Below are 70,878 nucleotides of genomic sequence, written 5' to 3'. Positions count from 1 at the left end.
GTTAAGACCATGAGCTGCAGGTACCAGGCTGCATCCTCATGACCTGAACAAGCAGCCTGCCCTGGCAGAGGTCACTGGAGCTGTGGAGGGAGGTTGGATAGCTGGCTGTTCCCCTGGGGCAGTTCCAGATGCCAGGCTGAGACCCTGGAGGCTGAAGTGTCTACTACTAAACCCTGCTGGTTGTTACCAGACAGTGACTCACGGACTGAAGGAGAGCAGCAGTCTGGCTTTGTGCTTTGGGATTGCACTCCCTGGCCAAGTGGTTTCCTTAACTGCTCCTGCATGGGCTTGACACTCAGCAGACACATGTTATTGTAGCATAAAAGCTCTTGAGTTACATCCAGCTCATTTTCTGAGAATGCACTCAGACACATCTCAACATCTATGTGTTTAACCACTGGCACTACTTTGGTGCACAAACATGAGTTCTCATTAGCAGGGAAGCCGCCCATGCAGAATTTATGAACAGAAAAGTGCTGTGCAGACTATGGTGGGTAAGAGCACATTTACACCAAAAGCATCACAGAACTGGTGAGAAAGTGACAAAAAGGCCACGAACACTTCTCCAAACTGGTTGCTGTCACATGCTCTGTATTTATAGCAGGTTATTTTGGTGACACAGGCTTTCATTTTGCATGATGCATAGGGCTTGTAGGGTTGGACTGTGCACGAATACATATCCACATACAGAGATGCAATGAATACACAAAGCAAGGTATCTTTGTTCTGAGACTATTTGCAAAATTGTGCTTCATTTCACTACACTTTTACAGTATAACAAATGAGAGCTGACAGCAGTTCTCAGCAGCCCACCTTCCAACCATAAATGAGGCAAAATGTATTTCAGGTGCTTTTAAAGGAAAACATTGTCTCTTATTAGTGACTGTGCTCAAAGATGACTGCCACTTTGAGTCACCAGAAAAAAGGAATTATGAGACATTTGCAGGTGGAGGATTTTTTCCTGAAATGAGACTTGTCAAGGTATTAAGCCATACACCTGGTAGCAGCTGATTGCTGGATTAGGTCCTAAAAAAGATGCTAATTTTAGAGTGTCTTTGTCTTGGTTTGAACTAAGAATTGCTGTGAAACCAGGTGTCCAGAAATACCAGCTGGGAGACAAGAAGGAGGAATAAATTGTGTATCAGGTCCAGTTAAAGCCAATAGTGTCAGGCTTTAAAACAAGGATGTAAGTTAGAGGGAAGGCAGATACAACCTTGTAAAATACCAGAACTGGTGCTGCATTTATCTAAATGGAATTCATAGCAGGTTCAGAGAAATTTAGAAAGTTCAACTTTGTAAATATGCCACTGGACTGAGACTTGGGCTAAGACAGTTCTTGGCCTGTAGACTTTCTTTTGTGTACCTGGACAAGCCAGATGTGAGCTCTCTCTCTCTCTCTCTCTCTCTCTCTCTCTCTCTCTCAAAACCACAGCTGTACAACAAGGATGGCACTTCCCTGTTTCACTTTTTAGGGAAGGGGATGGGGATTTTTGCACACATTGGAACTAAAGTTCCAGGGAGAAGGAGCCAGGAGGCAACAACTGGCAGGTCTGAGCTTACATGACTGGGGTTGGTGAAAAGGAACTTGACACTACACTGCATATAAGTGACATGGCTTCCAGGAAAAGGGAGAGGCTTGCCAGAGCTGTATTTAAACAGGTGGTTTAAAAACACCATCTGTGATTTCAACTGCCAGTGCTGAATCAGAGTGAACTGCTTTTGGGGAGGAGTAGATGTAGATGAAAAGCCATTTATGAGTCTCTGGGACTATGATAGCAAAGATGGGCCAAGGTGCTTTTAGACTCTGTTCTCCACATCAGTTGTGTTTTGATGCTGTGTCCCTAAGCTGTGGCACAGGGGAAGGCAGCAATAGTAACACATTGTCATAGCAGCCATCATGGCAAAACTGATGGTCCAAAGTTATAAAAAAGGTGGGGTTTGAAGGAGGCAGTCACACAGTTATTAGTCCAAGTGGCACAGCTGTGGGAGGAGCAAAAACGGGACAAACTTCTGAACCAAAGTCCAGGGCATATGCCATGCCATCCAAGTCCTCAGTGCTGTTAATACTATACAGATTTATGGCAACACACAGACTGCAGCTTCATGGCCACAACAGCAAAATCTAGGACAGCTGGTTTGCATGACCATGGATCTGGTCATTTCTTTAACAGGACATGACCCAAATTGGTGAGAATTGTTTGCTTTGGAAACAAAGGCATTGGCTTCTGTTACAGGGAATGTTGCACTGGGGCATGAGGTTGGGGAAGGAGAGGCTTCATTGAAGCAAATAATGACTTTGCAATGAGTTTAGTAGCTGTGCATGAAACTGATCTAGTAAAATGCATAATCTTTAATTAGATTGTTAGACTCTCATGTGTGTATTCAATGAAAGCCTCCATCATTGTGATTACTAAGGGTGGAATGGATGATCCTGGTGACAGGAGCACTTCAGGCAGGAGAAAGAAGAATTCAGCTGGGCCTAGGAAGAGGGTTTAAACACAACTGTGTTTTGAAAAAAAATTCTAATAGATTGAAAGGTATGATGTGCCAATTGCCTGCTCCTTTTGCAAGGCTTCTTGTAAAATGAAGGGAGGGGAAAACGAAATCACAAAAGACACTACACACCATTAAGGACTGTGCTGCAAACATTGGAAGTGTTATTAACCTGCTAACCAAATGTGTTGGTTTTCATACAAGTGGCTGAGTAAAAGGTACAAAGTAATTTATCTAATTAAAACCTGAAACGGCACTTTTTATTTTCTTGAAAGTCATGAGCACTCACAGCACCTCAGTCTCAGTTTAACTAGCTAAATTGCCTCAGGAAATAAAAAGCTTTTAAAAAGTCTCAGACAGGATAGCTTTGAAATTTCAAGCTGCCTCTATAAAATAAGAACAAAGTGGACATAAAGCATCACAGTTTTTCAGCTTTTAATTTATTTTTTCTGTTCATCTGGCATAATGTTCATCTCTCCTGCTCTGTACAATCCCTTAAAATCTTGAACTGTATGGCATGGAAATTTGTTTCTTCAAGCCTGTTCCTCTATAGAAAGCTTCTAGCATTGCCCAGTAAGGTTGACTGACACTTTACATTACAGGACACTGTTACTTCTGGCTTAGCCAAATGTTATTCATTGGACTAAAACTGCCTCTGCTGAATGTTTGCCTCAGGCTGATTATCTTTAATTAAAGAAGGAAAAATCAGTGAATATGGTTCAACTGTTTCAAAATAAAATATTAGAAAAAATACTGGCTTGGATACTAGAGGAATCTTTATCTTTTTATTTGAAATGCCAAGGTGACTTACTGTTTTGAAAGAGAAAATTGAAGTTTGGCAAAGAAGAGAACCTGGCCAGGTTTCAGGCAAAGAGAAAGTGACATTTCAGAAATTCGAATTGCTAAAAATTTCACCCCTGACTAAGCATGCAATGCCCCAGCACACAGCCAAGCTGCCTGAGTATCATCCTAGAGTGTTTACCAGGGCAAGACTGGTGTTTTTCAAAATGCCAGGTCAGTGAGGTGGCCAGTGGAGGAGCAGAGCCTGGGCAGGCTGCCTCCCTGGGAGCTGAGAGGGGAGCCATCTGCTCCAAATGCAGGTGACAAACCAAGGTGGGAAGCGAGGAGTGCACTAAAATAAGGAGTTAGGTGAAGGCTAGGAAAGCACCAGGGGAAACTGGGCTGTGCAGGGCTACACAGGCTCAGTTCAGAAACACAGCAGAGCTGTGTGGCTGCGGTGCTTTGATGGAGGGAGGAGAAGGAGGTTGGACCAGAAAATGCACTGAAACCTGGGGAAATGGAAATGGGAATGAGAAGTTAGGACTCAAAAAGTCATTGGGTTTCCACTGCTCATAATTTAACTGAATTTGGGTGGATTTTCAGGGACAGTGAAGGATGTGCCACCTCCTGGCAAATCTCACTTCCCTGCTCCAGTAGTAAGGATTGCTGCAGCTGGCTGAAATGCCTGCAGCACCCTCACAGAGTATAGTTTGGGTCTGGTTTTGCTACAGCATCAGCAGTTTATTGCTTTGATAGCACATTAACACTGTGGCTATGCTCCTCCATTTTTAAGGTCTACTATGTTCATATGGTAAATTATTAGAGAAGAGCTATCTTACATTAAATGTTGAGAGCTAAGAATGAAAAGCTTTCAAAGCCATTTTTCTTGCCATACTGCTAATTTTATGGTAAAGAAGTGGCAACAGAGCCACAATTCCAGCCCCTGCTGAACACTGATCACCATAAAGATTTATTGTATCTGGAGTTGTAGCTCAATTTTTCCTTCTTTCAGCACCACTTTCAGAAATTATATGCCCAGTATGTCAGCTTAGATATTCCATATGCCACTTGTATTTCAGTTTGCTGTGCCTTTTAAAGAAGTTTCTTCCCCCTATTCTTTCCCCTATAGCACAATGAACCACAAACCTTGCATTGGAGGAGTCAATGGACTTCTCCAATGAGAACCACTTTCCCCACCCCATATCAACTGTTCTTTAACTACACTTCTCATTCCACAAAACCTTTTACATGTTACTTCTTAAACAGACAAGTGATTCATTCATATTTGATGGCATGTCTACTGAATGCTCTTGATCTGATGGTGGAGAAATATGATTGTCGTTGAAACTATTCCTCTATTTCAGCCACAGCACAAGGTTTTGCTGAAGTCTGATGTAATTATTCATTGCAATGGCAAGTCCAGCCCATTAAAACTATTGTCCCTTCATCTGGGAGAATTAGGAGCCTGTCATATTACATTTATATATAAGTTTAACTCCAGTTAATCCACCTACACAGCAAGCCCATCACTTTTTCCAGTGCAAAAGAATCCACCTTCAAGTTACCATGTTTCCTGAAAAAAAAGGGCCAGACCACTCATGTTTAAAAACCAGAATGTGTGGTCATGCACACAATCTGCACTCATATGGCTGACATATGATGACTTCTGCCACTAGTGCAGAAAAATGTGTTTGGTTTCTTTGTTACTAAAAACTCTGGTACTTTCATTGGAAAAAAAGACAAAAATGTTGTGCCATCTTTGGGCCCCACATCATCACTCTAGAAATTCTGAGATCACCTAACTTGTAGGCTATTTTGTCCCAAGCCCATTCATGTTATGAAATTTTACCCTATTTTGTACTCACTTTGAGGAACTTTACATAATATGACCTTGCTGTCACTGTTTGTTCCCTTCAGAGCATTTGAGGTTTTAATAAAGGCATACTCCAACAAAATGCATCAGATAGAAGCTTGAGGGTACAAATGCTTTAAGGACAGACCAGATTTAAACAAAATCCTCACATTCCATGACTAGCATAGAAGAAAAATGAATGATATTTCACATTTTCAGATAACAGAACTTGGTAGCACAATTCCCAGATATCTTTGGGCAATTTTTCAACTTGGAGAAGATGTAGCTCCCCAGCCAAACATTTCCAGGAAGCTTAAATAAAAGATGCCTCTGATTTATTTTTCTACAAGGGCTCATGTAGAATAAATCTTATTATGCTCTAATCTGCACAAAGAAGCAGGTGGGCTGAGAGTTTCATCCCTGTAGTTCTCGGCACCATGTGTTGCAGTGTTCTGCCAGATTTAACACCTTCCACATCCCTGTCAGACAAAGATTATCTTCTAGGTGACAGTCAACAGCCAGCAGGCATTCAGGTTGTGCTGACAGTATCCATTCCTCATTATCAGCCTCTGAACTGTTGGCCCAGAGGAACATGTATTTTCAAGGCAATTAAATCTTAAAAAAAAAAAAGAAAAAGCATATGAAGAAGTATCAGCATCAGGTTAAAGCTGAAAAAACAAAATTAGCGACATGCTAGGGAGAAAGTGCAAAGTGTGTCTGTCCTTCCCTCCCAGGGAAGTGAGTGCAGGACACAGGAGGGGCAACACAGAGGCTGCAGGTGTCCCATGGCTCCTGATGGGACACAGGGAATAAGATGGCATAATGGGAGGAGAGGAAAGAGAGCTTGAAGGCAGTGAACTCCATGGCTAAGAGAAAATGCTTATTTTTTCAATACAAGCCAATGAAATTTATCTCCTTGTCTTCCCAAGCAAGTGTGAAGTCTACCTGGCCTTCAATGAGGTATTCTTGGAAGGATGCACACCATACATGGATGTGTGGCTCACAGAGGCACAGTGTGTTAGAAATCTCCCTGAGGATCAAAAAATGCTTGCTCTTGTTTTGGTGCTTGCCTCTCATTAGTAACATTGTGCTAAAAGAGCCAGTAGTTTGCCTAAATCCGTCATAAATATCTCAAACTAATCTGAAGTAAGAAAATTCAATCCTTTCAAATCCTCTCGATGCCATTCATAATCAAGAATCAAGTCCTGAGGAGAAATGCTATACAAAATTACCAAAGTCATTTAATCAGATTATCCTGATGCCTCCTTTGTGAACACTTGTCTTTCAATAGCTTTGTTAATTTTATCCTGACTTGTCTCCCTTGTAGATAAAATATTTTTCAGTAATAAAAGCAGAGGATTAGTTATTGACTGGTATCCAAATTTATTTTTGCCTTTCACTTATTTTTGAAAACAGTGCTTCAGCATGCTAATGCAAATTACAAAAGAGTAACTCCCTCCCCTATTAAAGATGACCACAACTTTGAATCTTCTTGGGTAATTTCTGAAGTGAGATAATGATGAGCTCCAGTCAGCAGCATGGAGAGATGACACAGGCTCCCCAGACAGGGCACAAGGCTTTGCTTCAATTGGGTTTACTCTCTAAGAAAAGGTCTTCTGGATGGTCACTCTCAAGCCCATGAAAAATTCTTAACTGCTCTTTACTTCTGCCTGGCAATTCATGCCACCACAATGTGTATAGTCTCTGGTGAAGTATACGCTTCTCATTACAAATATTTTGTTTGAGTTTTCTTAAAACGTTTAAAGGTTTTGGTTACAAATTTGTAGAAGCAGGTCAAAATGACAGTTTTCCAGACCCTTGAGTGAGAGGTCTTTTATTCCTGTGTTACAGTCATCTGCTATAAGGTTTTCAAGGGGCATATTATTAACAACTGCTACACAAAACACAAATTTTGTGGTACTGCACTGTTATACAATAGCACATTAAAGCTGGTGGTACATGCTGTATTTTCATTACACATAGCTAATTGAGCTATTTGGAATCACCTTCTGCCTGACAAAGTTCCTTGTTGCAGGATAATGTGTTAGCAAGGGTAAAAATACAGGAGACATTTGCTTTTGCCTCTCTTACACTCAATGCTCTCTACCTTTCATTACAGTAAAAAGATCCCCATTTTTTTATCTATAAGGGATTAACCAGAGCATAATTTGTTCCTGCAAAAGTATGGGCGTTTAATCTCACTGATCACCTTCCTCCTTGGTGCACATTGTTCCATTCCATCCATGAGGAAAAAACTTAGGACTCCCAAAACAAATGCACACATTTTACACAATTGTGCAGTTTGCCCAAAATAAAGATAAAAATATCCAGTTATACTTATTGCACCCTCCTTATGCTTTGCTAAACAGGGGACCAAAGGCAGAAGATAATCATTAGGGGGAAAGTTTTCTCTGCTTTAGAACAAAATCAAAGAATGCTACTTCCTTTTTATGATTTTTAGATGCTTCCTCGAAATCTCCATGACTCTGCATTGGCATGAGCCCAGTAAGGACATCTACCAACTATCTTAAATCACCAGTGATTTTAAAAATGTGTATTTTTTTTGTCTGACCTTGATTTTTGTGAAGTCTTTCTAAAATATGTATGCTACTATACAGTGATTTAGGAAAAGAAGCACCTCATCTGCAAAGACCATCCAGTTCCTGAAATATTTCACATAAAACTTAGTTCACCTTGCATTGTAATTAGTCCATGAGTTGTGGCACAGCACTGAAGGGAGTAAATGCCTGTAGTTCTTCTTTAGAAGAATTTATAAAGTAAGACTTTTTAGAAGGTCTTACCCAGGTACAATTTTCTACTACAAGTGTCTGACCCACCCTCTGTCTACTTGCAGTGCAGACCTACAATTTTAGTAACTCTGGGACCCATCAGTCTAAAACAGTGCCCAGGTTTTTTACCATCATACAAGTTATTAAGGACGTTGGAAAGCCTCTTGAATTTTTTCCAGTGAGATGCATGACTCTCTGCAGTGAACTTCAACAACCTGAGACAATAGACTTAAAAATAAGGGAACTACCTTCAGCCAAATCTTTTAAGAGTATTCCATGGGGCACAGATTCATCGATATTGATTTATACAACTCCAGCCATGATCAGGTAACATGATAATAGAGAGTATTAATGACAGTGATGCTTCAGCTGCAGAGGAAAATTTATAGAGATGAGCAGTGCAAACAAATGTTGGGAATTACACTTTTGGATTAGAATAGGATTTTGAAATTTTCATTTGATTATTTGTGGAGATAACTTTCAAATTTGACTATTTATGGAGATTCTATGTTTAAATGGGAGAATATTTAAATATTGTATTTAAATTGGAAATGTGTAAGTCACATTGTATTGTGATGGAGTTAGGTGCAGGAGATGATTTAAAAGGAAGCAGAAGTGCTGGAAATACAAGTCTAAATCACTTTGCTTAAAAAATCAGTGGGACCAATGTTTCCTCCTGCTGGGAGCAGAAGTCCTTCTCACAGCTGGTAAGCTTCAGGCACACTTTCTGTGAGCAAACCATGAATCCTATGGTGAAGACAGATGTACCCAAGTAGTGGGCTCGGTAAACACTGCCATCTTTCCTGGCTTTAATGTCTGTAAATAACAGGAATGTTGCCAGGAGTATCGGCAGCCCTGCAGCCACACCTCACCCAACAGAAGCAAAATGTCCCTCCTGGGAGTCACATGTGTGCAAATTTTATGCTGGCTTGTCTAGATGGCCCACTTCTGGTGTCTGAGGAAATGTCCAAATCCAATCTCCATCCCAAAGGGGTTTGTGGGGAAAACATTACTTCTGTGTCAGAAAGGGAGCGGCAGAAAGGAGAGGAACTGCTTCAGCTGTGCTGGGCACAGGCCAGGACCATGGAACTTGGCTGGGGTTAGTGTCATCCTGAAAGTGAACAGAACATCAGGGCTTCTTTTGGCTCCTGCTGTTCAGGACATACAACCAAGGAGAGCTGAGTTCTGGCAGAGGAAGGTGTGGGTAGGGAACAGGGAAGCAGGGGACCTCCTCCCCACCTGTGCCGGCTGCACATGGAAAGGGGGAGCGGGGGAGCTGCCTGAGGGGGAGCAACACAAGGCCGGGGAACAGGAGGGCTGTCCCGCCTCTGGGGGCTTCCCCTGTGAGCCGCAGGGAGCAATCAGAGAGCTGATTTAGTAGTGGACAGCTCGGGAAACCAATTAAAAAGTTATTTCGCTTTCACAAATCACATTGGATTAAGTTAACTAACCCTCTTTTGGCTTCTGGACTGTGGAGGTGCAGTGGTCTGTGGCCGGGGCCCCAGCCCGGCTCCGGGCTCGGCCTGGGGCCCGTCCGCATGGTCCCGGCTCTGCTGGGATTCCCTGGCCCGGCCCTGGCTTGGCTCGGCTGCAGGGCCCCCGGCTGCATGGCTTTGGCATGGCCCCAGCCCCTGCCCTGGCCCTGGTGGCCCCCGGCTCTTTGCTTGGCTCGGCTCAGCTCCCCTCTCCACATGGCGTGGCCGAGCGGGGGGATGAGGGAACCACCAAAGGCTCTCCCTTCATCCCTCCCCACACAGTTCTGAGAGAAGAGGCCTCCAGCTGCCCACGTGGCTTCTTCACGATCTGGATACAATTTTAACTCTTTTTAATGCCTGGATAAGATTCTCAATCTCCTGAGCTCCCCTGAATGAGAAGAAATAAAGCATGGAGTCACAGAAGTCAGCGGAATAAAGGTAAAGTTCCTGATGGGAAGACATGGAAAAGATGCAACTGATAAGCAGCTGAAAAAACCTTTTTTTGTGGGTTAAGGGGACGGTGACTACACTAAAATTCCTTTAAACTGTGAAATACACTTGGGGAGGTTTGGGTGCTTGAGAAGAAGACTTTTTCCCTTGGGGGAATGGAGCTCTCTGTTTTGGGACTGGAATATGAACAGAGACATTTGATAGAGAAGGAGATGAAGAGAATTTTGTTTTTCAGCAGCCTGCCTTTAAAAGTGGTACCCCAAGTGTGTAACATAACCCATAGCACAGCTCTGGAAGGACTGTGAAAATGAGAGGAGAGTCATAGTTTTGTAGGTCCAGGTAGATGCAGACTGTGAAGGTGAAGATACCCCCTAAGCCTAAACCAAACAGGGAACTTTTCTCTCTAGAGTGAACTGAAATTATTATTTAAGTAGATAACTGACTGAAGTGTTCTCTGTATGTTGTTAAGGAATGTGGAATGAAGGGAGGAGGGAATAATCTAGGAATCTTATTCTGAATTCTTCTTGTGTTATTAATAAATTTCTTCTTATACCCTTTTAAGTTTTAAGCCTGCCTTGTCTATACTCCTAAATCCTATCTCTAAAAGAAATATATTAAAATTGACAAAACTCAAGTCACACCATGACACCACCCCATGCTAACACACCTCCCTCCTCCAAAGTGAGCAGAAATCTACAGGGCCACAAGTGCTTGTGGCATAACTTTAGATAAATCATCTAATTCTTCTTCCTTTCCTTCCTCTCCCCTTTTTTCCCCAAATGCTCTAACATCTGTAATTAGAGCAGTTCCAGTGGGAAGTGGAAGGCTCGAATACTATTACTTTGATGCTACAAATCCATAAAAGAATAGCAGCCCTGGGTTATAAAAGAGTGACAAGATTAAGTAAACTCTTAAAACACTGTTTAAAAGCAATCTAGAATAGCCTGATACTCGGGCAGTTTACACTTCTCTGGCATAGCCCTACATTATAAGCAAACTACATCCCAGTTTCATATTAGAGTATGGAGATGCTAAGTTAAATACATTTTTTCAGAAGCACTGATTTACTAGAGTCTACACTCTTCCAGTGCTCTTGTCTCATGCAGCAAGATTTGTGTTACATTTTCTTTAATTATCACTTTGATAATAGGGTTACTGAATGAAAAGTGAAGACAGAAATTCACAAACAGAAGATTCACATTAATATAGTTTATAGAAAAAAAATTAAAATTCTTTATTGACAATATTTTCTCCTGCAGCTTCTAAGAAGTGTAACTATTCAAAGTATGGAATAATGTATATAATATAAAATATAAACAAAGAATACGAAGTATGTAATAAACTGTAAAGAATATAAGGCATATAATAAACTATAAGCCTGAAATATTTTAATCTTCTTTCCCTCATCTCACACAAAAAAGGCCACAACAAGGCAATATAACCTAGCTGGTTTTGTTTTCCAGTCTGTACCCGTCAGAGTTGGGAAAGCAAAGCCTGTTCTCTACTGTCCTGTCAGAACTTGGCCACTGAGCAGATAGAAACATCTGCTGTTGTGAGGCTCTTCAAAAGCACAGAGTTCATGTGCATCTCCCATGATGCAGATGGATGGGTTGGTTCTTCTGTTCATACTTCACATATAAATTTGCCATGACCACACCACATCAAAGACAGCAAAAGAGATGATCAGAGAGCCTCTGGTTTAAGCCAGGCTGGTTTGCTTGAGGCCAGGAGCACAGCTGTGATACACCTAGACACCCTGAGCACTACAGGATGCTCAGTACAGACTATCTTCACAATTTGTCCGAGGAACTCTGTCAATTACAGCTGAAAAATCCCATCTCTACTGTTTGCTGTGCCTAGCACATGATGCACTGTGTGCAATTCATTAACAGCATTTCATTAACACATCCAAAAATGCAGTTTGGATTACAGCTTGTGAAGCAGTAGCTTTAACCTTAGTGCCTGACCCTTTTCTTTAGCCACAGCAAAATGAACAGAGCTGCCTTAGAAAGAGGGCAGAAAATATATTTGTGAGCATAGTAATCAGCTCGTCCCCCGCCTCTCCCCCCACTTCTGCAAACACAGCCTGACTGTGAAGTCTGTCGTGAAATCCATATGTGCTGCATTCTGGGAAAGGAGTGATGGGAGAACATCCTTTTCATTTCCTAAATTAAAAACAGTGATTGAATTAGCCCCCCTTGGCATCACCGCTGCCCTGCATAGCGTGTGACCAAGCTGGGTGCATTTAAACAATAGGCCCATACAGATGATGCACAATAATTCTCTGGATGAGTTGGGATCTGTCTTCTCGGCACCTGCTGCAGCTGAAGCCCCCATCTGTGCTCCCCAGGGAGCTAGGACATGTCAGTACTTAATGTGCTTGGTGTCACTGCTTCCTGAGCTCTTGTTTATTCGAATGAGGCAGAATTTGGAGAGTAGAAGGTTGGTGAGGGGGCAGGGAGAAGGGCTCACAAAAGCTCATGCACACAAAGAGTGTGAGTTTTAATTAAAAACCAGGCTGGGGGGACACCCACACTGTGGGCAAACACTTGGGCAATGCAGAAGTAATTAGGTGCACAAATCTCAGTTGTTAACAGACTCTTCAACACCTATTATCCCTGGTGCTGCACAAAAAAAAAAGCAGATCCCTGTGTGAAAGGGGCTGGAAAGCTTAATTTTCACTTCTTTTTATTCAGGTGGATCAATGAAATGGAGGAAAAGAGAACTGGAAGATACAACCCAGCCAGGGCCTGGGTTCCCCTTCACCCTCCTTGCCCCACTCCCTCTCTCTATTTACCATAGCATCCTTCTTGCCAAATACATTTGTTTGCTTGTCCAAGACTATGAGCTTATTTTGTCCTGGGTCTGTCACCTCTTTTGTTCTGTTTCCTCCCACTACCTCACTTTGTTACTCCAAGTTTCATCACTCTTACTCATTACTGCACCTGTATCCACAGGTTTTGCTGAAAGGTAAGAAGACAAAGCCTACATCATTTTTCATTTCTCTCTGTAGTCACAAAGCCATGTCCTTACTCTCTATATTGAGCTTGTTTGCATACTTGGGCCATATAAGAAGTGATCAGTTTGCACTGGATATGCCAAAAGACAGAAACTCAGAAGCTTCTCTTTGACACCAATTACTTTCTGTTGCTGCTTAAAAGCCCCAGCTTTGCTAATATTTCCATTGCAGGGACTCTAAACAGTTTTACAAAAAAGCAACTGTGAGCATTGTTCTAGTTACAGTAAAGCTTGAAATTGAGGGTAGCTATGAATGTAAGGCATACACACATTAGCACTGAAAAATGGTATGGTGCTAATTATGTTATCAATTACCACATGTCACATTATGCCCCCTTAGTCACAGTGAGTAAGCCAAACCCCCAAATTAGGGTCTTTCATATATTGACTGTTCTGACATGAGACAATACCAGTTTCTATGAGATTGATCATCATGGATTCACATGATTAAATTCCACATCTCTCCCATACTTTAAATATTTTTCTCTCTGTCTTTTTTTTATTATTATTATTATTTTTTACTAAAGAGTATATAAAATCTCCAAGATTTTTTTCTTGAGTTTAACTGATGGAAGTCAAGTGTCTGCATCTGCAGGTAGGCATGAAACTGAGTGTCCTGGTTTCTGTCTTCAGCTTGCACTTTGGAAATAAAAAGATCTGACTGCCTACCCAGGTACTTCATTTGCTGCTCCACCACCCACTAAAACACAAAGGAAGTGCTTCTTTCATATCAGTAAGGCCTGATTCAGCTCCTTTTGGACCAAACTTCAAGCACACAGGTTTGGAAACAACGAGGGTCCCCAAGGGTCACTGAAAGTGTCACTGGAAGAGGCAGGAAAAAAAGCTGAACAGCCTGGTGGTCTTCCAGTTCCTTGCAGAGCAATAGCTTGGTGGGAACAAGTGACAAAACCCTCCCATTTGCATTGTTCTGCTCTTTGCTTTTAAGTTAGTAATTTATTTTGTAAGCAAATTCTTTTTCCTAGGCTAAGAGTGGGGATCCCATAAAAGAAGTAAATAGCATCTGTGTAAGAACTGACTGTAAAAAATGTTCCCCAAACAGCAGAGATCCTTGTGTAGGTGCTGAGGAGAGCTCCTGTGCAATGGCACAGTATGGTACACTAAGGTGTGTGAGTGCTGCACTCAATGACCTTATCACTGTGGTGACCCTGAGCACAGCCCTGCCCCGTGGCCACATTGCAACCCTAACGCCTGTGCTTACCATCCTCAAATGAAGGTGTGGAAGCCAGTAACTTCTGTAAACTGACGGGCTGAGACCTGCCCACAAACACCCATCTCAACACAGCAAATGCCACAATCAGGGCTGAGGGCTCTGACAGCAGCTGTTGCAATGTTGTTGTTGAATGCTGCCTGCTGAGCCTTACACTGCGGCCCATGAGCACCTTCGCCTCAAGTGTGGGGTGCTTTCCCAGCAGGAAATGTTCCTTCTTGATTCACTTGCAGGCTACACTACTGCAATACTAGAAAAGCTGAGCTCATGCTATCAATTACATTCTCAAAGCCACTTTATGTTATTTGAGAGAAGGACTAAGGGCATAATGTGAAACCACAAAAGTGCTTTTTTGGCATTCTTTAACTTAGAAAGAAATGGGTATGCTAATTTAAGGTTGTTGTAACTGTTCTCAGACTGAATTTCATCCCAGGGAAAAGTTACTATGGCCTATGTGTCTTTTGAAAAAGGAGAAAAAAATAAGGCTTTATTAAGAATCTAAGATGACCTTCACTAGGAGTAATAGCCACAGTATCACCATCATGCTACCAATGGCACACACAGAAGGCAGGTGCCCAGGGATAAGAAAATATAAATAGGAAATCTGGACAGTTCAGTCAGTCCTTTGCTCTGCTACTGGCTTACTTGGCCTCAGGCAAGGCCAGGGAATTTAGTGAAGAATTTTCCCTCAGTTGTCTTGGGATGAGGCTCTTAAAAATCTTCTCTGCAAGCTCAGTTGGTCTCTCTGTAACTGAGATACTGATGCTCACAGAAAGCAATTCATTAATCTTTGCAAAACACTTTCTAATATATTGGCATGACTACTTGATTATAAGTGATATGTATGGGTGTAGAGATATCATTATACCTATATATAGGAAGGCATTCTTCTCCCTGTGAAATATTTCCAGACAAATTATTGGTGCATTTTTTAATGGAAAGTATTCTTTTATTAATAAAAAGGAAAACAGTTAAGTATACTTTTACCTATAGGGGCAATGTAAAAGATCCCTCTATAATCTCTCAGTGGATCACTTCCATAACAACTTTAAACTGACTTAATACCAGCTGCTACCTGCAAAAAGAAGTAGTTTCATCCTCTCCTTTACCCTTTTTTTGCATGCATTCTTGTGCTGGCAAGGGTTTCTGCATCCTACACTGAGATGTCTCTAATTTTCCCCCTCCTCTGGATATATTTTCAGCCAGATCTGCTCCTCTGCAAGGTTCTGTGACTGCATGGTGCCTGGAGTGCTTGGAAGGTAATGCTCTACACCAACCCTAAGCCAACCTTTTTCTCAGATGATGGTTTCAGGGCTAGGAAAGTGATTGTGAGCCAGAGCACAGAGGATCTGGAGTCACTGAAATAACACACCAGTCGTGTCCCAGCTCTCCTCTGCTTGCCAGCTTCTGAGCAGCACCAGGTCTGCCTGTCAGCTCAGCAGCAGCCCAGTCTTCATCTCTCTGTGGTGTGTGTGAGCTTTCAGCATTACCATGTGAAATCCATCTCTGAGTACAAATGCCACATGGAGGAGCAGCAACAGGAGCCTAGTGTAAAAGCTGTCAGTGCTGAGAGCCCAAATACACACACACAGGCTTCAACAATACTGATTTTAAAAGTAAAATAAGAAATGGCTCATTTGCCAGAGAAAGAAGAACAGTTACCCTGGCAGCATGTGTTTTATTTATAGTAGCAGGTAATATCTCTGAGGGCTGCCAAATACGCAGCAAAATGCAACCAACTGCAGTGAAACTATTAATAATAAATTTTAACTCTTAGTTGGTCAGTTCACTCAGATTTCTATGCTTCCCCTGTTCAAGGCAGCAGAGCAAAGCATGCTGTCAGTTTCCATAAATAGCAAAGATTTAAATTATTCAACAGCAGGCAAACGGGATGCACATTTATGCTGAATGTAAGCATCTCCCTTGCTAGCTCTTAGAGCCCAAGATAGCTGAAGCATTTCCTTGTAGGCATCAGTCAGCTCCAACATAAAAGGGCAATACAAGAGCACAGAATCAAAGGAGTAGTTTTGTCTGTGGTTTTACACAAGGGACCAAAACTTTCCTGACTCTTAAAGTTGACTTTGGCAGCCACTAAACTTCTTGCTTACACAGTACAAATAACTGTATTTCCCACTTGAAGAGCACTCTGTACTTTGAAAGGTGTCTAAAAGCAAGAAACCTGGCTTTCCAAGGGGGTCTGGGTACTTAGGTACACTGCTGAGATGTCACTGACATTCACAAAGCCACCCCTCGATGACAACTAACCTTGTAGGTGTGTAATGGCACATTATAGTTACATTATATAGGTCCATCATAATACATATAGGTACATTATAATATATATAAGTGCATTATAAATAGCCATATGCTATGTAAGGAAGCCTGGAGCTGGAAGGTGGACAGCAAAGTGGGGATTCCCAGGCCAGCACCTGATGCTTCTCCAGGAGGCCAAAAGGAAGCAGAGTAAAATGCCACAGCAACACATCTGGGCTGTTTCCAACACCACCTTGGTGTACTCAGCAATGGCTCAGATGCCTTCCCATATCCCCACTGCTCAGGTGTTGGCACCACTGCTCAAAGGCCCCCAGCCCCAAGCCACGAGGTATCTGTGGTATCTGGTGCACATCCAGAGCCAAAAGTGACAAAATACCACTGATCTGCTGATCTCATGTGCCAGGCTCAAAGCAGAGGGAGTGCTCTCCATGCACCAATCCCCCTGTGCTCCCAAGGAAGTCTGCAGACAACACTACCATCTCCTTCTGCCCAGTGGTTTAGGATGTTCCCCTGGAAGGCTCCAGGAATCAGTGCAGTGCCTGGGGCTTTGGGAGATTCTAGACAGAGGAGGGTTTCAAACTGAGTTGTCCTGTGCAGGAGGAAGCAGTAGCTAGCAATCTGTTGGCTACAAGGGGAAGGAGCAATGCTGATTCCTCCTCTGGCCAGCTACTGGGGTGAAACTGGCTTAGAGAGCAGACTCCTCACTTATGTTCAAGCAAAATTGGTTGTTTACAGCAAAGAAGAGAAAACAGATGCTACAATCCTAATTTGTACAAGGACCAAAATGTCCTCTGTGGTACACAGTCAAGCAGAACTGTCTTCACATAAAAAAAAAAAAACAGATCCAAGAATTTTAAAAAGTCCCTTATAAATAAGTGAGCCTAATGTGCAAGAATCCAGCATGTCCCTTGAATATATACAAATATCAATGTATCATGTAAGGATCTTGTGAAATGTGACTTTGCTTATGCTTAACAAGAGGGAGATGTTTTTTGTTTCAGGGACTAAATTTTCCTCCTGCAAGCAAATAACACCATGACAATTAATAGAAACCAAAAAGAAATACAGGGTACAAGATTGTTCATTTCAACAAAATAATCCTGGTATCTGAAACAGAATGGCTGAATATTCAAGAAAAATGAGTTGAGCAGAATGTGCAATCACATTGGGAAAATCTATTACTTATTCAGTAGCAAATGCATTAAGGATATCATCACAAGCAGTAGCACTGCCAAGTACTATTAAGAAGCCGTGCATTGAGTCAGGCTGCTCCTCATAATTTATTAAATGAATGCCTCTTTCTTCATTCCAGCAAAGACTGGCTTCTGAGATTGTGATGCTAAGAATGATTGGATGGATTGTTTTCTTCAGGACGGTTTTCCAGAGAGTGATGTTTTCTGTTTGCTTCATGCGCTGTGGAAACCAATGCCTGATGTTGGCAGGAGTCCTGTGGGGCTGGGAGCCCTGGCAGCCCCTCAGCAGTGTGGCCCCAAGCTCCAGTGAGGGCTTGGGAGCATTTGTCCCCTGTAGAGTGCTGCAGGAAAAGCCAGCTGGTGGTCACCTGCTCTGCTAGAACTGAAGGCTGGGGACTGTCAGGGAGCAACACATGAAATCCTGGATGGTTCAGGAGCCTGGCACAGTCCTAAATTCCCACATCAAGCCTAGAAAATATGAGAGTGTATCTCCTAATCTCACTACTCATTTTTTTCTGATATTCTTCAGGCTATTTGTAGCACGTGCCATCCAGAAACCCCAGACAGCACTGGTACAGGAGTCACTACAGCTGCTCTAATATGCACCATATCCTTAGACAGCTGCAACCCACCAAATTTACATTTCCTTTTGCATCAGGGAACCTGTGCAAAAATGTACCTAAGGATCAGATAATAGAGTGACAAGATGACTTTGTATTATTTCCAGTAAGCATATACATTTTCACAAGTTTTGTTATTCACTTTTACAGGAAAATCCCCTTGATGAGAGAAGAAATATGTCCCATAGGAGTGGGAGCAAAACCTCACAACCATAGAATGATTTGGGTCAGAAGGGACCTTTAAAGATCACCTAGTCCAGCCCTCCTGCCATGGCCAGGGATTCCACCCACTAGATCAGATTGCTCAGATTCCCATCCAACCTGTCCTTGAACACTTCCAGGACTGAGGCATTCACAGCATATCTGTACAACCTCTTCCAGTGTTTCACTCCCCTCACTGTAACATATCTCTTCCTTATGTCCAGTCTCATTCAGCTTAAAACATTGCTTCTTGCACTGTCCCTACAGGCCCTGGTAAAAAGTCTCTTGTCATCTTTCTTGTGAACATACCTTATTTATGGAAAGGCCCCATTACAATCTCCCCAGATCCTTTTCTTCTCCAGGCTGAACAATCCCAGGTGCAAAGACCTCTGTCAGCAGCTCTCCCATCTCTCCAGACAGGTTTGGGCTGACTTTTCTGCCATTCTAGGCCAAGTCTTCAAAAAAATGCAAGACCAAAACAAAAATCAGGAACACCCTGAAAATATTTGCATATCCAGAAGCAGGTAACATGTCAATGCCAATCTTTTTAGGACAGCCACACTTAATAATGCCCTGCTGCCTTTTACAACATTCTTTTCAGGCAAAGGCAAATGCTTCATCTCAGGAACTATCTGCATTTTTATTGTTAATAATTCTATTACAGGAAATTATAGCTGTCTAGGGAACTCATTCTGTTTAGCCTCCACACAAATAAACACATAATCCTCAAAAATTTAATATCTACACATATCGTTAATTAATTTGGGGTGTTCAGAGTTTGAAGTCCACTACAAAAACCCTTTGGAAAAAACTTAAATCCTATGGGTTTCCCTTGTGGACTGCCATACCAAATTTTCAAGCAGCTGTAGGAATTGCAATCTGGAATGTCACCATTTTGGCTTAACCTGGCTTCCCTCCTGTCGCCCCTGGAGCATTTGTGATAAGCAGCTCACCTCTGTGACAAATCCTAATGCTTGGCAGTTCTCTCCACAAGCAAAAGGCAGTCCTGCTGATGGACACCCCCAGCTTCCCAGGCCCAGATTGGGATTTCCCTCTGTTGTGCAGCACACACACTGCCATCGATCTGCTCAGCTCCCTTGGAAGCCACCACGAGTGCACCCAGCTGCTTCAGCAACAAGTCAGCCACTTGCAGGGGGTTAAGCTGCAAGGAAGAAGTGATCTCCATTTTTTTCCATGCAGATCTGCTGCTATAACCTGAATGACCACTAATCAGGATGAATGTGAAACAGCAGTATAGAAGACCTCGAATAAATCCCATAATTAGCAGATGTGCACACTTTATTCTGTTTCTCCTTTCAGAAAAATTTTTGCTTTCCCATCATAAAACACAGCACAATAACTATTAAACTAGAGATTTGGATGACCACGCTCTTCCCCATGTGTTTGAAAATCTGAAAACAAATGTTCCAAGAGGAAAATGTCTTTTTCTTTTTTGTCCTTTAGCTTCTTGTTCCCAACATCTTCATCCATTTTACAAAGAATATAAATTTTTCATGCAAACTGTGCAGCTAATTCGCTCAGTTGTTTTGATTTTACATTTCTGAGTTGTCATGATGCTAGTACCTGTGGGAAAATCCAGATAAGGGATAAGAGATCTACGCTGTCAAAATGAAAGAGGGCTGGCTGGAAGCTACATTTTGTTTTTCCTTTTTTCCAGTTTTAAAAAAATAGAATTGAAACCTCAATAGAGAACTAAGACTTGAAAATATTATTGAAACATTGGGGCGGAGCAGAGATGGATGTTCTGTTTCTCATGCATGATATATCTTCAATGAGCAGGATAAGAGTGAGAGGAAGAAGAGGTAAATTATTTCTTTTGGATTATTTCCTCTAGGAAAATAGAGTTTAGTTTAAATTAATATGTTTGGAAACAGCCACAAGACAGATACAGAGACACCACCCTGGATATCTGAAATAAAATGAAAACAACCTGGTTTCCTTTCTCATTCAAGGTGAGAATAGGTGTAAAGTGGATGTTACTATCTCTGTCTTGGGAAACGTGTTTCTAGAAGAAGTGAAATTCACCTCGGCTGTAGGGATCTGTTTCTCTTTCCTTTTTTTTTTCCACTGTGGGACAGAGAGAGTCCCCCCCAAACTCCCAGACATATGTGGTAGCTTCAGGTTGAAAATCACTCATCCAAACACCCTTTCTAGTTTGTTTTCAAAGAGGTCATTGGCAGGAACCTCTCTCAAGCCTCTCTCACGTCTCTTTCTCATTTGAGGCGGTCATCCCACCACATCTTACTCATTCCATGGTCTGCAAACCAGCATCCAGCAGACACTGGCAGAAATGGAGACAAAAGCTGTCATCGGGCAGCATAACCTACAAAATCACAATTAACAGCTTTTTCTGCCCAGAGGTCTGAGGGACTAAGGACAGGCAAAGCTGAAAGCCTGGCAAGTGTGTGCCAGTGTGTGCAGGAAGAGAAGGCAGCTGGAAGCCCGCTGCAGACTGTGCCAGACAGAGCTCCCGTCTCGGGGCACAGCCCTTCTGAGAGACGAGAAGGGGGACTATGTGACCCGGAGCTGTGGCAGCACAATTGTTGCGTTTTCCTATTACATCTGGCAACAGTTTCGTCAATGGCTCAGAAGCTTGCAAGGTTAGTGTGTCAGACCATGCATCTATTTCCCAAATCACCGTGCTGACAAAAGCTCAGTGGGACATGCGCTGCTGCTGTGATGTGCCTCTGTGGAGAACAGCACCTCTCCCTTCTGCCGAGATTTTCTCTCAGTGTGAGCTGCTGCTTCTTGTAAATGTCTCTCAAAATGCTTCAGGTCTCCTGAAGAACTTGCCAGAGCACAGTTTGGCAGCTGTGGATGAGGTGCCTGCATCCCAGCCTGGATGAGAGCAGAAGGAACCTTCCCAGGCTCCACTGCAGCCCCAGTAAGGCTGTGGGATGTGAGTCCAGCTCAGTGGGAAGTGACCTGGGTCTCTACCAACATCATCCTCTGTGTTCATCCTCCCTGTTTCATTCAGCATCCCTTTCTTTGGCTTGCCCATTCCTCATGATTCAACACAAGTTTTCTTATTCCCAGTGCTTGCTTTCCTCACGAGTCTGGCAGTCTTGGTGACCTCCAGTATGTCTGGCAGCTGGCTCAGAACACAATTATACGTGATTTCACTGAAGAAGTTTAGTCTAGTCTAGTCTAGTTTTGAGGGGAAGGTCAGTGGTACAGTAATTAGTTGAAATGTACCAAAGTACAGTGCCTTGTGTAAATGCATCTTTCCTCTGGTTTATCTCAAGCTGGAGAGGTAAAGACCATAAGGTCAACACAAAAGAAGCAGGGAAGGAGACTTCTGGAAGAGAGTGAATTGAGGAAATACAGTTTATTTGGGAAACCTGTTTAATTGCCTGAAGCACTGAGAATACTTGCTTTCAAGATTTTAGTGAATCATATTTCTACTGCAGAGCCAATTTTATCTTTGCCAATTGGTCAGAAATTAACTAAGGAATCTTATACAAGTCTCACTTTTCCACCCCATTCTCTGTTTTAAAAAGTTCTCAGAAGCCTTGCTAGCATAGACAACGTGATGTTTGCCTTCATATACCTAGAATGGGGCAGGGGATGGGGGGTGGTGGTGGGAGAGCTTAACTTCTCTTTATGCCACCTGTCCCATTCCTCACCAACCACACAGTCACAAAATAAACCATGTTTCACCTGCCTTTTAACTGTCTCTGGCAACACTCCTTTATTCATTATCCAACAGTATTACTGGCCTATCTCAGGTCATAGGATAATTGCTTAAAAAATTAACTTCACCGTTTTCCCGAGAGAATCTGGACTACACAGACACAATCTGCTGGGTGCTCAGCTGTCATAAACTGTTCAAAAAAGACTAAGTAGAGACAAATAAAAAAATGAAAAATATGACTGAAATATAAGTGAAATTTTCAAAGCAGCCTATGCTTATGAAGATAAATGCCTTTTTATTTTAAAGTGCTTCCACTGTGGTTTTGGTTTTTTATGATTCCAAAGTATTTTGTTTCATTAATTTCTCTCAACTTCTCCATGCCTTTTCAATTCTGGCTTCCTCCCATGGCTACAGATTTCCTCTAGGATTCCACCCAACATAGCAGTTTCTCTGACTATTAAAAAAATCTGGGAGCTAGACTTGGAGAAGCCACAATCTGACACTGGGTCCAAGGCTGCATGGACACTGCTTCAATCACACTTGCAGGGCAGGGGCTGCTTCTGTACTGGAGTAGAGAGAGGCAAAATGGATGGGTTCTGCTGCTGCCACCCAAATTTTGAAGGGAAGGTTCTACTGACTCCACCTTGCTCATACAATCTTTCTTCTTCTCCAGAGGAAAAAGGATTGCAAACCCAAAAAAGATCCAACTGAAACCAGCTAAGCAGCAAAGTTTGAAGTAGGAGGGAAAAAATATTCCCTGGGAAATTGCATCTCCCATTAACTATAATCATAAACTCACATGTATGGAGGTAAAGAAGGAAAATATGCAATTTTTTGTTTCAGGTTTTGTCCCATAAGAGCCAGAATAACTTTAGAGTCACTCATCACAACTTCGTCACAACCACAGCTCTCAGCTGTGGAATGATTAAATCCCAGAATTAATGCAAGCGTTTCCTAGGCTAAATAAAATTCTGTGAAACCTGATTTCCATAGCTGGATTATGCCTTCTTAGGTTTGAGCAAGACAGCCAAGATTAGCCAAAGTCTTTCAAAATGGAAGTCCACCTAAAATAGCCTTGGCTTCATTATCATGTCTAATTTTACTGAGTTATATCTTTGTCACGAGCCTAAAGAACTTTGCTACACACAGGACAAAATTGTGAGCTCCTTATCTCTACCTCAGAGGAACTCCAGGCAATCAGGAAGCAGTTTCCCAGTCTGTATTAATCTTTGCAGTGCAGAGGCTGCTAAAGTTTTGCATGCAATAGCTCAATATTTACCCAGACCTGTATGTAGGGGCACAACCTTGCCTTTAAACAGGAGCTCACCACTGCTGCTACAGAAGATAAAGAAGGGGAAGATGAGAGCTCATTTTTCCCTGCAGTGTCAGAAGCTGGCCACCTTCCAAACAGCTGGGTGGTTTTCCTAAAACTCACTACCAGTATTCACAGCTACTGCCTCAGGTGTTTAAGAGAGGAAGGGGGAGAAGGCTCAAGGTAGTAACTGAATTTACCTGTGACGTTTGGTTTCATTGGAAACCCTTTATTTTGGCTAAGAGGACGTTCACATGCTCCCTTCAAATACTGCCAGTTTAATTACACCTTCAATAATTCAGTCAGTGGTTGCTCAGTCTTCCCAGTTGAATTATTAATTAGCAGAGTGGAAAACCCCATAACTGAGCATGTGAGGTGGAGCACTCTAGGAATGCAGCTGCGGCTGCGCAGACACAACATCTGGGAGAGTGAGTGCTGGAGCTATTCTCCATCTGAGCCTAATCTCACATCCCCAAGCACACAGGATCTGCCTTCTTCCCTCCCTGCTTCCCTCTCTTTCTGTCTTTTTGTTTTTCTTCCTTAAGAACTCTTTGCATCACCTTTCCTGAACAAAGCTTTTGCGTGGCTTCCCCCAGTAAACTGGGTGGAAATTCCAGGTCCGTCCTAAACACATTTCAAAGCAGGACATTGGAAGGAAGGAAACACTTGTTTTCAGGAGCTAGGGAAGAACATGAGCTACCTCAGACTTCAGTGGGAATGAAGATAAGGGTTTTGCACAATAGCTAACAATGAATTGTTAGGGTTGGAAGTGACCTCTGGAGATCATCTAGTCCACAATCCTTGTAAGAATCCGCAATCCACACCCACAATCCTTGGAAGAAAATATGGGAAGAAGGTGTCCCTGCCCATGGCACAGGGGTTGGAACTAGATGATTTTTAAGGTCCCTCCCAACCCAAACCATTCCATGGTATAACAGATGGGTCAGAGATGTGGCTATAGTGAAACAAACTGGATAGCTTCACTGAGACAAAGGAATGTGGAAAGCAAGAGGGAGAACGGATTTGGGATTATACATGAAATGCCAGAGAGAAAGTAAAAAGGCCCTTTTTAATGACATAATTAACTATCCTTATGGCAGCTTTCTTTCAGTTGCTAAATTTGCATATATGCTTCCCATAGTGATCCATATTTCTAGTTATTAACTTGTGACAAGGTCATCCACTTGAAAAGAATTTATGAACAAGGCAATGAAGTAATTAATTTCTCTGTTAGAGAACTTGTTTAGTCAATAAAAGTTCTTAAAATATTAAGAAATTTTCTGCTACTTGGAAGAATATATGGAATATGTGTGAATAAGTAGCAGGAAAAAAAAACTTTCCCCTCAAGAAAAGTGATGGGCTAATTAAACCACTTCTCATACACAGATACAATATTAAAAATTAATTAATTACAAAACATGGCTTTCTGCTGGCTTCAAGAAAAACCGTGCATAAATTAATTGAAAGGTATAGGAGCCAAATACGCTCCATGGGAAGGGAATCAAAACTGTGATGGTCACTATGGGATATATAATCCATAACTGGTGGTGGTGGTCCATGTGTAACAATCCACGCTGTCTTTGCATGACTCTATGAGATTAATGTGCTTACAGCACAATCTTGGCACTTATGATGAGATTTCTGCTTTCCCTATAGAGCACCAGCACTGAGTGCTCTCCAGCTGTTCAGCCCCCTTTCCCCTCCATATTGCTGCTTTTTTGAAAATCCCCCATGGCCTTGGGACTTCCTCTGTAGCTGAAACAAGATATAAAACCATATTAGTCTCAGCATAACGGGTCAGACCTCTTCTTCTGCATGTTGCCAGCACCTTTGAAGCTGATCAGAGATAGAAAGAAATGGATACACATCTCTGGGTGAGCAAATGAAGGCTCCTTCCCAGCACAGGCTCCTCACCATTGTTAGTGTTTTGTATTGCTGCCACTGGAGCTGTGCAGACACAAAGCCATCTTTTGTAGGGGCTGAATGTCACTGAAGCACAATGTCCTTTTCTTCCTAGGAAAATACCAACTGGAAAGAAGTCAACAAGGTACAGGGAGTCCTCCTTGTTTATTGACTGTCTCAGGGACTGAATGCTGAAAGTAATTTGCACCAAGTTGTTGACCAGTTCTGGAGCTTTGGCTCAGGATTTTGCTTTGCTGGAAAACGCTCTAGGAAGAGACAGGAATTGTGCCAGTCCAGGATTTCAAACCAAAAAATGGAGGAAGTCTGAGCATAGTGCTTTGTTTCTGCCCTGCATTATTGCCCTGCAATCCATTTTTTTGCAAAATCCTGAGGGACTACTGCAGAGCCCAGCAACAGCTGGCTGGAAATACAGGATCATGCTTTTCCCTATGTATGCTGCTTCGATCTGTAGTTCAACAAAGGTGAAATTAGCCCTAAGGCCAAACACAGAAAACAGGAGGAGGACACCAGGAAAGTCCGGCTGTATAAAATGTAAGACCTTCTTTTAAAAAAGGTGCTAAACAGCTAGCACTTTCTTAAAATTTTGAATGGGGAAAATAAGAGATTAGGTTGGGAAATCACAAGACATGCCAAAGGTATGTGTATTTTGGCAGGGCAGTAAGCAGCAAAGGGGAGCCCACCATGGCCAAATTACAAATTACAATGCAAAGGTCTAAATATTCAAGCATTGCAGTAAGAATTGCCTCATGGATGGAGTCTGGGAAAGCAGAGCACAAAGAGGCCATGGAAGACAATAGAAGGCAGTTCTTGAAGCAGCAATAAACCTCAGAGTTGGTGCCTCTGCTCCTCCTGCCTCTTCAGAACCTTAGAAGGTCAGATAGTTGTTATTATTTACCACAACTACTCTGAGACTTAAAGGAAGATGTTGAATGATGAAATTTAGATCCCTATTACCTGACAAACATAACTGTGGATTTCACTCTTGAAGCAGGGGCCTTGTAACTCACATTTTTCTTACAGCTTTTTCTGCTCCCTGCTCTTTTATGAAGAACTACCTGTAGTTATGACTAACAGTGAATGTGTAAGAGAAATTTTCTCGGGATACAAATACAGAATGCACAAAAAGCAACCTGTCTAACAATGCTGTCTACAGCTTTAAATTCAGCAAGGAGCTTTCATCTTTTTATCTTTTTGCCTCCACAGGCTGAGAAACCTCAGAGAAACATATTTAGCCCTGGTCATTGTTTTTTCATTTCAGCTTAACCTGTGCAAACAACAGAGTCTTGTTTAAAATCTCAAATTCTCCTTCATATTTGTGAGACCCAAATGTAACTATAAGGTCTGTCAAAGGTTACGGAGTCTTTCTCTTCCTGCTTCAAGTGCAATATTCCTGACACAGATAGAATTCTTGAAAATCATATTAACAAAGCTGATGTCTATGCTCTTGGGAAGATACAGTCATTGCAACCAGGGTTATTATAACATCAATAAACCAAAAAGAATTAAATTACTTTTGATCAAAACTGACTATTCTCAATTGGTTGCCTGTTGAATTTGTATCAGCCAAATCAGCCAGATGAGGAAGATACACTCTGGTGGCTTGAAAATGAAGTACAACCCTTTGATCAGAAAGAAAAAGGAAGAAATTACTGCAAATTCTTTTCTTTCATATTTTTGCATATGAAGTGTCACACAGGAAAAAAGATTTCTTTGAGAAATTATCTAAACCAATTCTTTGCACATTGGTACTGCTGGTTTTGCTTGTGCATGATCTCTGGATCATATATTCCTGAGGTTTCTCTTCCTAACAATTTAATTGCTTGCATTGTTTGTGTTGCTTTTTTTTTCTTTTCTTTTTCCTATTAGACATAATGTCTTGTTTATAGCAGATAAAGAAGGCACTTATTTTTGGACCAGAAGAGTCTAATCTGTGGAGAAGAAGCCTTTTGCTTCTAGGATTACACTTATTTTCAGATTTATACATTACAAATTCCTGGGGACAGATTCTGCCATTGTGGTCCAGATGAGTCATACTTTTATAAATAACCTCACTGCATGGAATGGCTTTTCTTTCAGTGTAGACACTATTTCTGCAGATGAGAAGTGATTGAGTTTGGTCCTTCAAAGCTTCCTGCAAAAATCTCACTCTTTTTCCTCTTGTTTTATAGTGAAAAGGGAAAAAAAGGGTCAATAAAGAGGGCATGATTTAGTAATAAACCAGATTTCCAGTTTATCTGAAAAGCTCTGGATAATGACCATCATGAGCCTGTGCCCTATCAGATGTTTTCATGGTTGGTATCTTTGCAGTAGTTTACTTGATGAAAACACAAACCAGGCCACATTAATAGTCACCACAAGTGATATTTGCCATTATTCCCTCACCTGTGACAGCAGAGAACACAACAGGCTGAAAATCTGCAAATACCTCCAGTTCCTTCCCCTGCCACCAACTGAGGGAACAATTTTGAGAAATTCACTTGTTCTTTTGGCACTTCAGTTTGCCACCTGTCACGCAGTGATGGTGCCATTTAGCTTCCAACACAACTTGCTACTACTAAAGTGATGTGTGAGGGTGTGGTACTTGCTGTGCACCCGTTTCTGCAGGGCCACACACACGAGCACTTTGCACTTACTCCCTTGCATTTCCTGCAGCAGCCCCTGTTGCACTCCTTGCATTACACAGACACTGAATACCCCTTACTTCTACACACTTGACCTTCTTGGGCTTTAACCCTTCCTCCTCTCCTTTTCTGTAGTGACCCTGTGGCAATCTGCTCTGCACTGCACAAAAATACCTGACAAATACTCATTTGTGGCAAGAGAAATTGAAATGTGTGAGCATTCTCCCAAATTCCTAAAAGATTCCATTCTTTGTTCACAAATGACCTCATCCAAAGGACTGTGGCACACCTGGACCCTTGGGCTCAAGTGATATATCATGAAGGGTGTTGAAAATGGACAGGCTTAATTTTTACTTCCTTGACTTCCATTTTAAAAATCAAAAATTTAAAAATAAAAATTTCATTATCTCATTAATTGACTTTGTAACCAACAGCTTCTTTTTTTCCTAGCAAGCCTGTCAGTCACTTGGAAATTACAACTTCATTTAAAAGAAATCCTGTAGAAATCAACAGCTTCTTGAAGATCAAGATATCATTTATCCTGTTTAAGAGAGACAGAATTATGTAAGATATCTAAAATTGGACAGACTCCTGATGTTTTTCAAAACACCTTAGATGCTCTACTTGATCTGACTATGACTGAGTAGGAGCTGTCAAAAGATGAATGAGTAGGAACTTCCAAACCCAGTATATTTAGAACAAACCTTTCATATTGGACTGGCCTGTCAATTTTGAGCCTTAAGCTATTCAGTATACCCTTAGAAAACTTCTATTATTTGTATTTAATAGTAATCCCAGATTATAAAATGAAATATGTATCTTCCCAACAGCCTGTTCAAAATCCTTAGTTCTGCTGAGAGAGTGTCACATAATGTGCTCCAGAGCTACAGCATAATGGAAAGCAGAGCTGTAAGCCATATTGATAGACAAACTGGTGAGCTGTGTGATGGGGCTGGGAGCAGAAACAGCTTTAGTCTACCTTGGCAATGGATGCAAAAGCTGGCAGCCCCATAAGTAGGGGCTCATTGTCCTTCCTACACCATGACACATGCTGCATTTATAGTGCCTATCCCTCTTGTGCCTTGTGAACTGATTCCAAATTTAGGGCACATAAAGTGTTATCCCACCTTACAACCAGGACATGTCAGAACACTCCTGTGTGATTGTTTTGTGAGAACAGCTCCATCAGAAGAAACATCTCATACAGAGAAGAGTCTGTACCCTTTGAAAAAACCAAAGGAAATAGATACCTATGTATTTGGATAAGTATATCCCAAGTTTTCAAAATCTTAGGATTAGTTTAAAAGGTAGAACATGCTAGAAAATGATAAGCTAGGGCTGGATTTCTGCTGAGTGCTTTTCCAAATATTTTCTTCTTCATTTTTGATGCATCATCTTAGAACCAAGAAATTTCCTTTATTTAAAAAAAACCAAAAAAACAAACAAAACAAAAAAAAAATTTAAACCACATTTAGCAATGGCACTCCAGAGAACTCCCTGCCATATTTTGTATGTTGACAATTCCCCAAAGGCTTTGTTTTGGGTCTTCTGCTCCAGTTTCAGGTTTCTTTTTCATAGATTTGTCCAGCACTTTAAATATTAAATGAATCTTATAACCTTTCTTCTTCTAAGTATGTGTATTGTCCTCAGCTAGTGAGGAAAATATAGGAACTGAAACTGACATATAGGATGTTTGAAAGACATCAACTGATTAGACTCATTTTACTACATTCATCACAGGCAATTTTAGTTTTCAGCTGTCAACCAAATCTGTTTGGTGCCCAGCAATAGTTTCCCAGGTACATGCTCAGCATTAAATACATGTACTTGCATACATCCAAATGCCCACGTTTCAGTACATTGGACCAAATTCTCCCTTCAGTTATACACCACTGACTTCAACAGAATCTCCTACAAATATACATGAGAGTAAGCAAAACTGGATCCATCACTGCTGCATAGACTGCTTTCTTTGCATTCATTTCATGGGTTTTCCTTCCATATGGCCTCATTCTTGAGTCTTCAGCATGTTAAGAGTGAGGTAAATTATTTGGAAACATGTCATATTTATTGGTTCACCTTCACAGCATAAATTACACAATGGAATCATGTGAGATGAAAGAAGGAATTTTGTTAATATCTTACTTAATTTGCAAGTTTTAAAGACACAGGGACCTTTATCACTGCTGTGCTTCTAAAACATTTCAAAGCTTTGATGGGGCACAAAATCTTCTATTTCCTTCTGAGCATCTAATATTTTTTAAAACACAACACTGGTTCCCTTTTCTTTCGAGTTTCTGTCTCCTGTTTACAAATAAATCCTTGTGGTTCCATGAATTCAAGACAATTATACCTTGAAACTCACAGGAATGCCATCAGACCTATTATTTTTGGGACTTTCTAGCTGCATAAATTAGATGTCAACTATGTGAATACATAGGCATAGAAAGATATAGATAGTATTTTCTATAGGCATAGAAAGCAACATGAAAAGTTATCTGTAATTAAGGAGAAATTATAGGTAAAACTTCAGCTTCAAATAATTTACCTAGCAAATAATAGAAGTGCATAAATATAAACAAAAATGTATTAGTTCACCATATAGATTGGATTAAATCTAGTTGGAACAACTAATTACAATACATTAATTTCTATTTCATAACAATTATCATATTTTTCCTCGTGTTCATCAAATTGAGTATTTCACAGAAGTTCTGCTTACACAGGTGCAAATTCTTTGAATCTGTTTCCTATTGCACTTGAGATCTCAGGCTTTGTTTTGCACTTGCCTGAAATCTGCACTGCTCTGCCACCTAGTGCTTTGAAGGAAGGCATCTTATATCAAACACCAGCACAGGATGTTCAACAGAATAGATGTTTCTGTACAGAAATATTTTATTAACATTTCCTCACTAAATGGGTGATTTAGGAGGAACTTGGTTTATCAGCCTCTGAGGATATCATAATTGACCATTGCCAGAGATCATAGTAATATACAAAATTGTTTAGCAACAGGCATCTTTGTATTTTAGGATATTACGTCATCTTTACAGATCTTTCTAAAATGTAAATTAAATTAATTTTTACAAAAAATCCTCATAGAAGAAAAAACATAATCAAATATCACCTGTATTTAATCATATGAAATTTTTAGACAAAAAAATGTCTATTTCAACTTCTAGCAGGTACCCAAAGAATCAAAATGAAATTACTGATGCATAAAAGCTTTGTTTGTAAATGTATTCCAAACCACAGAATTTGCAACAATGATCTTCCCTCTTGTTAATTTTAATTTACACTGTATCCAAATGTGTGTTTTTATATTAGCACTATTGTGCTTTATATTTTTCTAAAATTACATTTAAACAGGGCTTATTTCAAGTAACAGACCACTTAAGAGGAATTTTTATATTTTACAATTTTATTTTTATTAATGGAGCTTGACATTGGCAGAATTAACAGGACAAAGCTATGAAAGTGAGCTTTTCTCTTCTTTTGAAGGAAAAGTCATTCAAACAAGACTGCTCTGAGTCTCATTGAAGATAATTTCTTTTATGGAAAATTAACTGGTACAACATCATATACAAATTTTCAATATTTATCAGTCGGTTCTAATTTTTCTTTTAGATACCATGAATACGAAATGATTTTCCCCTCACATTATTCAGAACCTACTTTGAAACATTGTCAAGCATCTCTTGTCTGGATTTCATAAATGCAGAATAAACACAAGCCAACATAAACTGTATGACCATGAGATTAACCACAGAATGGCTGGGGTTGGAAGGGACCTCTGGAGATCACCTAGCTCAAATCCCATCATCTTTCCAGGGACTGAGGTTAACTGGCTAGTAGCTCCCTGGATCCTGTCCTACTTCTTGCTGTTCTTTGAAGTTTGGGTTCTCATGTACCTCTCCATGATTTTACAAATAACCCTTGGCATTTGAGAGTGCATCCCATCAAGGCCCATGAATTTGTGGGTGTTAAGTTTGCCTTGACACCCAAAATGCTAATCTGATACTGATTGTACACCAAATATTTTCTCCAGACTTTTTTGCTTGCCTACAGAGTCAGAGATTCCAGAGGGCTGCCTGAGCAGTAAAGACTGAAGCAAAAAGAGATCTTCCATAACTCCACCTTCTCTCTATCCTTTGTCACCACCAGCAGTGAGCCCATGTTTTCCCAACGCTTCCTGTTGCTACTGATGTACTAGAGAGAGCCCCTGTTGTTGTCCTGGATATCCCTTGCCAGATTTAATTCCAAATGGATCTGAGGCTTACAGATCTCATTCCTGTATACTCTGAAAACATTCCTATATCCCTCCCAAGTGCCCAAGAACCCTGCCCCTTTTTTCACAAGCTTCCATAAACTTCCTCATTCTATTCATGCTTGGCCAGAAGCTCCCTGCTCATCTGTGCAAGTGTTTTGCCCCTTTGCTTGATTTCTTACCTGTAAGGATTCTCTGATCTTGATCTTGATCTTGATCTTGATCTTGATCTTGATCTTGATCTTGGAGGAAGTGATGCCTATTTGGCTTTTTTCCTACAGAACTGTCAAATACCAATATCTAAAAAGCAACTGAGTGCGATTGGTGAGGTGTAATTGGTCCTATACATGGACAAATCAAAGGACTCACTTCTCTCTAAAATACACTGCCCTGTGGGAAAGGTGTGTGTATCTACCTTACTGCTTGGCTAATCTCACCTCTAATGTGTCAGTCTCATCCCATGCAGCTCTGTCAAAAGTTAGCTTTTCACTCCACATCCTGCTGGACACCTTTTATCAGCTTCACTTCTGAACAAGCAAAAAATAGACACGACTGGACTAAATCCTGTTTGGACAAATCAAAAGGACTTATGTTGTTTGCTTGGATACTGCCAACTGAATGGCATCAATTTACACTTATCAGCTTTCATTATGACCTTGCCTTATGGAGGAAATGTAATATCTCCACTAACATCTGTTACTACCAGTTATGCTTCAAAGCATGGGATCCAGAGCAAGAAAAGTAGAAGTGAAACATTCCAGCACACACCAGCCCACTCCTTAAGCAGGCATAAGGAGTTCAGCCAACTACAAATGAAGGCTATTGTAGAACGTGTGGTCCTGTGTCCTCTACATTCATATTCCTACAGTCCATATTGCCACTTTTCTGATCCTGACAGAAGATCCCTACGGGGACATCCCCACGAAAAAAAGCCATGATGTAGAAAACAAGGGAACAGTTCTAAGTCAGCACAGCACCCTGAACCAAGAAGAAAAGGAGCACATGCACTCAAGTGCCAAGGAAATGGAGGGACAGCCTAGACACAGGTAGTGTTCTGCTGAAGGGAGCAGTCCCTTTGGTGACAGAGAAAAACAATGAAAGGAATAGGAGAGCCCATATTCCCAACAAGTGGCTCCAGGGTTAGTGTCATCAGCAAAATTTTGGGTTCTTTGATCATGTGGCAACTTTTATGGCACCTGGCCTGCAGGAACTGGATGGGCTCCATCTCTCTGTTAAGGGCAGAAGGATTTTAGCTCAAACTGGCAGAACCCATTGAGAGGGCTTTATACTATGTTTGAAAGGAGAAGGGGATGCAGTTGGGCTGTCTGAAAGCAGACCCAAGGGTGGTAAGCCTGAGCTAGGGGTGAAATCAGTGGCCCAGCTGAGGTGCATGTATACCAATACACACAGCATGAGTAACAAACAAAGAGCTGGAAGCCATGGTGCAACAGCAGAGCTTTGATGTAGTCGCTTTCACGGAAACGTGGTGGCATGACTCACATAGCTGGAGCACTGCACTGGATGGCTACAAGCTCTTCAGAAGAGATAGGAAAGGAAGGAGAGGTGGAGGGGTAGCCCTTTATATTAGGGAGGCTTTTGATGCCATGGATGTTGAAACTAAGATGATGAAGTTGAATGCCTACGGGTAAGAAAGGCCAACAAGGCTAACATGCTACTGGGACTTTGTTATCCTCCACCCAATCAGGGAGAAGTGGACAATTTATTCTATGAGGAGCTGGAGATCGTTTCAGGATCACCAGCCCTTTTTCTTGTAGGAGACAAGACAAGACATCTGCTGGGAACTTATTACAGCAGAAAAAAGGCAGTCCATGAAGTTTTTAGATTGTGTGGAGGATAACTTTTGTTGCAGCTGGCAAGTGAGACCACCAGGGGAGAGACTATGTTAGGCCTGTTTGCAAATAGAGATCGGCTGGTGGGAGATGTGGTGGCTGGAGGTGCTTGGGGCACCGTGATAATGAAATTATAGAATTCTTAGTATTTGGAGAAATCAGGAGGAAGATCAATTAGACTTTTACATAGGATTTCTGGAGGGCAGACTTTGGCTTGTTTAGGAGACTTATTCAGAGAGTTCCTTGGGAAGCAGCCCTTAAAAACAAAGGAGTTCAGGAAAGACGGGTGTGCATCAAAACAGAGTTCAAAACAGAGATCTTGAGGGCACAGGAACAGACTGTCCCTGTGTGCTGAAAGATGTGTCAATGAGGCAAACGTCCAGCCTGGATAGGCAATGAGGTTCAGAAGTAACTTATGAATAAAATATCATCTTTGGAAGGAGGGTCAGATCTCCCAGGAAGTATTTAAGGGGGCAGCTAGGGCATGTAGGGAAAAAAAAATTAGGGAGGCCAAAGCTCAGTTCTAACTTAATTTAGCAACTTTTGTAAAGGATAACAAAAAATGTTTTTACAAATGTATTAATGGTAAAAGGAAGGGTAAGACCAATCTATGTTCTCTATCACATGAGGGAGGGAACTTAGTAACTGTGGATGAGGAGAAGGCAAAAGTGCTTAAAGCCTTCTCTGCCTCTTTAGTGGGAAGATGGCTTGTCCTCAGGACAACTGTCCTCCTGGGTTGGTAGATGTGTCAGGGAGCAGAATGGTTCCCCTGTTATCCAGGAGGAGGCAGTTAGAGAATTACTGAGCCGCTTGGATGTTCATAAATCTATGGGACCAGATGGGATCCATCCCAGGGTGATCAGGGAGCTGGCTGATGAGCTTGCAAAGCTGCTCTCCATCATTTACCAGCAGTCCTGGCTACCTGGTGAGGTTCCAGGAAGCTGGCCAATGGAAGCTGGCCAATGTGATGCCCATTCACAAAAAGGGTAGGAAGGAGGATCCTGGTAATTATAGGCCAGTCAGCCTGACCTCAGTACCAGGTAAGGTAATGGAACAGTTTATACTGAGTGTCATTAGGCAGCACTTACAGGATGACCAGGGTATCAGACCCAGCCAGCTTGGGTATGAGAGGGGTAGGTCGTGTTTGACCAACCTGGTCTCCTTTTATGACCAGGTGACCTGCCTGGTGGATGCAGGAAGGGCTGTGGATGTTGTGTGCCTGGACTTCAGCGAGGCCTTTGGCACTGTCTCCCACAGCACACTCATGGAAAAGCTGGCAGCCCGTGGCTTGGACAGGAGCACTTTGTGCTGGGTTAAGAAGTGGCTGGATGGTCAGCCCAGAGAGTGATGGTGAATGGTGCTGCACCCAGTTGGTGGCTGCCCACCAGTGGTGTCCCTCAGGGGTCTGTGCTGGGGCCAGTCCTGTTCAATATTTGTATTGATTACATGGATGAGGGTATTTGTGGGATACTGGTGAAAGCCAGGGAAAAAGCAGCTTGGATTTTCTCAGGCTGCTCAAAGGAAAACATAAGAGAAAGAATTAATAATAAAGATTAAGCACCTGCAGGGTGCATGAGAGACATGAATAGGTGTGTTACCTTCCTTGCACCAATGAAATCAAGTCTATCCTCAGTTCTGCGATCTAGTCTATAAAAGTGTTCTTGCTTTAATAAAGGCTTTTGCTTCTTTTCTGCCTTGGAAGGAAGTCATGCTGCTGTATTTTTTCGCTGCATCCTAGACCGATAGCAACAGGTATTGAGTCTTTCATTGGTAAATTTGCAGATGACACTAAGCTGAGAGTGCGCGTCGATCTGTTGGAAGGTAGGAGGGCTCTGCAGAGAAACCTGGAATGGTTGGATGGATGGGCAGAGTCCAATAGGGTGAAGTTTAACATGCCCAAGCGCCAAGTCCTGCATTTTGGCTACAATAATCCCCTGCAGTGTTACAGGCTGGGGACAGTGTGGCTGGACAGTGCCCAGGCAGAAAGGGACCTGAGGGTGCTGGTTGACAGCCAGCTGAACAGGAGCCAGCAGTGTGCCCTGGTGGCCAAGAAGGCCAATAACATCCTGGCCTGTATCAGGAATAGTGTGGCCAGCAGGAGCAGGGAGGTCATTCTTCCCCTGTACTGGCACTAGTGAGGCCACAACTCGAGTGCTGTGTCCAGTTCTGTCCCCTCAGTTTAGGAAGGACATTGAGACGCTTGAGCATGTCCAGAGGAGGCAACAAGCCTGGTGAGGGGTTCGGAACACAAACCCTGTGAGGAACAACTGAGGGAGCTGGGGTTGCTTAGCCTGGAGAAAAGGAGACTCAGGGGTGACCTTGTCACTCTCTACAATTTCCTGAAAGGTGGCTGTAGTCAAGTGGGAGTTGGTCTCTTACCAGGCAGCAACTGACAGAACCAGAGGGTGCAGTCTTAAGCTATGCCAAGGGGAATATAGGCTGGATATTAGGAAAAAGTTATTTATGGCAAGAGTGATAAAGTATTGGAATCGTTCCCCTGGGGAGGTGGTGGAGTCACCATCCCTGGATGTGTTTAAAAGAAGATTGGGTGTGACACTTGGTGCCATGATTTAGTTGGAGGTGTTAGGGCATGGGTTGGACTCGATGATCTTGAAGATCTCTTCCAACCCAGTGATTCTGTGATAGGGTTGGAGTGGGTTTGCATTTTTTTGGCAGCAAATAGCTACTAGGGTAGCTGAGCCACAATACCAGAGAGTATTGTGCGTATACTGAAATCCCAAACAAAAACTGAAGACAGACTTAAACCCCTAATGCAGTGGTGCTGCTGTGTGCCTAAAAGCAAAGTGAAAATCCAGGCAGCTGCTGCAACTGCACCTCTGAAGGGCACCAGTGGAGAGTGGAGGCAGAGCTGCCTCCTCTCTGCCCAGGACTCCAGCCGAAGGCACCGTGGCTGTGAACAGTTTTCCAAGCGCACACTGACCCACCCAGACTACTGAACAGCTGCAGAGAGACAGCTTTGACCCCTGCCACCCACAGATTTCCAGTTTGGTTTTTCATTCAAGTGTAAGCTGAAGGGGAAAAAACACACCTTCCACATCCCTTTAAGATAGAAAATTATCTTGTATACTGACAATAGCAAGGAACGTTCAGCCTTCATCCAGTGCAAAGAAAAAAAATGCAATTACTACATGGCAACCACTGTTTTGCTCAAACCTACAACTATCACCAATTATCTCAAAAAGCAGCATTGTGGAGAGATACACACAAAGGAAATAATCAAATAACTGCATCTTTCCTCGCAAATAACCTTTGTTTTTAATCAATATTACTTTTAAACATTTTTTTCCCCTCCAAAAGAGCAGCAGCCAAAATCAGAAAGCAAATTTCCCTGGGCCACTTACCAAACTTTTTTTTTACCAAACTTTTTACATTGATGAATTTAAAAGATGTTATTTACAAAACCAGCATAGAACATTAGCATACAAATTATTCAGGGTACAGTATGCAGATAGCCAAATCCAAGGCAGATCCTGATTTCTCTCTGTTGACTGCTGTATCACTGAGTAGCATTTCCCACTGCATGCTAGAAAAACAACACCTGACTGTAAAATCACATGGCACAACACAAAATTCAAGCTTCCCAAAAGTTCAGAGAAGTTCTGTTCACACTGAAGGAATGAGGAAAACATTCTTGAAAATCATGAACTCTCTTCCTGCAGCAACTTTTTGCTACCATTAATTCTACAGCATCAATTTTGAACAAACCAAGATGGACGCTTCCTGGCTCTTTCAATGATCCGCTTGCCTTCATCTTTTTCTGTGGGTTTTTCTCCTTCATAAAGGACAACAGTCTCTACAGTTGGAGTATTAAATGGTCCTCCTTCCTTCTTGTATATTTCCATCCGTATCAGTCGAGTTTCTTCTTTGACCTTTGCATAACAATAGCCACAAAGGACATGTTTCTGCTTCAAGTTTCCACATTCAGGGCAAACATCTATGTTCCTCTGAAATGACAGCGGAAAACACGGAATTCTGTAATTTGAACAGCAACAAAAAAAGAAACAGGGAACTACTACAAATAAAAATATTAAATTAGAGAAATTAATCTACCATTTCAAAATGTATTCTACACAACTTTTCTGTAATGTGTTGCTATGTCAAATGCTTACTACAAAAAATAGCCTATAAATTCAGCATCTAAGTCATTATGCCTAATTATGTCTGGAAGACCTATGGACTCAATTAGATGCACAGAAAATGTAGGCTTTTCCCATTTACACTATCTCTTAATCAAAAATTCACATTTTGTTGGCTTGCACCTCAAGTGTCACTGTCTATTTAACCTCAGACTACTGTCACACATGATGAATGTACCCGCTACAAAGGATTTTTAAAGACTACAGTACCTTTTAAGCTTATTAATTTATAAACAAAGTCCAGAGAGCTTTTCCAGTCGGTACCTCCCTCTGCAACGACTCCCCAGAGCAAGGGCTCTGCTGCCTACCTTTATCTCGATGAGCTTGTTGGGATTCCTCCGGCGGCAGCGGTTCACCTCGATGGTGCGTCTCTGCTTGGGCGCCGCCATCCACAGCACGCTCTCCAGCGGGCTCGGCGCCTCGGCATCCTTCACCCCTTGTGGAACAAGGGCTGGGCCCTGCACAGCTAGTGCTGGTCCTGCAGGAGAAAGGGAAAGAGAGCAGTGATTGTCCCACTCTATCTGCAGTGGTGCAGCTTTCCCTTGATTATGGCGTGCAGTTTGGGCACCACAACATAAGAAGCTCTTATACAGCATTCAAAGGAGGGCCTCGAGGATGGTGAAGGGCCTGGAGGAGAAGCCATACAAGAAGCAGGTGAGGTTATTTCTATTCAGCCTGGAGAAGATTGAGAGGAGACCTCATCACAGTCTACCACTTCCTCATGAGGGGAAGCATCGATCTTTTATCTGTGGCGACGGGACTCGAGAAAATGACACGAAACTGAGTCAAGAGAGATTTAGGTCAGACATTAAGAAAAAAGTTCTCCCCCCAGAGGGTGGCTGGACACTGGAAGAGGCTCCTCAGGGAAGTGGCCACAGCTCCAAGCCTGACAGAGTTCAGCAAGCGTCTGGACAACGCTCATGGTGTGACTCTTGGGACTTACTGACCCTTGTGTGTCCCTTCCAGCTCCCCATAATCTGTGATTCTGCGAGAAAGAAATTGCTTACAGCCAAGCCCCATTTCCGTGCGGCCGAGGAAACACAAGGATGCCGCCGTCGCTCCGAACAAGGCCAGCCCGGCGCCCCGCCCCGCTCCCTCACGGATCCCAGCACCCTCGCTCCCTCCGCCCTTCAGAAGCACAAGTCCCTCAGCCCTCTCATAGAATCACAGAATTGATGGCGTTGGAAGGCACCTCTGAGATCATCAAACCCTTCCCAAGATAGATGACACAGGAACGCGACCAGTTCCTTCAGCTGGGTGGAGAAGAGGCCGGGACCTACCCCAGGGCGGGCTCTGGCCCCCGAAGACACCCGGCCAGAGGCCGCGCTCCAGCCGCCCCCAGCAGCGCTGGAGCAGAGCGCGAAGCCGCGGCAGCGGAGAGCGGACCAGCACCAGCACCGCCATAACCCCACACGGCCCCGCCAGCCCTCGAGGGAGGTGCCCCTGTTCCTGAGCCTTCTGGGAAACCGAGTGCCCTCGGCCTGTCACGACATTGCAGGGAGACAGGACCAGGACTCCACATCCCAGCACTGCCCTCGCTACCTGGAGGGCGGGGCGGTGGGAGGAGGATGGAGGACTCAAACTCCCAGTATGCCTCACGGCTCGCCTCCCCGCCAACCGTATCCCGGCACGCTCAGGCACCGGCCACCAGCCGCCAATCAGCGCGCTCGCCGTGCCTTCGCTCTGGGAGCGGGAGCGGCATCCGCGCCTGCGCCGAGGAGCCGGCGCGGGGAGCGCAGGGCTGGTGCCAAAATGGCGGAGCGCGGCTACAGCTTCTCCCTGACCACCTTCAGGTGCCGGGGAAAGGGCGGCTGTGGGCTCGGGGGCAGAGGCTGGCGGACTGCCGGGCCAGCGGGAGAAGGGCGCGCAGCCCGAGCGGGGCTGCCTGCCGGCGGCGGCGAGGCGGGACCGAGGGGGCGCTTTGCAGAGTCATCGGGCCTGCGAGCGCTTGGAGGCAGCGGGGGCTGGACCTGGGTGGGAGAGCGGAGGGGGTCAGGCGGCCGAGGGGACTCTCCAGAGGCTTCCTGAAGGGCGGCGGGGAGCGCCCTGCATCCCACCCGGTGTCTGTCGCTGACCTCGGCCCCAGCGCGGGCGCCGCTTGTGTCCCTCCTTGCTGAGAGACAGAGCTGCTGTAGGACCGCGTTGAGATCTGTCTCGACACGGGTAGTACCTTACAGCGAGTGCTTTACCCAGCAAACTCGGGATCAGCACACACTCTATAGGCTGGGGGATACCTCTGTGATTCTGAGCGAACTGGAAATGGGTGATGACAGCTGAGCTGTGGTGTCCTGAGGGCTTGCTTCAGAACAAGCTTTGCAGATATGGGAATGAGTGAAGCAGATGAGTTTTAAAATAGTTCGTATTCCTTCCTGCTACACTTGGCAGTCACTGCTCTCCTTGCACTTGGTGTCGTGCGCAGCCTGAATGTGGAATGATGGCATGCACAGAGTGAATATGCTATTGGAGCGGTGTCTGTTGGGGTGTTGCTCTAATACCTAGACTGAAGATTAATTCAGAATAAAGGAAATTATCTTCCATTCATTTTTGAAACTATTAAGGTATTCAGACTTACGTTGCATATAGAAAAAAGAAAAACTGGACACAAGATCTTTATGCTGCTCGTGGTGAAGTGTCTCCTTAATCTCATCCGAGAGTCACACTATGTAATTGCAAAAAGAATTGCTAAAAGCTTGTTCAGTTGAGCAAATGAAGCAGTTTGCCACCTAAAATGATGAAAAGAATGCTCTTAATGGATGGAAGCAGCCCAACATGCTTGCTCTGCTCAAGTAGATTGAATTCTTTATTAGTTGTCAGAAATGGTTTCCTAAGGGAGTTACAAACTTTTTGTATTTTACAGAAGCACTATGTGCTTGGAATGATTGTTCTGATTTGTTGCGCTTTGTAGTGGAAAAGCCAGAATTACTACTTTGTCGCCCTTATTCCCTGTTTCCTCAGTGTATAAATGACTACACTGATTGATTATTGCTTGCTTTGTTTTCATCATCTAAGCACTGAGTTACATAATATCCCATTTTAATTCTGCAGCTATTAAAGCAGTAGTGTTTGAAATACAGCCTAGAGAACAGATACACTTGAAAAATCACTTGTCCAGTGAGTGGCTCTCTGGTGTCCTTTTTCCTGGGGATGGAGAATTGACCCCTCCACCCTGTCCTTCTGAACAAGTTACTTTGTAACTTACTTCGCTTGACACCTGCAGCTCTTTTCCATGATTCTGCATCCATTACCAGAGTAACAGGGATTGTTAAAACAAAATGCAGGAATACCCGGGAATGGAATGGATATTCCGTCAAAAAGCATAGCTGCATTTTGCTGGTTCCTTTCAGCAGTGAACATCAGTGTCTTGAGAGCTTTTGGAAACCACACAAAAAATTTGGAAATTACAATTTAATTTCTGTAGAAAGTCATGACATGCCCTGAAGATTTTTCCTACTGAGTGGAAAACTTTATTTTGCATTTTCCTTTTTAGTCCTTCTGGAAAGCTTGTTCAGATTGAATATGCTTTGGCTGCAGTAGCTGCAGGAGCTCCATCAGTTGGAATTAAAGGTATGTCCTGAAAATACTTTATTGACAGATTTGGGATTTTGACTATTTTTTGAGAGAACTAAACCAGTTTGGATCATGTACTGAGTCCTTTGTATTGGATTCTTCTTTATCTTTCTTTCTATTACATATTTTGTTACTCTTTCAGTGGATTTTTTACGTGTTTTAATGGGTTTAATGTTCCTGGGGTTCTTTTTTTGTGTGATTTTGGAGACATTCAGCTGGTAGATGTTCGGTTTTGGCATTTTTTTGAGTGTTCCTTTCCATATATAGAGAAATAACACAAAAAAAAAAGTTACTTAGATTGCTTAATTATTAATGTTACACAAAATCTTTAGAATGGGATTATGGGAGCGGTATGGTTATATAAAAAAAGAAACAATGTGTTGCGTGTATTCATCAAAGTATCCCTCTTTAACCTAATTGTAAGCTTGAACAGCTTTTAAAAAGAGAGGATGAAATTTACAGTTTAATAAGCTTATTCTGTGTTTTGATTGCTAATTTTAATTTAATTTTTAAAGAAATTTTTTGTTCTTTTTCAGCTGCAAATGGAGTGGTGTTGGCAACTGAGAAGAAGCAGAAATCCATTCTGTATGATGAAAGGAGTGTCCACAAAGTAGAACCAATTACCAAACATATAGGTTTAGTGTACAGTGGTATGGGTCCAGATTACAGGTATTAAAACATTTTGTTTGCTCACCATTTAGATGCATATTCATACAGGAAGTTTAAGTAAAAGGTGGCAATTAGCTGTTTCTTTCTAAGTGCGTGTCATAAACTATATTGCACTGTAAATGACATTCACTTGAAGTTTTTCTTAATATATTCATTCACTTGTCAAATAACTTTGTATCCAAAGAATGAAAGCAGTGTAATTCAGCCTTACTTTTACTTCTAATATTTCAGCAATTACTTGGTTGATAAAGATAGCTCAGCACGGCCTTATGTTCTTACACTGATGTTATGTCAGATATACAACTCCTGAATAGATATTTACTATTATGACTTTCCAGTTCTAGTTGAAATATTCTTGACATAGTTCTTTGGTCTCTGTTTTCAGAGTACTTGTGCACAGAGCTCGGAAGCTGGCCCAGCAGTATTACTTGGTTTATCATGAGCCCATTCCAACAGCTCAGCTAGTACAGAGAATTGCTTCTGTGATGCAGGAGTACACGCAGTCTGGGTACGTGCTGGAATTGAAGAATTGCTTAGAAAGATTGTGTTGTTTAAATGTAATGAGTAACAGCTACCCAGTGATAGGAATTTTTGTGGAAAAGTGTCCCAAGGGGAGGAGCAGTGACTGGCAGTGTGTGAGAATGGGTCTCCACATCTTGCACACAAACATGTCAGCCAAGGCAGGACACTTTGGTTTTGTTCAGTTGGTTGACTTGTTCTCATTACAGCCCTGGTCTGGGGAGAAGACAAACACCCAAAATAATTAGTCACCTTTGACTTTCACTGGTTAATTTATTATGTTTTATGTTCCTGTAGTGGTGTTCGTCCCTTTGGTGTATCACTGCTAATATGTGGCTGGAATGAAGGGCGGCCGTATTTATTTCAGTCAGATCCATCTGTAAGTATCTTACACTTGCAAGTTCTGCTGCTCTGATAAAACATATGAAACTTTGCAGGTGCTCATGAAATACTTTCTGTGATGAGAATAATAATACAGAGCTAGAATGAAAGATAGCTTCAGAAGTCAAAATGGGTCATTTCAGTAGGTTCTTGGAGCAAGCCTTCATCATTCTGTGCTTACATATTCTTATACTGCTTGAGGGATGGCAGCTGTTTCTGAGGAAGATCATCCATTTTCATACCTTCCCACGTAGTTGATAGTGCCAGCAAAAATGGTGTTCTGCAACAGATACTAGGAAAAAGAAATTTACTGTTTATAATGCTCCAAACTGAATGGAAGTTAAGCCAAAACCTGTTGTATTGTAAATGTAAAGCACATGCTTTGGTATTTAATGACAGTGGTTAATTTAAATAGTTTATTTGCTGAGTTTGCACTGCACTTCAGAAAAACTACTCTTTGATGCATGTAAGAGGTGCAATGCTTCAGATGAAAAAATGAGGTCATTGTAGTGATCATTGCAACTGCCAGTGGTTTGAATTGCCTGATGCTCCATTGTAAAAAGCAAAATACAGATGCCTTGTTTCAGTTAGTTTGATTGAGGCTGATGGTCTTCATGCCAGAGGAGATAAGACAATCCATGACTAAATATCTTGGTAGTAGTGAGCATAAGTCAGATGGTTGATTTGCAACAAGTCACTTTATCTTCAGAAGAATATGTGGGGTGAGCCTCAGTAAGGATTTGGGTGTACACTTTCTCAAAGGCCAACATACCATTTCCATTTAAGGAATCCCAAATCCATGCTAATGACATACTAAATGCATCTTTCAAAGTAGCAGGAGGGTGAAATTAGGTGGGGCCCAGTACACACTTTGTACAGTTTCACAGAATATGTTCCCATATAAAATTTCTCTCAGTATGATCCAGAATTCTCTCCTGTGGTCTCAGAACACTCAGTATTTTAAGAATTGCTTCTGTACTTTTTTACCAAGTAATTGAATACATAATGTTTCACTAAGTTACAAAAAGCAATTCAATCAACGTATTGTTGCTTTTACAGGGAGCTTATTTTGCCTGGAAAGCAACAGCAATGGGAAAAAATTACGTAAATGGGAAAACATTTCTTGAGAAAAGGTAATGTATTTGATGTTCTCTGAAAGGATACTGTGTTTTGTTCAGGTTCCATATAAAATAGCCAGATCTAAAAAAGTGCACACTTTTTAAATTGTAAGAACAAAGTTTTAAAATGCTTAAGGTGTGATGCTTCTGGTGTACTTGTTTATGCATGCACAGGAAGTTTGATTTATTTAAAATCCAACTTATGTGTTTAAGTAGAATTATTTGAGTGGAATAAACATTTTATTCAGTGTATTTGCAGCAGTAGAAAAAGGGATTTTTTTAAAACAAATAATAACTTCTGTTATTAATGCCACTATGTTTACAATTAATATTTGTATGAGAAACAGAAAGATTTTAATAGTTTTGGGGATTTTAGAGACTCCAGGGTTATTAAAATTTGTAAAGGTTTTTGTCCTGTGCTGAAATAAATGAATGTCTGTTCACAGATACAATGAAGATTTGGAGCTTGAAGATGCCATTCATACAGCTATCTTAACACTAAAGGTTAGCAAAGTATTTAGGAAAGAAGTTTCTTATGTCTTCACTGATACGATTTACTGAACTGTCGTTTGTTGTTTTTTTTTTAATAGGAGAGCTTTGAAGGACAAATGACAGAAGACAACATTGAAGTTGGCATCTGTAATGAAGCTGGTTTTAGGAGGCTCACTCCAACTGAGGTTAAGGACTACTTGGCTGCAATAGCCTAGTAGAAACCGAGCTAGACTGTGTGTTTCACACAAAGGTCTTTTTAATTTTGGCTACTTAAATGTTTTTCTTTGCAGTTTTTGCATACTTATTTCTACATGGTTTGTCTGAGAGATTTTTTAAACATCATGGGTGCAAATACAACGGTCCTTGATAATTGTAATACATGGAATCTTGTTAAAGATAATTCTTTCCCTTGATACACAAAATACTGTACAAAATGTAAAGTTATAGTGACAGCTTGAAAAAGGCTAAAGAATAAAATCAAAGACCATTGTTTTGGGGGAAGGTGTCTGCGTGTCTTTTCAATCCCAGATTGTTTATCTACATAAAGCTTAGGTTTCAGTATCCTTATTTTTGAGGAAACAGTTTTTCACATACAGCTAACTTACATTCAGCCTTCTTTTAAAAAATTTAAATGTTAAGTGACAGGATAATTTTTTCACTTTGAAATATTGTTTAAATGTTAATTAGCCTCCAGAAATAGTTTTATGTGGTGCAAAAGATCATGTACTTTCACAAATGGACAGGAAAGTCTTCCATTCCAGGTGTGTACCGTGTTCTAATTAAACCTCTGCTTTTGACCATCCTAGCCTTTATGTCACAAGAACTTGTTTTACTTGAGTTATTTTCTTGGCCCTAGAAATTGCACCTTTTCAATCTTGAAATATTGCTAGGAGAAGTAGAAGTAGTAACTCTTACTGAAAACTAAATGCATTTATCACCATCAATAAAAATCAATGGGATTTACAAAACAGAATGAGAGTATGTAATGTAATTACTTTATCCCTTGAATTGTGCTAAAGCATTTTCCAACTTGCAAGATAATTTTAAAGATGTAATGAAAGGAGCATTTCATTTGTGCACCATGACTTTTACAGATATCATTGTGTGGATGTATCAATACATTTGTTACATGTGTAGAGTTGTTCAAGTCATGAAAACCTACATTTACTACAAAAGAAACAGGATAAATATACATTTGCCATTTACATCACTGCTTTCAGATCTTCTATTTTTTAAAGCAATCTGATTGTTAAAATGTTGATAATGAACTGGGAGTGTAGCTGGGTCAGTCTGCTTGTATGTAAGGCTAAGGTTGTAGGGGAGCAGCCTGGCAGGTCCCACTTCAGCCAGCCATAACTAACAGAGAAAATACAGAATATGAGTAGGAAGTAGTGTATAAGCTGATTGACCTGTCTTCTGATGGTTTATGTTATCATCAGGTGAATAAGAATTTCTGAAGCATGCCATAAATGAAGTTTTATTTCCTAATGTCAGAAATAAAAGCTCTGTCTAACTGGTTCATTAAGAGTTCTGCTAGATCACTTTTTGAGTATTTTACTCTGAAAACCAGGACGTACTCTGATTCTTATTCTAGAGAAAATAAAACAACTCAGATCTGAAACTGAAAGCCTTATATTTCTGCATCTTTGGTTTAGAATTATTTACGCATACTTAGGTTTTTAATGCTGTATAAATATTCAAGAGTTTTCCATATGCAAAAATGTGTGTAGGTACTTCAGAAATTGACTGCAGTGATTTATTTGTCTCTGCTAATAGAAACAGTTGATGAGCATAGAACCCCCTATGAAGGGTAGCTGAAACCAAAGCAAGTTTCAAACCATGGTAAACTACTCCTTGTTTTGTGTTAAAGGATGGGAGTAGGTCTCGGTAGTCTACTGCCGGTGGTTTTCACTTTGATGAGCCAAGCTGGTGACTCTTCTCACACCCTTAAGAACTGAGTCCCAAAGCTCCCTGGTAATACTTAAACCCTGCAGTGAATCAGAGATCATGGCACTTGGTGTAATTTGGAAGCAATATGCATAATATTTTGAACTTGGGCTTTATTTAGAGTATTAGATAATCTTCTTAGTTGTAGTCAGATAGACCTTGATACTATGCTGCTCTGATGGGGAAGGTGGCGTAGGGTGTGGTTTTCTTTTAAGTGTGGGGTTCTTTTTTTAACTGCATATCTAGAATAGTAGCTAAATTTTATCTGCTATTTAAAGGTAAATCTTTAAACTGCAGAGAACTAAGTAACATATTTTTCCATTTAAAATCTTTAAGGAGTTAAGTATTTTTAACTTGATGTATTTCTCAAATCACTTCAGGAGTGAGCAATATTAGTGCAGTGGATTAACAAGTTTATGGTGATTGTGGTAATTTTCAAGAAGCACACCGTTTAGTTACATGAGATTAGCTTTTTTTATATATATTTTGTAGAAACTGCATGAAGGGGTCAAGATGCAATAAGACAGACAAACACTGTTTCTTTGTGAGACATGACAAATTGCAGGCTTGATTACTTCACCGCACTATGAATTATAACTTTGTGTCATTTAACTTGTTCTTATTAATGCAGTCATCTGAAAGGAGAAAAAGAAGACACTCGTCACTTGAAGCATGTAATGTTGATTTTCTTATCCTGGAAGAGGATCTGCTCCAAGGTTCTCAGGATATGTGACACCTGTGAGAATTGGGCTTTATATAACAAGTGGGATTGGGATCTGAGAACAGTAAATTTATTTAAAGAAGTTATTACTTTAAGTCACAGAATCATCAGGGTAATATCTGGTCCAACCTCCCTGCTCAAGCAGGATCATCTTAGAGCAGAGGGCACAGGATTGTGTCTAGATGGTTCTTGAATAGTTCCAGTGAGGGAGACTCCATAACCTCTCCAGGCAGCCTCTTCTAGTGTGCCATCACCTACAGGAAAGGACATACAAGTGCAGTAAGCCTCTTACAACTTGCTTTGGCTTTCTGTTGCTTTCCAGATCCTGTGAAATCATTCAGACAAGTAGAGATCATCTCCCTGCAAGAAGTGGCAAGTCTCTCCCACGCTGTAAGGGAATGTTGCTGCAGGGAGAGGAGTGGGACCATGGCTGTGTCTGCTGCATGGAGGCAGGCTGCAGCTTGGGGCAAATATTGGGGACACTTGCTCACACATTCACAGAATGGTTTAGTACAGCCCATTTTTGTCCAAACGTAAGGGACCCAGCGTGCACAGATCCAACATGCATGGAGCTGCTGCTTCTCCAGTGAAGTTAGAAGTACAAGGCTAACTTGCCTCTGGCCTGTTTGTTCCCATTACTCTGTGCTATTTCAGCCTCGCATTGAATATTGTGTGCTGTTTTGGGCACCACACTCAAATTTAGCTACTAGAGAGCGTCCAAGGGGGAGCAACAAAGATAGTGAAGGGCTTGAGGGGAAGCCCTGAAAGGGGTGGCTGAGGTCACTTGGTCTGTTCAGCCTGGAGGAGGCTGAGGGGAGAACTCATCGCGGTTACAACTTCCTCATGAGGGGCAGAGGAGGGGCAGGCGCTGATCTCTGTAGTGAGAGACCGAGGGACTGGCCTAGAGCTGTGTTTAGGGAGGTTTAGGTTGGTATTAGAAAGAAATTCATCGCACACAGGGTGGTTGGGCACTGGAACAGGCTCCCCAGCACCAAGCCTGACACAGTTCAAGTGTTTTTTTAGACAATATTCAAAATTGGACGCAACGATCCTTGTGAGCTCCTTGCAACTCAGAATAGTCTGAGACTGCGTCTGACCTGCTGTAATGCATTTCGCCCTGGCAGGGCTTTTGCGATAACCCGCGGGCAGGCCGGGGAGCAGAGCCAGGCCGGGCGGGCTGGGGCCGGCGAGCGAGGCGGGTGGTGCGGCTGTCCCCGCCCGGCGGCCCGGGGGAGGTGCCGCGCTGGGCCGGGCGCGACACGCCACGCCAGCCCGGGGCGAGGGCTGCGGCCGCCGGGCTGTGAGTACGGACTGCGGGGGCTGGCGAGAGGGGGAGGGAGCGGGGCCGGGAGCCTCCAGAGAGGCGAGGCGGGCCGAGCATGTTCCGTCCCGGCAGTGGCTGGGGGACAGGAGGGACAAGGGCCGGCGTCCCGCTCCGTGCGCTCCGCTGGGGCCGACGTGTGGGCCGAGGGCACGGCCGGGGCCAGCCGGGGGAGGGCCGAGCCGGGCCGGGCGAGCGCTGAGGGCGCCGTGCCCTCAACCAAGATGGCGGCGCGGCCTCCCCGGCGCGGAGCACACGTGATGGCGGAGCGGCCGGGCCGCGGGCGGGGGAGAGGAGAGGAGGAGAAGAGAGGCCAGGCCGCGGGCGGGGGAGAGGAGAGGAGGGGAAGAGAGGCCAGGCCGCGGGCGGGGGAGAGGAGAGGAGGGGAAGAGAGGCCAGGCCGCGGGCGGGGGAGAGGAGAGGAGAGGAGGGGAGGGGAGGGCCGCCAGTCCCTGCCCAGGGCAGATCGGCCCGTAGAGCGAGGGACTCTGTGTGACTCTGGTTGATAGCGGCGCCACCGCGCAGTTGTGCAGAAAAAGTAGTTGCCTCTGTGGTCTTACTGTCACTGCAGCTCTTGATTTACGTTCTGTCTTGAAGCGTGTGTGTTGGAGTTGTAGCTGCTGTGGGGAGAGGTGCGCAGTTACTAGTCGTGAGATTTTACTCGTTGCATTACGTGCAAGGGTGAGCTTGTGGCAGTGGCAGAGATTTGGAGGGACAAAGGCTGATTTTTGTGGCGTCCTGGGACCCGAAGAGAGTTAGTAAGTCGTGTCGGAAGGCGTCAGGATTCTTGGCCGTGAAGAGGCAGGAGGAGATGTTGCTGATGCTGGATACAGACCTGGCCAGTAGCAGTTAATGCTGGCAGTGTCCACTTGGACAGAGGGTCAGAGAGGTTCCCTGTTTGAAGGCAGGCCACTGAGTTGTAGGACCAGGCCATGTCCTGTTGCTCCTTTTCAGCTGGAATTTCATTTGTCTTGTCCTTTAACACCAGTATAGTTTACTTCAACATGCATATTAGATAAGAGTTATAGGAAGAATCACAGTGTTTATACTTGTAGACAGGAGTCAAAATTTATTAATTTCATTATTCATAGTGGTTATTGTCTTAAATATGCTATTGTTTGGTGTAGTAGGAATCCTACATTTTCAAAGACAGCACATATTCAGTAAAGGAATTCCAATCATACTTTCCTCAAGGAAGGCCTACTAAAGTAATACAGATTGAAAGAATAGATTTATCAGAAGCAACTCAACAAATCTCTTAGTAGAATTAGAAAACATAGCAATTTTAGCATAGAGATTCTGTTGATACTAGAATTACAAATCATAGTCTGTTCTGAGGCTGTGTAATAGAAACATACAATGGTTTGGGTTGGAAGGGACATTAAAGATCATCTAGTTCCAACCACTCTGCTGTGGGCTGGGACACCTTTTACTGTGGTGCCTTTTACTAGACCAGGTAGCTCCAAGCCCCATCCAACCTGACTGTGACCTTGACCACTTCAGGGATGAGGCATCCACAACCTCTCTGGGCAGCCTGTCCCAGTGCTTCACCACTCTCTGAGGGGTTCATGTACTGAGTTGAGCAATGCAGGTTGAAAGCTGGGTATGTGTAAGCATGGTGAGTAGCTTTTAATTTTAGTGGTAAGTGTGATGATAGGGAGAGGCAAGATTTGCTTATGGCATTAACATTAACATAGGAATGCTTATGGCATTCTAATTTTGCTCTAGATGGCAGCTTTTGCAAATGAACTGTGAGAGTTAACATCCCTCTGACTGGCTGACTGAAGGTCTCTTACATGGCAGGTGGAGGGAAACCACAAGCTTGCAAGCTCTGTGTGTAGACTTAAGTGCTGCCTAGCTGAGAACTGGGGTCTTCTGAGGCTGCAGGTTGGATCTCTAAAGGTGAAGGAAAGGGATTGAACTCATCACCAGGACTTTGCGTTGAGGTTCTAGTTGCTTGTGCTTTACAATAGCTATTGCACTAAAATCTACAGCAAGACTGGAGTGTATACTGTTAGAAAGAACTCTTTTGACTGTCTTTATTCTTGGCCATACATTAACAATCTTCTCCTTTGTTCTCACTTGACAGAAATAATGTTTCCAACATGTCTGTGCAGTCACTGCTTTGTGAAAGAATTGCTGTTGCCAAAGACTTGATTAAGAGAGCAGAAGCCCTTTCCAAGTCCCAGAAGAGGAGAATAGAAGGTGGGGCAAAGCTATGTGGGAAGCTGAAGGCTGAGCTGAATTTCTTACACAAGGTAGAGGCAGGGAAAGTGGCAATTAAAGAAACCCATCTGCAGAGTACAAACCTTACCCACCTCCAAGCCATTATTCAGTCAGCAGAGAACCTGGAGGATGTTGTCAGCGTGCTCCATGTCTTTGCTTATGAGGACAGGTTTGGAGACAAACAGACGCTGGTGGTGGATGTCGTCGCAAACGGGGGTCACACGTGGGTGAAGGCCATCGGTCGTAAAGCTGAGGCCCTGCATAACATCTGGCTGGGAAGAGGCCAGTATGGTGACAAAAGTGTCATTGAGCAGGCAGAGGACTTCCTGCAAGCGAGCCGTCAGCAGCCAGTGGAGTACAGCAATCCCCACATCATCTTTGCATTCTACAACAGCGTGTCCAGTCCCATGGCAGAGAGGCTCAAGGAGATGGGAATATCTGTGAGAGGAGATGTTGTGGCTGTGAACTCACTGGTAGAACCATCTGCAGAAAACGAGCATCTTAACTCCAGTGAATCAGATGAAGAAGGCCCTGAACTCCTGCAGGTGACGAGAGTGGACCGGGACAATTTAGTGGCCAGCATTGCTTTCCCTACCCAGATCAAAGTAGACGTCTGCAACAGAGTTAATTTGGACATCACTACCTTAATCACCTACGTCTCTGCGCTGAGCTATGGTGGCTGCTACTTTGTCTTCAAAGAAAAAGTGCTGACAGAGCAAGCAGCCCAAGAAAGAAGGGAGAGAGTCCTGCCTCAGCTGAAGGAGTTCATGGAAGGAAAAGAGCTCTTTGCCTGTGAATCTGCTGTCAGAGATTTTCAGTCCATCTTGGAAACGCTGGGAGGACCTGGGGAGAAAGAGCGAGCTGCATTGCTTGTTAAAAGAATTAACGTGGTGCCAGATCAGCCCTCTGACCGTGCCTTAGGACTAGTGGCTAGTTCAAAAATCAACAGCCGCTCTCTAGCCATTTTTGGGACAGGAGACACTTTAAAAGCCATCACCATGACTGCAAATAGTGGGTTTGTGAGGGCAGCGGCAAACCAAGGTGTCAGGTTCAGTGTTTTTGTCCATCAGCCACGAGCATTGACAGAAAGCAAAGAATCTTTTGCCACACCTCTACCAAAGCGCTGCCCATCTGATAATGGAGTGTAAGACATTAAATGAGTTAGTAATGGAAATACTGCAGGTACTGCAGTAGAGGCATTTGGAGTAACAGAAGCACCATAGCAATGCAGTCCTGGGTGTGTATTAATGATGACAGCAACTAGCAGTGGAAGAGCTCCTCAAGGGATTTGTAATATCTTTACTCCTTCCTTGAGGTTATTTTTTTGTCCAGCTGACCATTAATTTATTCACTAAAGTAATAAGAATTCAATGAAAATTGTTAACTGGCTTACAATGTATTGATTGTATCCATCCCCATTAAAAACTTCAGTTAAAGCACAGTTACTGAGGTGCCCTTGTTATTTTTGTCCTCTTCAGAGAGGTAAAATTCATCATCTTAGATGAACTTTGGGCTTGGCTTCCATGGAACTTAAATCTTTCTTTCCTCTACTCTGTTCAACCTTATTTTTGGTTGATTCACAGGGACCTTGTGCAGAGACCTGTGCGTTTTTGGGAGTGTGATGTTCTGTGAAGATGTGACTAGTAGCCATGAATAGAAACCAACTTAAGCCTTCCTTGTCTTACTGAAAGGAACCTCTATGTGTATACCATGGTCACACTGAATTGGGCAACAGCTTTAAAATTCCAGGAAAAATGAGTTGAAATTGGAGTTTATTTTGCATTAATATGTTGTGATTCTTGGGCTAAACAGGACAGCCAGTGGTAGCAGACCAAGGAGGCATGTCTACTTCATTTTCTCTTTGCCTATGTCCAAATGCAAAGTCTTGCTGGTTGTAAAGTCCAACTCAAAGCTTCAGATAACAGAATCCTAAACTGAGCTAGCACCCAGGTAGTTTTTGATATTAGCATGCTCTTTGCTGAGGACTCATGTTGAACTTGAATCTGGCTTTGTTACATGTGGATTACCTTAAACAAAGCCTCAGTGAGGTCTTTCAGTGTTGGAGTGATGGAGGAGACTTGCAGAGTATGTTCTTAAATCCTAGTTTGCTCTGTTGTAAAGAGAAGCCTTTTTGCTTGTGGTATAATTGCTCTTTTGATTCAAAGTGTAGAAGAAACAACTGTTTCTTCTGCTGTATTTTTTTTCTTTTACTTTTCTTGGGAGAGATTTGCTGTTGTAGAAGTCTTTATCATAGTTTTTTTTCTGAATGCTATAATGACAGCACTTGCTGTTTGGTATTAATTTTCATCAGTTTTCTAGTGGAAAATTTTGAGATGTCAGAGTGAAGCTCTGAGCCCCAAGCTATACATTTTTATCAGGTCAGTGAAAGAGATACCCACTGAATATTTTATAGGGTGGTGTTTAACACAGTTTCATGATTATGCAGCTTAATAGTTCAGGCAAAGAACATCCTCTTGCCCCTCCACTCTAAATTTTTTCTTACAGTACAGTGTATCTGTTGTGCTGTCCTTAGCCTTAGGTTCAAACCATATTTTTCTGGTCCCCAGCAGTGACACAATCATGCTGGAATGCAAGCAAGACCACTCTGCATGCCTTGTTCAGCTGAGTAAGATGAACTCCCAGGTGGCAGAAGTGTACTTCTTGTGGTGGGATTCTTGGTCTGCTCTTACAGTGCCTGGAGAGTAAAATGGTAGGAGTTCTCACCAGTAACCACATGCTGCATAGCTTTACCTGAAGCTTTTAGCAATGTGGAGGGCAGTCTGCTCTCTATGCTCCCCAATTTCTGTAGGTCCCTGAAATAGTTAATGAAGTTTAAGATGGGTGGAGCTGGATTTTGGGTTTTGCTGCTTCAGCATCCAGTGTAGTATCTGCAAGTTTCTCAGTTCCATATTAGTGAGTTCTAACAAAGCATCTAGCTTGTTCCTACAGTCAAACACAGTGTAATGAAACCATGGCAGGATTCATCTCCCACTGTATCCATTAATTTTCTTGAAAGTTCTTCTGAAGGGAAAGTAGAACCAACATAATGAAGCAATAATATGTTGGCTGTGCTGCAGAAATGCAAGTCTGCCTTAGTAGTTAACAGCAGAAGCTTCACCATGAGGGAGCTTAGAGAGGTAGTAATCTATCATGGTGTGATGGATTTACCATACACAGAGATGTCTGTGAAGTGTTACAAACAGCTTGAAGGAAAGTTCCTTTAATTTCTGTCATGAGAGCTCTTACTCTGGACACCTGTGTGATGTCTTTCCTCTGCAGCAGGTGTGGGAATAGGGCTTGGGGAGATCATCTGTCTAAGAGAAAAAGAACTGTGTGTTTTAGAACCTGTGTTTCTGTTTTGTGTCACGTGTCCTGAAAAAGGGTACGGGAAACCTTCTAGTTAATAATTTATTAACAAATAACCTGGGAGATAGGGATTCTTTTTGTCTGTAGCTCAGAGCTGTAAAAGTTGAGATTCCAAAAGACAGTGTAATATTTCATAGATTAACAAAATGTTAATGGGTTGGAATGGACCTTAAAGATCATCTAGAACAAGCCCCACCTGCCATGGGCAGGGACACTTTCTACTAGACCAGGTTGTTTAAGGCCTTTCTCATCCTGGCCTTGAATACTGCCAGGCATGGTGTATCCACAGCCTCCCTGGGCAGTCTGTTCCAGTGTCTCACCACACTTGCAGTAAAAAGAATCCTTCCTAATATATAACCTAAATTTTATGTCTTTCAATATGTACCCATTACTCCTTGTCCTGTCATTGCAGTTTCTGATGAGGAGTCTCTCTCCAGCTTCCCTGTAGGTCCCTTTCAGATACTGGAAGGTTGCCATCAGGTCTCCATGCAACCTTCTCTTCTCCAGGCTGAACAGCCCCAATAATCTCAGCCTGTGTTCATAGGGGAGGTGCTCCAGTCCTCTTATCAGCTTTGTGGCCTCTTCTGGACTTGCTCCAACAGTTCCATGTAGTTTTATATTGGGGACACCAGAACTGTGCACAGTTCTTCAAGGGGATCACATGTGAGAAGAGTAGAGGGGCAGAATCACCTCCTTTGACCCTCTGGCCACACTCCTTGTGATGCAGCCCAGGATTTGATTGGCTTTCTGGGCTGTGAGCACACACTGCTGGCTCATGTGGAGTTTTTAATCCTCTGTCACTCCCAAGTCTTTCTTAGCAGGGCTGCTCTCAATCACTTCTCTGCCCAACCCATTGGTGTGTCTGGGGTTGCTGTGACCCACGTGTAGGACCTTGCACTTGGCTTTGTTGAACTTCATGAGGTTTGCATTGGGCCCTGAGCTGCATTACCCCTTCCCTCTGTGGTGGCAACTGCACTGCAAAGCTTGGTGTTGTCAGCATGTCTGCTGAAGGTGCACATGGTTCCTCTGTCCACATTGCCAGTAAAGAGACTGAAGAGCCCCAGTACCAATCTCTGAGGGACGCCACTCATCACTGGTCTCCATGTGTAGCCATTGACCACAGCTCTTTGTGTGTGGCTGTCCAGTTCTGTATCCACCGAGTGGCCCATCCATAAATCCCTGTCTCTCCAACCTGGGACAAGGACATTGTGCAGGAGTGTGAAATGCTTTGCATTAGTGCAGCTAGGCAGTGTCAGTTGCTCTGCCCATCCACCAACACTGTAGCCCTGTCATAGAAGGTCACCAAATTTGTTAGGCAATGTAAAACCATTTTGGCTGTTACCAGTCACCTCTTTGTTGGCCAGGTACTTAGGAATTCCAGTAGAATCTGCTCTGTGGCCTTTCCTGGCACACACGTGAAACTGACTGGTCAGTAGTTCCATGGGTCTTTCACTTTCCCCTTTTTAAATATGGGGATTACATTTCCCTTTTTCCCATCATCAGGGACTTCACCTGACTGCTGTGATTTTTCAGAAATGATGGACAGTGGCTCAACAACTTTGTGTGCCAGCTCCCTCAGGACCCATGGATGAGCCTCATCGGATCCTAAGGACTTGTGCACATTCTCACACCTGATCCTCTCCTACAGTGGGCTTCATCTTCCCAGTCCCTGCATCTTGACTCAGGTGGCATGGCTGGAGCACTTGCCATTGAAGATAGAGGCACAGAATTCATTGAGACCCCCAGCCTTCTCTTTGTCCAGCGTAGTCAGGTCTCCCTTTTCCTTCTGGAAGGGGCCCACATTAGTTCGGTCTTTATCTTGCTGTCAGCCTTGATGTCCCTGGCCAGACACAGTTCTAACTGGGCCTTGGCTTCTCTAGCCTTGTTCTTAAACTCCCATACAATTTTCCTGCTGTTTTCAGGCCCTCTGTCCTCATTTCCACTTTCTGAAAGCTTCTTTTTTTCACTCTGAGTTTGCACAGCAGCTCCTTTTCCATAGAGGCCTCCTGGCATTTTTGCTCAGTCTTCTCCTTGTTCAGATATCTTGCTCCTGAGCTTGGAGGAAGGGATCCTTGAAATTCAGCCAGCATTCCTGAACCCCTTTGCCTTCCAGGGCTTTATCCAATGGGACTATATCAAATAGTCCTTGGGGAAGCCAAAGTCTGCTCTTCTGAAGTCCAGTGTCTTGGGCTTGCTGTGTGCCCTCCTCACCATCCTCAGGATCATAAACACCAGCTCCTGGTCACCGCAGCCAAGGCTGTCTTGGAGCACTACATTCCTCACCAGCTCCTTCCTCTTGGTGGGCACAAGGTCCAGTAATGGCACCAAACATACTTTTTTCCTTCTTTGTTAAATGTATCCTGTCATTCCCTAGTAAACCAGGCTTGGCAAAGTGAGTCCTAAGAGTCTGAGTAACCAAAACCCTGACTAGGGCACAATTGCTCTAGCCATTTGTTGCTAGATTTGTCTGCATATTTCAAGTCCCTCTCCATTGACCAGGAGGATTAATGAAAAACTACTTGAACTCAACGGCCTTTACTATCTCTCCCAGGGCTCCTTAGTCTCTCTTAATGCTTCCCAGTTTGGTGCCAGCTGTATCACTGGAACCCACATGGAGCACTAATAGTAATAGTCTGTGTTTGAGTAGGCTTGGGAGCTTCTCAGTAATGTCCCAGATTCAGGCACCTGGAAGGTTGCACACCTCCCTTGGGAGTGAGTCAGGCCAATAGATAAATGCCTCTGTACCTTATAAAATGGAATCATCCACTCCTATCACCTGCCACCTTTTCTTGGTGGAACTAGTTGCTAATTTCTTTATTTGTGGAGAAGGTTAAGCAGCTCCAGTTATCTCCTGCTCTCTGAAATCCATCTGGATCATCAAGTTCCTTTTCCCAATGGCTTTTGACTGAATTGAAGGCATATTTACTCCTCTTCTAGTCTGACTGGTGATGACTCACTCCCTAAGTTTTGTGCTCTGCCTTTGCAGCCTGCCCATTCAAACAGCCCCTTGTGCTCCCTGGAGCTATTTTAATCTCCCTTGGATGCTCCTGGCAATGCCTCCGCCTTGCCAGTGATTTTTTACTGATTAATCTGTTTTACAGTATTACAGAATATAGTCAAAGCTAGGTGCATGGTGACAGTGCACTTATGTATGGTAATTCATTATGATCTTTCAATCCTTTGCATTTAAATTAATATGCTCACAGCTTTTTTACCCTGAGGAGGGCTTTGAATGAGTAAATGGGAGACAACTGCTTTATTCTGCTTCTTGCTGTGATTCTAAAGAACTTCCATCGTTTTCCTTGCTGTATTGCAGTCAGCAATCTTGAATATCCTCTTGGGCACCCTCTAAAGAGTTTGTCAGAGCCACAGGTGAGAGTGCAGCAGCCTGCATTTTAACATGGTAGGTGACCCAGAGAAAGCAGAAAAAAGCAAATGATCTCTGTATTCCTGGGATCAGAAGTGGGTGGGTTCTGTTTGCAGTATTCCTTCACAGCTGCTGCTACTGAGCTGGCAGACTTGTTTTGCCACTTTTGTGACACTTTTGTGTGACCAGTAAGTGCAAGTCTGTTTAAAAGCCTCTGTATCTGGAGCCATCGTGTGGTGATTTTCTTCATTACCAGTCCTTTTTGACCAACATGGTATTTGTTACTGAATACATTTTCTTTCTTTTACTTATTTCTGCCAATCATATAGGCAATATTTTAGGAATATTAAGCCCTTTCTATATGCCACTAGGCAACTTGAGGGTTTTATTGTTATTTTCTGTCTCCCTGTTGCATCTTGCAATGAAAAACTCAGAATGTGGATGTTCTTTTTTTTTTTCACAGTGGTGTTTTTGCTTATCAGTCAAACAGAAGTGTACTGTTAACAGGCTCTAAAAATTGTTTTATAAGATGAAAGAATGCTGACTTGGAAACAAAATGTGTTTTGATTGTAATATTTGGTAGCTTTTTATATTGCCTTTGAATATATTGGTGATCTACTCATATAAATCAATGTTCTGGTTTGGTGCATTTAGATATCTTTTACTTTATGTCACCAATAGGGGATTAGGTGTTGAACTTCCCTTATTTATGACTTTGCAAATGAGCCATTAGAAAATGGAAAATTATATTTGAAATTAGTTTTTATAAACAGAAATCCAAGGCTGCTTTTCTTTTCTTCCAACATCACACAACTGCTTTGCGTACACTACACCAGGCACTAGAGAATATGGAGATGTCTCGCTGCTATGGATTTTGAGGGATTTTTTTTGGTAGAAGATTTCAGCATTAAGTTCCTTGGGAAAGATGGAGTCCTAAATTTTTTTAGAGAACCTTTTTCGTCTGAAACTTCTAATTTATTTTAGAGTATTTCTGTCTGGTCTCTAAGGGGAGCCAACACCACTATTCTATGCAGCATTCAGCCTGCTCTCTTTTCTCCAACAGTAAGCATATCAAACAAAGAATGCTGCAATTGATGCCAGGCAGTAGGAAGCACTTGGATATTATATGAGAAATAAATCAGTAAGTTAAGTTTTTAGTGCATTCACGTTTCTGTGTATGTTCTTTACTTGCTGCTCTGGCTGACAGAGCTTGTAGATCAATCATTATTTGCCATTGTACCTGCAAGCCATTAAAACACTCAGAGATAGTTTTTGCATGTTTGTAGCCACAACTGTTTAAAAGTTAATGGGCTAAATAGTGGTTTGTGTTTCAAACTGCCCCTGTCATCTGAGGATGCCTTCAGTAGATGTAAAGCATTCTGCTGGAGTCAGCTGGAGCCTGAAAATGCTTTCACAAGCCTGCCTCTAGTTCCTGCAAACTGAAAGTAGGCTTGGTCATAACAGATATAAAATACGAAAACACAAGCCTCAGTTGTATGAAATATGTTTGAGAGGTGACATAAAAAAAAAAAAGAAAACCACCCTAAAATATTTTTAACCTTTTTTGTTTAAGTGGACCAAGGAAGAGATTTTAAGTAATGACAAAGCATGTACTTGTGATGACATTCTTTATTTCAGGTTATTATGCAAGCAGAACAGCACAGGTCAGCTGTTATCTAATTAATCTGGTAAGGTAAGCCTTCATTAGATGTGGTTCTGGAACTGGAGGCTGTGGTTACAGTTTTCCTGCAAGATGTAGTTCTGGGAATAGCTCTGCCATCTAGCTTGCAACAGGCACCTCACATGTGTTCTTGGTGGTGAAATCACCTCTGTAGGTAAGTGGGTGTTGCTTTTTCATCAAGTTTTAATGTTGCAATTTACTCTAGACCAAAAAAAAAAAGAGAGTGAATATCATATTTCTGCACCGCTCAGAACTGCGACTTTGGGGCTTTGCAAGTTGTTCCCTGTGAAAGCCATGGAAATTAAGGTTGTTCCTACATAAACTATTGTAGGGAATAAGCAAACAAAACCCCCTCCTCACAGCTTCATTTTTCCATTGTGTATATTTAAATGATCCTCATCTATGTGTGATCTTCACATACAATGAAATATGCAATATGGAACAATATAATAAAAAGACCCCAAATCAAACCTCAAATCAACAAAATAAGAAAACCCCCACAAAATCCCCCAAATAATTAACATGGTAATGAAGCTGTGCTCCTTTATTCTTTAATGATAAATGATAAAGCAGCTCAGTGGTGTAATGAGAAATATGGAGATCCAGGCCACAAACTTTTATGCTGTGTAGGTACCAAAATCCTCCCCAGGTCTTTCTGCTGCAGGGTTCATTTGGCCCATCTTTATTGAGATGGTGTTTATCTGAGTGAAATGTCACTCAAACATACCACAGGCCTTCATAACAATGGAACTTGACCATATAAATATGTTTTAATTTTTAGTGTGGTTGGGTTTGTGTTTTTTTCCCTCATTAGAAATGTGCATTATAAACCAGCCTTAACTATACCCACAAGAGAAACCTCTTCCAGGTCAGGGGAGGTCTGACCTATTTGCTTTACATACAGCTGTAAAATGCACTCATCCATAATAACACAATTTATCTTAAGGAGTGGTGTCTTCCTCTCAGTTGCAGCAATTCATTAAGTTTTTGGAATAAGGAGAGGCTATATATATGCCATTTATCCTGCCGAAAATAGACTACAAGGAAAAGCAGCATTTTGATTCATCCTCCTGCCTTAGTGCAGGAAAGGTTGGTGTAAGAAAACAGAAATATCAATAGTGTGGACAATCAAAGACAAAATGGGTCTTACCAGATATTTCAGTGAATGACGCCTGGGTTGGTTCTTGGCTTGGCTCCACACTGGGCTTAAGGGTAGACTCAGCACTTGACTCTCCACTCAGGTCCCAGAAGGTCTGTTCACCTTCTTGCACTCCGTTGCTCCCAGCTTGCTCTGTGCCATCCTCCTTGTGTGAGTCTCCACTGTAGTCCAGGGGCAGCTCTGTGCTTGGTTGCAAGCTGGGATCACTGCTTTGCTCCACACTTGTTGCCTCAAGCACTGGGGTAACAGGGGTACCTCCAAATAAAGTGAGAGGAATTTATAGGATGAGGAGCATAGTTTGAAAAGTTATTTCTAGGGATATCCAAAAACGTGTGTAGTTCTTTTTATGGATCAGAGATCCCAACTAGGAGTTTAGGGAGGGGGAGAAAAATAACTCTAGGAATAAGTACAATATGACTGTGAATCTTATTTAAATTGACAAAGGTGGATTTGCCAATGTATTGTTGACTCACCTTGTGCCTTTAGTTGATCAACCAGGATTAGAATCAGCAGTGCTGAAAGGATTGTCATGTTTTTCAGCATGGTCACCTAAATGCCAAGTAAAGAACAAGCCCTTGGAGTAAAACTTGAAATGTGTAGTGGACAAAAAGCCCTGGCTATTTAAAGGCAAGCTCCTACATCTATGCACTTTGACATCCACCTGAAAATAACAGGTTACAAAACCAGCATCAAATTGCGTTCTCAAAATGAATGAAGGATCTATCAGAGACTGTGATCAGGCAATTCCTGCCCTTTGTTTCAGGGTGAGATAACCTTTGCTGCAAGCAGTAAAGGACTTTGGGGGCAGAGAGGTGGGACAGAGGTGGCCCAAACTGCAGTAGCACTGATAGTGATGTCACTGTGTGCCTCTGGCAGTGCTGGTTTCTCCACGCAGTTGATCCTGTTGGTTTTGAATGAGGAGCTTCAAAAATCCTTTGATATGACGCTTGACAGATGGAATATTCCTTATGGGTAACAGGTGAAAGGTGAGGTGTGACTAAAAAACGTGCACCTGGCTTCTGTGTTGTAAGGAAATAATAGCAGTGTGAAAGAACTGCGATGTTTTGGTCAAGCATTTCATTGGGAAGGCTTCCTTTTCCATTGTTGAAAACTTGTGTGTTTGTGTGTGTGTTGTTCAGCCTGTGATATCTCAGTCCCGTAATGATGTATTTCAAAGGTTTGGACAGAGCCAGAAGGTCTAGGGAGGACCTGTCTCCTATGTGTGGCTTGATCAGCAAAGCACAATTATTGTTCCAAGGGCCATTTCTGGTCCAGAGAAGTTGCTCTGATTACGTTCATGTAGTTCACTTCCCCATGACCTTTCCTATCCAGGGAAGTGGGTCATGACCAGACACTCAGAGGTTATGGCAACTGTAAGTTATGTTTTGGGTCTGCCCAAGGAGTCATGAACCTCAGGGCTGTGTGAGCAACTCTCTGTGTTGCAGATAGAGAATTGTGGGCCAGGATCTGTATATTAGACTTGTATGAGTGAGTGGTCTAATTGCTGCAACTACCAATTCTTCAATAATTAGGGGAATTAGGTTAATGTCAAATCAACGTAAAAGAATTCAGAATCCAACTCTGTAAGATTTTCCCCCTCCCTGTTTCCCTGATTTCACTTGTTTAATATTGCATCAACTTAGTTTTTGAGCACAGTATTTCTTTCAAGTTGCTTCTACCTCTAGGGTTTGCCTGAGGCATTATTCTTCTAATCAAGCTTTTTATGCTGCAACTGAAGGATTTTATTTTTTCTTGAAAAGAAAAAAAAAATACTGATGCCCATGAACACCTACTGGTACATGCCTCTGCAGTAGATTTCTCCTGTGTTGCTGGTCTCAACTGAATGTTGATGTGTAATATCATCTTTTTTTCAAACGTGGAAGAATTTTTCTTCAGTATGGAAGAATTTGTTGCCGACTCACCTGTAAGAGTGTGATGCACAGGTCAGAAATATGCAGATAACTATCTGCAATGAGCAAGACTCCTCAGTGTAGACTAAGAACTCTTGTTTTTTGTTCTTGAAAATGTTTTTCCTACAGAGTTTTCATGAGGTATGGGGCCTGCCAGTTTTGAAGGAAGTGTAAATAAGTATGTTGCAGAATTTGTTACCCCTAATGGGTTACTACTGTACAAGGAAATTGAAAGTGGAATTGTCATGTTACTCCCTCAGTGGATCTCTAGTTTGGTTTTGAAATATTTATCTTTCCTTTTAATGAAGCTCATTGAGCACAGTTGCTCATCTTGCTCTCCCCAGTTTCTTCTGTTTGTTTCATTGTTATAGTTTCTAAAAATCTGAAGCAGAGAATTTAGGCATTTTAAGGCAGGGTTTCAGGTTAGTTTGCCTGGAGACAAAGTTAGTTTCACTCTTATTCCACTGCTCCCAGTCATATTGTTAAGGGGAAACCTCAAAAAGTAGTAACAAAGGGATACATTTTGAGTGGGATTTCTTATTGTTTGAGGGTTTGAGGTGTTTTTTTTAAAATTAATACAGAGACTGTCACTATTCAGTATCTTCAATGGTCTGATGGTAAATGCAGTTAACATTACTGAAGGAATCATCAGATGAGATGAGAATCCTGTGGAATAAGTAATGGTGAGGACAGATGTGTGCTACAGGTTTATTGCTTTTAGCTACAATTTTTTCAATGTGCCCCAGCCATCAAGGCAAATTACACAGACAGTACAAAGGAATAAAAGCCATACTTAAGCAATGAAGGCTGTACCTGGAAATGTCTTGCTCCAACTGTTTCTGTCCCCAGATTCCCAAATGTGGCCCATAGGCTAAATATTAACATCCAGAATAGAATAGATATTCTGTATTCTACAGAATATAACCAAACTAGAGAGGATAAAGAAATAAACAATAAATGGTGAAAAAAATCCTCCCTGTGAAGGGACAAATATTTTCAGATGTAAAGTCTGTTTATTTTATCAAGAAGAAGGATACAGGAGTGACTTATGTTTTGTCATTTCATAAAGGGGGAAAAAAACCCCCAAAAAGCTAGGTCCTAAAGCAGTCATTAATGGCATGGATGGAGGCATAGCCAGAGACTGTGGATTGATGCCAAAGCAAAATTAATGATATAGGTACTAATCACTGGGTTTACTAAGAGGGAACTGAGTAGTATTAAAAAACCTAGGGGATTAAAAAAATCCTAGGTATGATTATCTAATGGTTCCTCTTAGCCTTGTCTTTTGAGTCTCAATTGTCCAGATTGATATTGGACTCCGAGAAAAATGCAAATACAGTAGGCAGGTCACCACCTTCCTCTGTGAGGTGGTGGAAGATATTTTGTCTCACTGTTAAAATGCAAGAAGGTTACAGCATTTGTAACTTTCCGGTCACAAATGTGCAGTTTGTACAAACTGTTCATGCACTGTGTCTGCCTCAGTCATGTGCAGAAGGTGGAAGCTGTGCAAGTGTCCACTTGTCTTTAGTCAGGACAATAGCAGTGAGCTCCACCTTAACTGAATGAAAGTTTTGAAGGGTATCTGATAGAAACTGAAATCTAATCTGATAGTGACAGAAACTCTACTGATACCTGGAGTGTGACAGGTTGTGATGCTGTGTCAAACCATCCCTGTGCTTATTCTTCACTTGTTCTCAGTATCCATTCAGTCCAGGTGCCTTGGCTGATATGGAGACTGGCAACTGGGACTCCAGCAGTGTGGGACAAGAAATTCTTACTTCATATGCCTCTGTGCCTGTGCAGTGACTGGATGTGGGAACTTGTCTTGCATTATAATGGTTGAGTTCAAGAGCTCCAAAGGTGTGCTGTGAAGTCAAGCAGCGTGCAGGGAAGTTTTGACAGCAAGTGATGGTAACTGAATGTGGTATGTAACCACCCTTCCCCCCACCTCCAAATTCAGAAATACAGTGCAGAGTATTTAATAAAAGTGTTTTCACATTCTAAGAATATTGTGAAAAAATGATACAAAAATAACTTTTTATAACTTGTTTCCTTTCTTCTCTTGCACATGTTTTTTATATTTCTTGCACTTGAAAGGAAGCCAGTCATGAAATGAAGCTCAGTGAAGCTCGGAGCAAAGCAAGGGACACTGTTTGTCAGATGGTGGAGGGACTAGTTGTCAGAGGTTTGCACAGGCTCAGCAGAGAACTGCATATAAAGTAAAACTGTGGGTAAGTAACTTGAGACATGGAAGGAACATCCAGACCAAAAGTTCCTCAGATGAAAAGTAGGATGATAGGCTAATTCAGCTTGGAAGGGATTGCAGGGGATCTCCAGTCTGATATCCCACTGAAAGCAGGGCCACCTGGTTCATACATTTCACTCAGAGCTTTATTCAGTCTGGTTCTGAAGCCCTCCAAGGACAGAATCTGCATAACCTCTCTGGGAAGCTTGCTCCTATGCTTGACAGTGCTTAGAGTGAAAAAGTGCTTCCTTATGTTCCAGCTGAACATTCCTTGTTTCAACTTATGCCTGTCATCTTTTACCCTCACAATCTTATCCTATTATCCTTATGTCAAGCATGGCTTTTGGAACCCTTCATAAATAGCTGGAAAGAAAGTGAGAGAATATTAGTTAGGGGCTGACATATTACATATGTTTATGTGCATAAAATATAAAGATTTTCTCTAAATTCTTACATTTCTCTGGGCATCAACTCATGGCCACCTTTGCAAATAGTGCACTAGGTTAGGTGGGTCCTTGGTTAGACTGGGTTATGTTAAACATTATCCTTTCCTGGACTAGTGTAGGGGAGGGAAGAATGTTGATTCTAATTTGAGTCTCTGAAACAGCTGCAGAACACTTAAAAACAAATGTAGGTGGTTATCTTCATTGCTGTTTGAAGAACAAGCAAATTCTTATAATGTTGTGTTTTAGGGTTGGTTTGGGTTTTTTTTTAATTTATTTGGTTTATTTTTGCATCTTGCCAAAAGAGATAATTTAGAAAATTGTTAAATTTAGAGAAGCCGACTCAGTGCTAAAGAGCTGTGAGATTAGATTGCACAACATTAGGCAGAAACTAATGTTTTAAAAACAAGTTTTTCTTTTTTTTTTTTATTAGCAGCAAAGACCAGACTTTCTTGAAAAGTGAAGGATGCCAAGACTAGTGCATTCTTTTCTTGTGAGCTGATGCCTAGGGCATCTTGTGGCAGATATAACTATTCATGTTTTGGGAAAAGTATTGTTCCTTCAGGTACTTAATTTTTGTTTTGCAAAGAACCCTCTTCTTTTTCATGGAAATTATCTTGAGAGAAAAGGAAAGTCAAAGATTCTAGTCAAATTCTACAGGAGAAAAAGAAGAAGAATTTTTTGTACTTCACATAGTGTTTAATGTTTCAGAAGGGTTTTTAGAGCTAATTGATTGATTGTTTGGTTTGGTTTCCCAATAAAAAATGTTTTGGCATTTTCTGGAGAATCTGAGAAAAAAGATAGTCAGGATCTTTTGTGTATAGATAAGGGTATGCTAAGTTACCTGTCAGAAGCTCTAAACACAACTGTTTGAAATAACATTTTGTTATTCAGAGCATACTTTCAGCACTACTAGGAATATAGGCATTTTTCTTTTGCCCCAGAATTCCAGTGTATTTTATAAAGGCAAATAAGTTTTTATCACTTCACAGCTGGGGATACTGAGGCACAGACAAAACTACAAGACTGACTGAATGATAACCTGCTGCCTCTCAGAGATGTCTCAAGATAAAGTATTTCGGGTTTTCCAGAGGTGGGGGGAGGAGCAGCCATGGACAGGAGGTGAAGGAGGTCAAGAGAGAGAGAGAAAGATGTTGTGGAAAGTTAAGATAGCTTTGGTAGGTCAGAGGGAATTGGTGTTTTGGGTGTGCACTCTTTGTAGGCTCAGGAATGGTAAAGTTGAAACAGGTCCTGCTGTCCTCAGCTGAGCCCTGCACAAAGCTGAGAACCAGTTTTATCAGAGTAGGGGTGAAGAAGTAATTTCATAAACTGTTACTGGACAATTTTCCCACAGAGATCCCTTCTTTCTTGCTGTCAATAATTATGTGCTTAGGAAGGCCTAAATCCCATGTTTGTTTCTGCTCACTGTGGGTGTTATTTGGGCTGTCCCATTCTCTCCAGGAACATCAGATGCTTTTGGAATCCTCTTATGTGTTTTGCATTATTAAACTGGATGACAGTGGTTTCCATAAGCTAGTGATGGAAAAATGAATGATAGTTGAGAAATTAATCCATTATGTGTCATGAATAACAAGGTGGAGAGCTGATTTTTGCAGAAAAGTTGTCAGAAGTCACTTGTTTCGTGTGTCTTCATTTCTAACAACATTTCAGAGCTGACTTTGATGCTTTACTGACTAAATCAACCCACAGGTTCACTGTGCAAGGAGAATATCCAACTGCTCAAGTAAAGCAGCTTCAAGTCACTTCTTTGTATTGAAGAGAATGATCTGATTCTGTTTTGCTTAAATGGGTGTCTCCTAGGAGTGGTTCGTGCAACTTCCACAGGGAATTGTGCTCTCTATTTATCACTCTGGTAGTCATTAGATAATGTAACCTGATATGATGTTATTAAGTGAATGTAATGAAAGTACTGTAGATAAATAAGAGGCAGCTCCTCTAAAGCTGTAAGGACTGAGGAGATGGTTGTATATCTTGTTTTGTCTGCCAAGTCATTCAGTTTATAAGAATATGGTAAACTAGGAGCTCTCTGAAGCTGTGCAGCACTCTGGTCCTCTGTAGAAAGTTTCTACATTGTTAAGCACTTCACTTTGATATCCTGTTAGTTGTACTAACTGAAGGAGTGAAGAAAAGACAGAGTATCTTTACTTTTCATATTCTTCATTAAGGGTACTCTAATTTTGGCCATGTTAATTTGAATTCTTGAATATGAACTGATATAAAAACCTTTACAGAAGCTCCTGTTTAATTTTGAGAGATGTAATTTGCCACAAATCAGTCTGTATTATGACTTGCATTAATTGAACCTGGGTAAAATGATAAAAGTTTACTCAACCAGCTTAACTAACAAAGCAGAAATGCCACCTTGATTCTCTCTCCTCTTCTACTTTGTCCCTGTACTTTCTCTTCTGGTATCAATGGTGCTTAATTGCCTTCTGGGATGCTGATTGAACCTGCTGATGTGGCAGAGAACTCTTTTCCTGCTATACTGGAGAATTAGGATACCTCAGTAGAGGTCAAGTGAATACCGGAGGTGATACAGAGAAATAGTGGAAAACATGTGGCCAAGAGCAGAGTATGTCAGTGGCTGCTGCTCACCTCAGCTGATCTCATCTGGTAGCTCCATAACTATTTTGAAAGACATAAATCAAAATGGTGGGTTGTAGTTACTTTTTTGTCTGTGTAAGAGCAAATTAGCAGTAATTAGTCCAAATGGAGCTGATGTGGCAGTAGCAGTTTTGGGCCAGGCACAGCAGAGCTGTCTCAGAAGAGCCCCCATGCAAGTTCTGGCACTAGTGGATTTGACAGCCCCAGACAGAGCTGAGGATTGTGGTGCTACAGCTCAGAAGTGCACTTGAGCTTCCCCCCAAGCCCTGTCGATTTTAATGGAAATTTTCCTGCCACTCCCACCTTGTCCATAGTTACTGACAGTGACAGGGATTGACATTTGAGACCAGGCAAGAGTGAATGAGCCAGCAAAGCAGATGTGCAGAGAGGTGCTCTGCTGAGAAAAGACAGACAAATGGGATTAGCTGATACATTCACCTGCTTGCTTGTTAAGTAGGAGATGCAGGCTTGCTTTTATCAAGACGATATTTTCCACTTTGTATTCTTGTTCCTGTTCTTTCATGTCATAACACCATCATGTCCTTTCAGTCTTTCTTCATATCCTTCTCCTGCTCTTTTCTAAATGCAGGTTTGTCACTGTTTCATAAAACAGCTTTAGTCTCCCTTCCATGGAGGGTCATCTGAAAGAGGCCAGGAGGGAAGGAGCTCACCTGGACTTTGCCAGGAAGGAGTGGATAGAAGCATTTTCTTATCTGTAAAACTTTGGCCTCTCAGCTTTCTGCCAGGGGGCAAAGATGCTTACTCAGAGATAATGCAACCCTGCTCAACTTTTGGAAACTTTGGTTTACCAAGAAGCATATTTGACTCCATATGTCATGGCTTCCCACTGCCTATAGGAGGTTTTCTGAAACTGAGTGCTTTGTGTAGATGAAAATTTATGAAAAAACAAGTGCCAGTGCAGCACAGACACTAGACCTCACTTTTCTGTCAAGGGTGTCCACTGTACTATCCCAGTTCCAGCAGGTTCTTGGGAAAATGGGAGAGTGCTTTGAAAACGGTTTGTGAGCATCATAATAAAGTCATAGACTTAATGAGCATCTTTCTTGTACCAGGGAAGCATGTTCTACTATGAGTTGCTTTTCTTATTCAGGATTCAGTTTTTCTAAAGGTAGTGGAAGACATGCTATCAACTTCAATAAGAGCAGTTCTGAGGAGTGCTAGAGCTCATATCTTCTGTCTTTTTAAATCTTACATGAGTGAAGGAGTCATCTTCCTCTCCTGAAATGTTCCTTTTCAGGTTAATATCACACTAGGAAATTTGGTTCACCCAGCTTTTTTGATTCTTCTTTTTGATATGCATCTTTTCTCTGACTTCCTAACTTCATTGTTATCACTCTTGATTAGTGTTCCATCTCAATAGCCCTTGAGCACAGCTGTTGGATCAAGCAAGTGCTTTCCTTAGCATTCTGATAATTCTCTTAGATGTGGGCATGGATATTCTTGGGTTCAACTCAGTTTGCAGTTCTGGTATGTGCTGTTTGTCTTTGTGAACTGAATAGGTATGAAGGATGTTTAACCAGTCAAATAGAAAGGGATTATATGATCTGGAGGGGATAACTGGAGGAGGCTGGAGGCAATGATCCAAAATAACTCTTCCATCTTTACCCTCCTCTTCCTGAGACAGAGCAAGCTGGGCAAGAATGAATGTTTCAGAATTTCTTCCTCTAGTCATTTTTACAACTTATGTCCTGTATTCAGATGATTTCTGTTTCTCCTCATTCTGCCCACAGAGAAATAGAATGGTGTTTTCACAGAGGCAGAATTATATTCTACATTCTAAATTATTCCAGTGGCATCAAGAAGGGTCTGTCTTTCTCTAGGCCCTTCTTGTTCTCCTCTGTTTGGTTATGTTAGTTTCCCTACATAGCAGTGTGAAGCCAGGGGTGGAAATAGTGGTCAGCTTGGCACCATGGTGCAACTCCTAGGTGGTTCATACTACTGGGTAATGCATATAGCTCCCAACTTCTTTAGGCTCCTAGAATTTGATATTGAAATTTCTATTAAACCTCTGGTTTAGTCTGTGGTTACTTTTTAAATGCAGCATGAATTCCAGCACATCCCCAAGCCTAGCTTCTTATTTCCACCCTTTAACCTTGTCTCTGTGACATTTATCTGGCTATGCAGTCAGACAAGCCAGGGGAACTATTTTGCTGGAAAAGGGCTCAAAACAAATAGGGTGATTTCTGCTGGATTCTTTTTCCCCAGTCCTGGTTCATGGTGCAGCTGTGTGAATATCCAAAGGGAAAGCAGGGCAGAGCTGTGGACCATGGCCTGCACTGTTCAGCAGTGGTCCAGCTTTATTTTGTGACTTTAAAAGCACCTGAGTTGCAATGAAAGTTGAGGCACACAAAGCAGAAGGGATGCCAGAAATGGAGGCAGAGCTTGCTTTCCCCTTGTCAACAAAGGAGCTATTTGTAACACAGGATGCTGACTCCCACCTGGGAATTGGGAAATTCTGGTCTTGTGAAGCGTGCCTGCTGCTCAGTAGGTAAATCTGCTGTGATTTGTGGCCAGCCAAAAAGGCACTGTTAGCACAGCAATTGGGATTTCTGTTGAGGAAAAAAAAGAGACTGTATTAAAGAAGAAATATTCTTTGAGTTAGAGGCAGGTGTCAGATGATTGGCTAGCAGAGCTGTCGTTATCTGCTTCTTATCTTGGGACTAAAAACTGAGCCCCTGTAATGCAAAGTTCATCTAATGCAGGTGTAAGTACTTTATCAGAAAATCCTGGTGGAATCTGCTCTTTATGAGGTAGTGAAAGAGTTAAGAGAAAACCTCATCTCTGCTCAGCCTAGCAGCATCCAGTTTGGAAGATAAAAGTACCCTTCAGCTTGAACAGCCTGCAAAATGTATTTGAAAATAAATTGTTTAATGCCAATTGTCATTAAGAATTTATTTTCAAATATGTTTTGCAGTTTGCTCATGCTGAAAGGTCTTTTTATC

General features: G+C 42.2%; 3 protein-coding genes across 5 annotated transcripts; 2 read left to right on the top strand and 1 right to left on the bottom strand.

Moving 5' to 3' along the window:
• Nucleotides 1-37,253: 37,253 nt before the first annotated feature.
• MRPL32 (mitochondrial ribosomal protein L32) lies at nucleotides 37,254-39,681 on the bottom strand. The gene is made up of 3 exons (XM_056482932.1): nucleotides 39,439-39,681; nucleotides 38,467-38,636; nucleotides 37,254-37,966 (listed from the first exon to the last, which is right to left on the bottom strand). Exons 1-3 carry the CDS (start codon nucleotides 39,560-39,562, stop codon nucleotides 37,712-37,714), a joined length of 549 nt encoding a protein of 182 aa, XP_056338907.1. The 5' UTR covers nucleotides 39,563-39,681; the 3' UTR covers nucleotides 37,254-37,711.
• A 120-nt stretch (nucleotides 39,682-39,801) lies between these two features.
• PSMA2 (proteasome 20S subunit alpha 2) lies at nucleotides 39,802-45,405 on the top strand. Its single transcript, XM_056482931.1, has 8 exons — nucleotides 39,802-39,951; nucleotides 41,646-41,722; nucleotides 42,262-42,394; nucleotides 42,780-42,902; nucleotides 43,211-43,292; nucleotides 44,354-44,427; nucleotides 44,859-44,916; nucleotides 45,003-45,405. Exons 1-8 carry the CDS (start codon nucleotides 39,911-39,913, stop codon nucleotides 45,117-45,119), a joined length of 705 nt encoding a protein of 234 aa, XP_056338906.1. The 5' UTR covers nucleotides 39,802-39,910; the 3' UTR covers nucleotides 45,120-45,405.
• A 3,357-nt stretch (nucleotides 45,406-48,762) lies between these two features.
• Nucleotides 48,763-52,560, top strand: C2H7orf25 (chromosome 2 C7orf25 homolog). 3 transcript variants are annotated; one of them, XM_056482930.1, is made up of 2 exons: nucleotides 48,763-48,872; nucleotides 50,983-52,560. In XM_056482930.1, exon 2 carries the CDS (start codon nucleotides 50,999-51,001, stop codon nucleotides 52,265-52,267), a length of 1,269 nt encoding a protein of 422 aa, XP_056338905.1. In that variant the 5' UTR covers nucleotides 48,763-48,872; nucleotides 50,983-50,998; the 3' UTR covers nucleotides 52,268-52,560. The 3 variants fall into 3 exon arrangements, with proteins under 3 accessions (XP_056338905.1, XP_056338904.1, XP_056338903.1); XM_056482929.1 differs by having other exon boundaries at nucleotides 48,794-48,876; XM_056482928.1 differs by lacking the exon at nucleotides 48,763-48,872 and adding an exon at nucleotides 50,494-50,511.
• The last annotated feature ends 18,318 nt before the right edge of the window (nucleotides 52,561-70,878 follow it).

The sequence above is a fragment of the Oenanthe melanoleuca genome, chromosome 2, assembly GCF_029582105.1.
Source record: "Oenanthe melanoleuca isolate GR-GAL-2019-014 chromosome 2, OMel1.0, whole genome shotgun sequence".
NCBI classification, from domain to species: Eukaryota; Metazoa; Chordata; class Aves; order Passeriformes; family Muscicapidae; genus Oenanthe; species Oenanthe melanoleuca.
The sequence above is the reverse complement of the archived record's forward strand: the minus strand, read 5'-3'. Positions and strand labels throughout refer to the sequence as shown.

What these genes read in the sequence shown, in the direction of transcription:
- PSMA2 (XM_056482931.1), top strand. Translation starts at nt 39,911, where the DNA reads ATGGCGGAGCGCGGCTACAGCTTCTCCCTGACCACCTTCAG. An exon ending in TATTTCAGTCAGATCCATCT is followed by an intron (nt 43,293 to 44,353) that starts GTAAGTATCTTA and finishes TTGCTTTTACAG; the next exon opens with GGAGCTTATTTTGCCTGGAA. An exon ending in CAGCTATCTTAACACTAAAG is followed by an intron (nt 44,917 to 45,002) that starts GTTAGCAAAGTA and finishes TTTTTTTAATAG; the next exon opens with GAGAGCTTTGAAGGACAAAT.
- C2H7orf25 (XM_056482930.1), top strand. Translation starts at nt 50,999, where the DNA reads ATGTCTGTGCAGTCACTGCTTTGTGAAAGAATTGCTGTTGCCAAAGAC.
- MRPL32 (XM_056482932.1), bottom strand. Translation starts at nt 39,562, where the DNA reads ATGGCGGTGCTGGTGCTGGTCCGCTCTCCGCTGCCGCGGCTTCGCGCT. An exon ending in GGGCCAGAGCCCGCCCTGGG is followed by an intron (nt 38,637 to 39,438) that starts GTAGGTCCCGGC and finishes TTTCTCCTGCAG; the next exon opens with GACCAGCACTAGCTGTGCAG. An exon ending in ACAAGCTCATCGAGATAAAG is followed by an intron (nt 37,967 to 38,466) that starts GTAGGCAGCAGA and finishes CTGTCATTTCAG; the next exon opens with AGGAACATAGATGTTTGCCC.